This window comes from Martes martes (genome assembly GCF_963455335.1).
Source record: "Martes martes genome assembly, chromosome: 14".
NCBI lineage: Eukaryota > Metazoa > Chordata > Mammalia > Carnivora > Mustelidae > Martes > Martes martes.
This window is the reverse complement of record NC_137902.1, coordinates 74,709,432-74,780,138: the sequence shown is the minus strand read 5'-3', so window position 1 is coordinate 74,780,138 and position 70,707 is coordinate 74,709,432. Positions and strand designations below refer to the sequence as shown.

Here is a 70,707-nt window from a genome sequence, read left to right as displayed (position 1 = left end):
TTTTATTGATTAAAATTCACTAAATTTTAACAAGTCTTGGAAGGAAGGAAGGAAGAAAAAAGGAAGGGAAGCTTCCTTCTTTCCTTCCCTCTTCCCTCTTGCTCCCTCCTTCCTTCCTTCCTTCCTTCCTTCCTTCCCTAAACATTTATTGAATTCCTACTGCATGTGAGGAACCACTCCAGGTGTCGAAGGTACAAAAACCCAAATCTCTGTATGAAGCTGATATTCTAATGGGAGAGATAGACATTAAGCAAATACGTAAAATGTTTTGAATACTAATATTACTATGAAAAAGTTACAAAGCAGTGTGTGTATCTTATTTGGACCTTTTAAAAAGATTTTATTTATTTGACAGACAGAGATCACAAGCAGGCAGGGAGGCAGGCAGAGAGACAGAGAGGAGGAAGTAGGCTCCTTGTCAAGCAGAGAGCCCCATGAGGGACTCAATCCCAAGACCCTGAGATCATGACCTGAGCTGAAGGCAGAGGCTTAATCCACTGAGCCACCCAGGTGTCCCTCTTATTTGGACTTTTAGTCAAACGTGTTGACTGTAACAAGACATCTTTGAGACAACAGGGGAATTTGGATGTAGACTGGTGTATGACATATTTAGCAGAGTAGTGCAGTGGAAGTGTGCTGGGCCCATGGTACTGTTAATTTATTACAGCCGATCATGGCGTGGTTGTCTCTGTTTCTAAAATGTAATTACTTCAAGATGCAGACTTAAAATATTTATAGAGATTGCAAAAATGTTGATTTTTGATGTTGGATAAAATTCCTGTGGAAGGGCCTTTCTACTTTTACTTCTGTATTTGAAAATTTCCGTAATACAAAGTTTTGGATAGGAGTGGCAGATAAGACATGCAAAGGCTGTTGTAAGATCCAGTAGGTAGATGGAGGGCCTAACAATGTGGTGTTTTAGCAAAGGCTTGAATGGGATGTGGAAGGAGGCTCTACGAATGTTCTCTGAATGTTCCAGAGATAGAACTCTGGAGATAGAACTCTGAATGTTCCAGAGTGGAGAGCTATGAGGTGGGAGCGTTTTACCCCAAAGAAACCGGTCAAAACTATAAGAAATGAAAATAGGACAGCCAGCTTCCCATCATCTTTACAGATATTAGTGATGTACTTTATTGTGTGCTATGCAACAGAACATTATCACATAATTGCACAAGCCAAATAGGTTGTGGCATCATTTTGAGACCAATCCTTCTTTAAAGAAAAAGGAGTTGAAATTTTAAGTGTAGACATTATGACTCTTCAAAAGTCAAAAATTATGGCCGATTTTCAAACTAAAAAGGCCACCGAAGTATCCTGTAGGTTTTAACTTCTAATAAGGCAAACATTATTTGCTATAACCCACATAAACAAAAAGCTCTTTGGGGTCCTTTATGTTTGTGAAAGACTAAGGGATTTTTGAGACCAAAAAAAAAAAAAAAATTTAGAAAAATACTGTGGGTTATCCCCCAGCCTTGATAGATCCCTTTCTTCCTAGGATCTCACACTGAGCTATTGTTTTGGAATTCCAAGAACCAAAGAAATTTCCAGGCTGGCCCTAGGCCATTGACCCTTATAGCTCAGGAAGCAGCTTTTCAATGACGTGAGGGACTGTGCCAAAATTCACTGTTTCCCCCTTGGTTTTTGTTGGTTATTAATTTCCTTTTCCTTTTTCTCATTTTTTATTTTTTTCATTCTAAAATTCTCTTTTTTCCTTCCTCTTATTCATGTCTCTCTAGTGTGTTAGTATTTATTTATTCTTGTCTGGCGCTGTGTTTTGATTCTGTCATAAATTTCATGAGGTGAACTTTGAACTGATTGGGACCAAACTTCTCACCAGCTTTTCCCAAATGTAAGCTGACCTCAGGACACCTTGAGCTCCAAGCACGGTAGCATATCCAACATGCTGTGGGGCCTCTGGCTGTCTCTGCTAAGGAGACACTCAGATCCACAAAGTTCTCCTCAAGACCACGGGCAAGGGTGGCTCAGCCATGGTGAAATTGGGTCCAGCACATCCTGACCCGCAAGGTGTCAGCCACGAAGATCACCGATGAGACTCAACGCCTCCAGCCTCCGGAGGAATCATGGAGGCGTGGATCAACCCAACAGAGTGAAATATTTGAAGTGGCAGAGAAAATTCTCGGTCTTGCTGGAAAGGGCGCTGGTGGAAAGGAGGTGTTTGAGCTCCCTAGTGGCTGCCGACGGGGAAGAGAAGAGGCCGAAGGCTGATGCCATTAGGTAGTGTCTGTTATGCCAGCTGTCACCAGCGCGGTATTGTCCATAGAGACTTAAAGGCAGAAAACGCGCTCTTGGATGTTGGCATGAGAACCAAGACGGCATTCTGGGGTTTCAGTGGCAAAGTGACCTTTTACAACACGCCGCATACCGTCTGCGGCAGCCCCTCTCCTGCTGCCCCCAGAACTCGTCCACAGTCAAAAGTACAACCTGGTGGGCGTGCGGAGTCTGGACGTCCTCCCGTAGGTGGCTGGCGGATTCCCGCCTTCTGAGGGACGGAAGCTCGGGGAGCTCGGAGAGCGGGGACTGAGTAGAACCCATCACGTTGCCTGGTCAGTGGTATGTGAACATCTGCTTGAGAAATTCCTCATCCTCAAGCCCAGCAAGAGAGGACCTCTGGGGCAAAACTGTGAGGGCTCTGGGGATTCTTGTAGGTCCCGAATACGAGGAACTAACGCTCTGCGTGGAGCTGCTGACTACAAGGACTGAATTTCGGCAGACTGAATTTCGGGGTGCCCGTGGCTTACACACGGAAGGAGGGACCCAGGACTCCCTGATGGACCAGAAACTCAAGGAGGCGATGGCTACATAGATATGCTCCTGGCTTGTGAGAGATCCCAGCCGGAGGGTGACCCCACGACCTTGAAGCCTGAGCCTTCAGCCACAACCCCCCCACCCCATACAGCAAGGGTCTCTGCCACCCTCAGACCTATCCTTACGGTGACAGCCACTCGGAGAGTACTCAGAGGAGCCACACAGCCGGAGGCGGCTCGGGACAGCACAAGCCGGCTGCCGGGCCCTACCCAGCCTGCTGCCTGCAGGGAAAGAAGACACCCCCACCCGCCCCTGTGTCCCCTGCCGCCAACAGGGACCTCTCCAGCACCTCAAACCAATTCCTCACTACGGGAGAGAGCCGGCCTTGGCCAGGCCTCTGTGCAGAACGGCAAAGACAGCCTAACCACGCCTGGTCCGTGGCCCCATGGCTTCTGCCTCGGCCACAGTCTGCCGGCGCTCCTGCTCCACAGACCCCAGTGCCTCTGGGCTGCACCCCATGGAGAGTACCTGTGAGGAGCCACCACCCAGGAAGACCCCAGTGTGTCCCTGTGGCCTCCCATCAACCCACAGTGTCAACAGGGGTGCTGGAGGCCGGGGGTGTCCACAGGGAATCCTGGCAGCCCAGGTAGGGGCTAGACCCAGAGATTTTGCCCTAAGGCGAGACCCTCGCCCCTTTCCACGGCAAGGTCCACTGCTGGCAGGGGACTACTGGGAGCTTCTTCGGGAAGTTCAAGTTCAAATCTACAGGAAAAAATCTTTGTCCAAGGTTTCCCAGAAAAAAACTCCGATGAACCTGAAAAAGCAAAGAAAGAGGAAGAACACTTTGAGAAACACACTGGAGTGTGACACGAAGAGTTTCCCGTGGCCAAGACACTTTAGGTAGAGGGCAAAGGTTCCAAGCACTCTGGGGCCCAGGATGCTGATGTGGGAGACAGGCTGGTGACCCAGGCAGACAGCTGCTGGCAAGACTACCGCAGCACCCGGGCTGCCCTCCAGGACAGTCTGCCAAGCCCGGGGCAATGTAAACACAGATCCCATACCTCCTTGGCCCTCAGAGCACTGTCTGCCAAACCGCCACTGCTGGGGGCCAGAGGAGAGGCTGTGTCCAGGTGCAGGCCACACTCTGCCCCCTGGGCCAAACCATAGCCAGGTCCGGGGTGTTTTCCTGGAGCGCTGGCCCCCGCCGGCCCTTCTCCGTCCTTTCGCCTGCCTTGTGGGGAGGGCAGAAGGCTCTGTGAGAGAAACAAATGCAATTCCAGTGAGGACCGAGGGAGGCTGATGGCTTGGAGCTCGAGGAAGGGAGTGGGCCGCCATCCCTTACTTTGGGGGGAGATTCCAGGAAGGTAGGGCAGCTGGAAAACTTCCTGGTGAAAAGGAGAGACTGTGATGTGCCCCAGGCCCTTTGGACATCATCCAATCTGATGAGTCCAAGGGCCCAAGTGCAGAGTGGCTGGTCTGCAGCCCGGACCTGTTCCAGATCCTTCTCTTGTTCTGGCCCACTCAAAACTGGCCTCCTTTAGGGTCATTCAGAAAATGGGTCCAAGCAGCAGGCACACACATGGGTCCATGGAGATCCATTAGGCTTGTTGCGTTGTTCTCAGTGGTCGGAGGGAACAGGTGCAATAGCTTGTCCTTCGCATTGGAAACCACATGTCCACATGCCTTGGACACTGGACTCCTAGAAATGTCATTGAGGAGGCAGACCTTTGACATTTCAAGGGGTACACAATTCACATGGGTCTTAGCCATGTATCCAGATTGGTTGCAACTCCCGTCTGCCACATCCAAATCGGCCTGGTGCCGCCACCATCCCACTGGGCCAGCATGATGTCTTGTCAAATGGAGAAATGACCAGTTCTCTGCAGGTGCAGTAGTGACAGAGGACTGGAGAATTACAGATCCCTGAGCTTGGGAAGGGGAAGGGGATTTCTGGTCCTGCCAGCTGGAAGCAGACAGCTTTTGTCCGTTGTGACGAACACAGAGAATACAGCACTGATGGGCTACACGTGCCAGAGAATGTGCTGATTTGCTCTAAAAGAAAGATGTCCGCGACAGCAGCTAAATTGGAGTGGCCGTCTGATTAAGCTGAAAATAAGCCAGTGTCCCCCAAATCCACCTGCCCTTTGTATAGACACAATTGAGCAAGTCTTTAAAAAAGAAGAAATCAGGGTTAAGATTGAGCAATAAATGATCAGAATTCAAACCCGTCCATCTGGTTCCATAGTTAGGCCAGCTTCCGGCAGCATGAGACCTCAGGGGCTCGGTGGTCACCTCACCTTGCCACCTGTAAGTCTAGACCTGCAGCAGATTCATGACTGGGAAGAGTTAGTCTCGCTTTTTGTCAAAAAATAAACCAAAACAATTCACCCCCTCCCAAATCTTAAATGGATCGCGACGTAGTTACCCAAAATAAGATCCGGTCCTTCCGCAGTCATCTCACGGTTTCTGATGGAAGTCCACATGGTAACTGGCTGTCTTGGTGGCCGTTTGGCAACAATGCAGTAGCCTCAACGGCTGTGCTGGGCGCGAGCCCCAGGGCCCTGACACCGGCTCGCGCTCAGCTCGGGAGCTCGGGCAGCAGTGTCTGGCGGGGCTGCGCGCGGCGCGCAAACGCCCGCAAATATTCTGTACAACGAAAACTGCGTTCTCCAGCTGCCCACCAAGGGTAATAAGACCTCAGACTCTGTGGCCAAACTGCAAACGGCCATTGCAGAACGTGAAGGGCTGGGAGGGCAAAGTGCACGGTTCCATCCTGCAAGGGTGGGCCGGGGATCCCCGTGAAAGCCACAGCACACATGCGGGTGTGGACACAGACGGGGGGCCCAAATTCTGACACTGACACTGACACTTACCATTCCAGGTCCCGTTCCCGGGTGTTCCTCTGTGGATACCAGCAGACCCCCTAAAGCAAGCTCCCTTCAGCAGGGGCTATGCACTCCTTCAGGAAGGGACAGAGGCTTCCCAGGTGCAGAGGGCCGCGCCGGGGCGCACGGACATCCGCCGCGGCTGAGGCTGTGGGCGCCTTCCTCTGCACCCACTGTGGAGTCCAGCAGAAATTGCTCCAACTTTGACAACCTGTGTGTTGATCAGTTTAAAAGGATCTCCGCTGCACACCATTGCCACTGAGGTGGGCACCGCTCGGAAGAAAACACAAGGCTGGGATAGGCTGATAACGCCAGCATAGGAGATATGAAAAAATCAAGATATGCTTGGGAAAGCTGGGACTCAGGACAAAAGATGGTGAAATTTCCACCACCCTCCTCCCCTCGAGGCACCAGATGGGGATCTTAGGCTCTGGAGAGATAGAGACCAGGAGAGACACTGCAGGAAATGCTGAATACAGAATGAAGGGAGCATGAGAACAGCTTGGGAACAGAGTCCAGACCTGGACTGAGGCCACTGAGGAAAGAGTCACCAGAGATCCAGTCCCCCCTGCCTTTTTTTTTTTTTTTAAAGAGAGAGAGAGGGAGAGAGAGCAAGAGTGGTGGAGATGGGGGCAGAGGGAGAGGGAGAGAGAATACCAAGCAGGCTCCATGCCCAGCCAGGAGCCTGACACGGGGCTCAGTCTCATGACCCTGAGATCATGACCTGAGCAGAAATCAAGAGTCAGATGCTCAACTGACTGAGTCACCCAGTGCCCCTGAGAGACCCAGTCCCATTTAATTAACACCTCACTGCCTGCATGGTGGATTTTTGTTTTGGAAAGCTCAGTCCAATGGTGTGTGCTAATAAGAGCTCACAACTGCATGCCTGCCCATAGAAGATACCGAAGGTTTGCAAGTCCTTAGCCCAGTTGCATGGAAAAAAAAAAATCTCCCCTTTCCACCATCTCATTTGATTCTAGCTTGGAGAAGCCAACAGCAGGGATTGAAGGTAGGTGGTAGGAAAAGCCAGGGAAGGGGAAAGAACCGAGCACACCCCCTGCCTGAGGCTGAGCTCCATCGCAAGGTCTGAGGTGAAGGAGGGGGAAACTGAGGTTGGAAATGGACTGGTCGTGGCAGGGATCACCAGCCCAAGGGACTTTGGAGGGACAGGGAGGTGATTTCAAAAACAGCTCCAAGCAATAGTACAGTAATAAAACAATAGTATTCTTCCTCCGCCTACCCTAACAAGCTCAGCCCGTCAAACGTCAACCATCAATCCGCAGGTTTGAACGAGGAAGGATAAGAACAGATTGGAGAAGGTGAAGGGCAGGAAGAGTGTAGGTCTTTTCTCCTCTACACTGCAGGGTGGCTGAACTTGAACTCAGCCCCAGGTTCTGCTGCAGCGCCAACCGATCTGTGCTCTTGTATCGGAGAGCCTCCTTTCTCCCTGCCCTCACAGAAGCTGACGGGTCTGGAGGGCTTTGATTTTCTGAAAGTGTTAAGCTCTGACTCTCTCAGGAAGGGGAAGTGTTGAGGGAATGGATGGAGGGTTAAGGAGAGATTCTAGAACATCACCTACACAAATAAGGAGGAAGCCAGCAAATAGAAAGGCACAGGACACCTTATAAAGCTAATGTTGCATCTGCTAGTTGAAGCTATAGCTGCTGCCTGACCGCCTGTGGATCTGTGCTCTCTAGAAATCTGTAAGTAAATTCTGCAAGATTTGCAAAGACCAATCTTACTGTGTAGTTGGGAGATTGGCCCCGGAGGCTAGAACTGGCTGGAACTTAGAGTTGGCACTGCCTTCCAGCTCCCAGGATTTGCCAGGTCACAAGGATCCTGTGGGAGAACCCAGCACAGCTGGCCTCTGGCCCACTGTGGGCTTTCCTGGTCCCAGCCTGCCCCTTTCACTTGCCTCCTCAAGGTCCCTAGGATTTGGCTTAGTCCTTCCTTCCATTCTCTAGAAGATGCCTTCTCTGTATTGAAATGAATGGTACAGGCTAAATGTGTAGTGCTCACTCTTTCTCTAATTTCTCCTCCGAGTTTTTGTGTGTGTGTGCGTGTTTGTTTTTTTAACCACGAATCACTTTCAAGTGATAATATATTATAGAGTTCCAACAGAAATTTGTGGATTATAATGTGAGGGGGGTATAGAAGACCCCTTAGATAAATGGGTTAAAGACATAAGCACAATTTCGTTGCTTTAAACTACTGGGTAAGTGTGTAATAGAATGACCACCAGCTCCTCAATAATAACGAATATTCGACTAAAACGATGAAAACATTTGCAAATCAGTAAAAGCCTAAGTCCTCACAAGGGTTTACGAGGCCACACACGACAGCCCCGCGTCCTCACCCTCCTCCTGCACCGCATCAGCCCCCTCGGAGGCACACGCGGGGGGCAGGCAGGCCTCTCTGCTCCTGCTGGGTCTCCACCTGGGCCACCCCCACCCTGGCCCCAAGATCTACATGGCTACTCCCCCATTTCCTTTAGGGATCTACTCTGTTGTCCCCTTTAGGGCTCGACTCTATTGTCCCCTTCTCTGGGATAAAGGGTGGGGGGAGACCTGCAGGCAGCTGAACCAATAAAAAGGAGTGGGAAATGGAGACAGAAGCGTCAAGCTTTAGATTACCCAGACTCATGAAAGTGCTAACTGCCAGACTATACCCTGACGTGTGTCATAGCTCAAGTTTTTTTGTTTTGTTTTGTTTTTGTTTTTTAGCTATTTATTTATTTCAGAGAGAGAGAGAGAGTGGGGCGAGGGCCAGAGGGGGAGAGAGAGAGAGAATCTGCAGTAGACTCCCCATTCAGTGGGGAGCCTGACGCAGGGCTAGATCCCACGACCCCGAGATCACGACCCCAGCCAACATCAAGAGTCGGAGGCTCAACCGATTGTGTCACCCAGGGGCCCCGCAGCTCACATCGTTTCCACACCAGCTTGCTTTGACTCACACACCTTTCTTAACAGCCTTATTGGGATGTAATTCACATACCTAAAATTTGCCCTGTTCAAGGCTAGGTGGTTTTTGATATAGTCACCAAATGGGTTGGGGTTCAACAATCCCATGATCTGATTTGTTGAATTCCAGAGCATTGTCATCATCCCCCAAAGACTCCCTATACCCATTAGCAGTCACTGCCCATTTCCCCTCTTGCCTTGCCTGCCAGCTACGAACCTACTTTCTCTTTCCACAGATGGAATTGGACGACGTGTACCATTATTCTGTGGCTCTTTCCACTCGGCATGTTTTCAAGGCTTGTCCGCACCGGAGCAGGTGTCAGAGCTGCCTTGCCTTCCTTTTTCACCAAATACCCGTCTCTGGGACGGAGACATCAAATTTTTGTCCATCAATTCTTTATTATCTTTTTCTTGCAAACACTGCACATTACATTCCCCTGAGGCCAAAGAACATCCCACAGACTTTTCGGGAAGCAACTTTGTTATTTCCTGACGCAATTTTATGTGTTTCTTTCACAGTTACTAAGGGCTGTGTGACTCTGGCCAGAGGCTATATGGTAAACTTGTATGTTCACTAAGTTTACTTTCAGATAATACACTAAAGAAATAAATCCTTTTTTTAAAAAAAAAGAATTCACTTATTTATTTGACAGAAAGAGAGGGAGCATAAGCAGGGGGAACGGCAGGCAGAGGGAGGGGGAGAGGCAGTCTCCCTGCTGAGCAGGGTGCCCAATGCAGGACTCGATCATGACCTCAGCCAAAGTCAGATGCTTAACCAACCGAGCCATGCCAGTGCCCCAGAAATAAATCCTTTTAAAATCTCAGATATATGTCCAAAAAAATCAGATGACCTAATTAGTCACAATAAATCAGAACTAACGCACAAATACACACACACTCATACATACTTACACAGTCCTAAAAGAAAAAAATCAGGGTATAAAACATTATACATAGAATATTTCATCATGGAAAAAAGAAATAATTAAGTATGCAGGAAATTGGTCTATAGAGATATATAGTAAATGTTACCCAAGTTTTTCTTTTAGTGAGATTGTTGTAGACTTTTGTTTGTTTGCTGAGCAGAGAGCCTGACGCGGGGCTTGATTCCAGGACCCTGGGATCATGACCTGAGCCGAAGGCAGAGGCTTTAACCCACTGAGCCACCCAGGTGCCCCCCAAGTATTGATTTTGACCAGTGTTTTAACAATTTGTGGTTGACCAACTTATTTGGAATCCGTGTACCTGGGGTGAGATGAGGGGCATGGGAAATGGAGAAGGAGGTATCATTGAGAAGGTGTTGCTTGAACCAAATCTTAGAAGATGACTAGATGCTCCCCAAGCTGGCAGGTTGGGGGGAGAGGATATGGGATGGGCAAAGACATGTCACAGACCAGCACAGTGCCCTAACTCCCGAAGACTGTCTCCAACGGGCAGGGCTGAGGGGCTGATGGGGAGACGGATCCTGGGCTGAACTGTTTCCCTCTCAATCTTGGCCTCCTCCAAAACAGAGTCTGGTTGGAGTCCTCGGAGTGGCAAGTTTTGCAATCATCCCTTGACCCTAACACACTGTAAAATTGGAAACCAGACAACAAATGATGACCTCAGGCCAGCTCTGGTCCACACGGATGGACCCTGTTTAGGCTTATTTGGCCGAGTTCCTTCTCCACCGAAGGCAGGAGAAGGTGGGCAAGCTCCTTTGATTTTTAATTGGCAACCACTAATTCAAATAAAACATTCTGAGGGCTCAGCTATGTTGGCAGATGAAACATACCTGCGGGCGTTTGGATCTGACCTCTGGATTAGGCATCGTGCCTGGTTGCTCAGGCACGTGGGAGGGCACTGAAGCCTCGGACTTATTCACTTCAGTGTCCCCACCCAGGGCTTGGTCTTTTGCAGGAGTCTATACATGTTGTTAATGGGAGTCAAAGGCAATTGTGTGCTGGAAAGTAATGGGCCCTTACACAATGATCTCTAGAAGTTCTTCTGGGGCAGGCCACCATCTGCTTTTTGTGATGGAACTAACTGGAAAGCCCAAATTAGAAAAGGAAGAGGCAGCGCTTCCTCCCTTTCTCAGGTCAAAGCCTGGAGTGTCCTGGATTCCTAAACTCCACTGATCCTCTGGGACAATTCCTTCCCCTCGTCCCCAAACCTATTTCACCTGGTAGTATCAACTTCAGGCCAATAAGCATTTTATCAGAGCTTCAAATGGAAACAGAACAAAACAAGACACATTTAAATTGCCTCCTTTGGGGAGGTGGGATGGTCAGTAGAATTTACTGCGCACATAAAGATGGGATTTCTGGAACCTTGAGCCCGGAAGTGTATGTAGGGACGCTGAGGCCCTAAGCCCCAGATGGGACAGGACCTCCTTGCAGGAGACCCAAAAATGTAGAACCAGTTTTCTTGGGGAACTTCTGCTTGGCCATAAAGGGTGAGACAACATTCTGTTTTCATGGCTGAAGATGCAGCCTCTCTTTTTCTACACCTACTGAGCCTCCTGCCCACAGGCCAGGAGAGCTGGGCCTTCCTACTTTAAGGCTCCTGTTCCCCAACTCCTTCTCCTGCCTGACAGTCTTTGAGGGCAGCAGCCCGAGTTGATTTGTTCTGGATCCAAGACTCCCAGGAGAGTGCCTTGCACCCAGGAGAGAAATGAAATACAGCTGTCACATTGTGAATAACAACTGGGCTTTTGGTATCGGGCTATTTGAGTCTGATTGCTATTTTCACGACTTTTGCCTTTATATCCTCATCTGCAGGAGAGGAAAAATAACCTTGCTGAGTGGTTCGTGATTCAGTAAGGTAGTGTGTGGAAACTAGGTAGGATCTGGCAGTGAATGGCAGGTATTAGCACTTTTAAAGGATCTGTCAAGAGGCAAGCCTGGGTGGCTCAGTCACTTAAGCGTCTGCCTTCAGGTCAGGTCATGATCCCAGGGTCCTGGGATTGAGTCCTGCATGGGGCTCCCTGCTCAGCAGGGAGGCTGCTTCTCCCTCTCTCCACTCTCTGCCACTCTCCCTGGTTGTGTTTGCTCTCTCTGACACATAAGTAAATGAAATCTGAAATAAATAAATAAATAAATAAATAAATAAATGGTTTATAAATAAATAAATAAATAAGAGGCTTATAAATAAATAAATAATGAATGAATAAATAAATAAGAGGTTTATTGAGGTATAACTGATAAACATTTTCACATATTTAAGCGTATATTCGGATGAGTTTTCATATACGTCTATGGCTGTAAAACCATTGCCATGATCAAAATAAAGATATCCACTCCCTCAAAAGTTTGCTTATGCCCCCTTGGGAATCCAGCCTCCTCTCTTCTCCAAAACAATTCTCCAAAAACAATTCCCTTCCCAAGCAAACAGTAATATTCTTGTTGTCAATGTGGATTAATTTACATTTTCTAGAATTTTCTGCAAAGGAAATCATATAGTGTGTATACTGTTTTCGTCTTGTCTCAACATAGTTATTTTAAGAACCATGCGTGTTGCTGTGTGCAAAAGTAGTTCACTTTTTTCACTGCTGAGTAATATTCCACCATATAGATACAAATTTGTTTCTCCTTTTACCTGTTGGTGGACATATGTGCCATCACCAGTTTCTTCTTATTACAAATAAGCTGCTATAGTCACTTGTGTACAAATACTTTTCATTTCTCTTGGGTAAGCACTCAGGAGTACAATAGCTGGGTCATACGGTAAGCCTGTGTAGAGCCTTCTAAGAAGGTGTCAAACTGCTTTCTAACGTCGTTGTACCATTTTACATTCCCACCAGCAACGCAAGAGATTTTACTACTTCTCACCATCGTCAACACTTTTTAATTTTAGCCACTGGTGGGTAGAATAGTGGTATCTCATTGTGGGTTTAGTTAGCATTTCCCCAGTGACTAATGACGGTGAACTTATTTTCATTTGCCATCTACTACCTTTTGCCCTTTTTTGACTGGGTTTTCGGTCTTGTTATTAAATTGTAAGGTGAATACTTACCGCTTTCATGAGGTCTAAACAAACAGCCCATTGAGGTATATTATTCACACACCAAACAATTCAGTCATTCGCAGTGTGCAATTAAATGCCTTTCATTTTATCCACAGAGTTGTGCAATGAATACCACAATTTGTAACCCTTCCATCAGGGCAAAAAGTAACCCACAACCTTTAGTGCTCAACTCACATTGTCCCAACCTCACCTCGCTCCCATCCACAGGCAGCCACTAATCTACTTTCAGTCTGTATAGATTTGCGTATTCTGGACGTTTCATGTCCATGGAATTATTTCCCTTTATTTTTTTGTGACTGGCTTTTATCACTTAGCATGTGTTCAAGGCTTGTTCGTGTTGTAGCACGCATCAGTCCTTCATTTGTCTTTAATTATGCAGTAATATTCACGACACAGACATACTGCATTTTATTTATTCATTTGTCAACTCACATCGAGCTGTCTCTGCTTTTCAGGTCTTACGAATAATAACGCTGTGGACATTTGTGTACGAGTTGTTTTATGTGAATGTGAATTTTCATTTCTCTTGGGTGTATACACTGGAGGGGAGGTGCCGGGCCATATGGCAACTGTATGTTTCACCTTTTGAAGAACCGCAGACTGTCATCTAAAGCAGCTGTACCATCTCACGTCCCCCTACCCCCCACTCCCACTCCCTGGCCCCTGGGTTCCCTTCGTGTCCCAACATTCTCATCCACATGTGCTAATATCCGCCCGTTTTTTTACCATCACCTTTGGGCATATGAAATGGAATCTCATTACGGTTATAAAGTGCTATTTGAAGGATAGATTTTTTTTTTTTATTTTGAAGAAGTCATTTGTTAATTGTTTTTTCTTTCATGGGTTGCACTTTTTATGTTCTATTTAAGAAATCCTTTTGGCAAATCTAGTATTTTCTCTTATTTCCACTCCCCCCCACCCCCAGGAAAGTCCTATAGTTTTAGCTTTCAGATGCATGTCTATCGATGGTCCATTTTGAGTTAATTTTTGCATAATGTCGAAGTTTACCATTTTGCATATAGCTAGCCAATCGCCCCAGCTCCGTTTGTTAAAAAGATTATTCTTTCCCCAAGGCATTGTCTTGTGAAAATCAACTGGCGGTCTATTTTCAAAGACTACTTTGAAGTAGTCTTACTTACGGATAATTTTGCTTCATGCTAAGGCAATAACATCCTTGTGAGTCTTCTACCTCGTGCCTTTTATCTAACAAGGTTTTTCCATTCTGGCCTCTGCCACTTGAACTATTCCCAATCCTGTGTAAACTTGGGAGATTTTCCCATTTGTTCCTTTCAGGTGTTTTTTCTCCTGGTCTAGTATAGTTTTGTCATATGCAAACTCCAGTTACTTCTCAGTGCCAGACTTGAGGGGAACCCTTGGCAGACCCCGAGAGCTCTTTCTCTCTCTGCAACTCTTTCTACCTCACTCCTCTGCCCTGCAAACTCGATTGCCTTAGCCTTCATGAATTCTCATCTGAGTCCACTCAGAGAAACTGCTAGATTAAAAAAAAAAAAAGATTTTATTTATTCATTTGAGAAAGAGAGAAAGAGAATGCCTGAGCAGAGGGAAGGGACAGAGGAAGAAGCAAATTCCCAGCCAAGCTGGGAGCCTGATGTGGGGTTGGAGCACAGGACCCTGGTCTCATGACCTGAGCCGAAGGCAGATGCCCAACCGACTGAGCCACCTAGGTGTCAGGAAACTGCTGGATTTTTTTTACCTATGTTCCCCTCTCCCTGAACTGCAGCCTTGAAATTCTCCCCAGGCTGTTATCTGGGGCAACTGCACGGCTCCCTTTATTTAGTTTCCTCTGTGTGCGTTCTTTGTTTCTTATGCTTTCTTTCTAGGAGACTTTACCCAGTCTTGGGGCTTTAAACTCTATCTCTGTCTCCAGGCTGGGATTTGACTTTGAACACTAGCTGTGTACGTGCCAGCACTGATCTTTGCCATTTTGTCTCTAGATCCATTCCCTGCCCATCCGCTGCTTCGTGTCGTCGAGGGTGTAGGGGTCTGGGCCCTGTAGCCTGCATTTCTTAGGCTCCTCTGTCAGCCAGCGTCAGGTTGCATTTGACCCAGAGGAGGTACTGGTGGGACCCTGGAGGGCAGGAGGCAGGAAAGGCCACAACATGTCTAATCCTCCTCTCTTGGCCTTGGAAGCGTCTCTGGAAGAGGCTGCTCAACACAACACAACCACCTCTGGTGTCTGGTGAGCCTCTCTTCCCCTACCACCACCTCCGCTCTTCCTGCCGTTGCTGGTCTCTTTGGGGCTTGCCTAAATCCTATTTGGCTTCCCAACTATTCTGCCACCTGTGTAAGCATTTGCTCTGTTTGGAATACAGTGGGTTCTGTCTGCTGACAGGGCCTTAGCTGAGACAGGTCTCTAATGAGTATCTCAAAATAAACACATCTAAAACCAACTCTTGATTCTCCTCCCAAGCTGCTCTTCTTGGTGCTTTCTTCATTTGAATTCGAGTATTTGTCTTCACCTCCACTGCTCTCACTGCCCCATTCTAAGCCATCATTAACTCTCACTTGGACTATTGCAGTAGACTTCCAACTTGTCTCCCTGCTTCCCTAGTTGATCCTAGCAGTTGGAGTGATCTTTCTAAACTGTAAACCAGAGAATGTTGCCTTTCTGTTGAAAACCTTTCACCAGCTTCTTGGTCAGAAGAAGAAGCAAAGTCTGTACAATTGCCCCTCCAAAGCACCCAAGTACCTCTAGGATTTCATGTCCTAGTACTCTCCACCATCACATTCTGTTCTAGTGACACCAACTTCACTGGTCTTCCTAAAACCTACCAGGACATTCCTGCTTTGGGGCCTTTGCACATGCTATTTTCTCACCCCAGAATGGTCTTTCTCCAGTATCCACGTGGTTCTCAATCAGCTTCCTGTTTGTGTTCGGTTCTCACTTCATCAGAGTCCTTTTCTGATTCCCTCGCTCATAACACAACACCCTCCCTCACTGTCCCTTTACTGTTTCATTGTTCTTCACAGCACTTTCTACAACTTTATGTTATATATTTGTTCATGGTGTGTCTGTTCCCACTGGAATGTAAGCAGGAGAACAGGGACATTGGTTGGCTGCTATACCCCTAGTCTCTTATTACTGGACATTTTAGAAATAAAAATAAAATGTATATCAAGATCGCTTTGCATCAGGCACAACGCTAAGCGCTTTATACGGAACACACAATTTCTTTTCACTTACAGAGCCCAGAGCTCTATGCCAGGTGCAGAGGGTGCGGACCATGCGGGGGAAAGCCTCAGCAACCCCGAGCAAGTGCCGCTGGGGATCAGCTCTGCGGGGAGAGGGAGTCTCTGCCCCGCTGGGGCCCGCCCACGGCGCATGCTCCGTGGCGGCGCTGGGTCGGGCGGGGTCTCGGCGACACTTCCCGGCGGCCAGCAGTGCCGATTGGCTGCGCGCGCAACCTGAGCCGGGAGGGGGCACCTGCCCCGCCTCCGACGGTCCCCGCCCCTTCAGGTGTCTAGCTTAACTAGCGGGCACTGCGGCTCCGGACAGTGGCCCGGGAGGACCGGTGCGGGTGAGTGTCGCCGGGCTGCGCCGCTGGGTGCGGGTGCAACAGCTCAGGCCTCCGCGCCCCCCCAACCCCCCACGCCCGAGCCTCTGCGGCCGGGCGGGACCCCCTGCTCTTGGCTCCTGACGGAACCCGCCTGGAGCACCTGCGGGCGCCTCTTCAGCGGGCCCCGTGGTCCAGGTTTCGCGGGGCGCCCCGAAGTTGCCCTTCGTTCCGTGGGAGCCCTCCGATTTCCTGCACGGGAGCGGTCGCCGATCCGCGAAGCCCCCCAGAGCCCTCGGATCGCGGTGACCACCGGGACTCCTGATTCCCAGCTACCTTCTTCCCCTGGTTAAGCTCCCCCTTACCCGTTGGCCCTTTGCTTCCCATGCTCGACCTGGGTGAGGCTCAGCTTCGCGAAACAAGGCTTTAACGGTATTGCGCCGGCACGCCGCAGGAGTTACGATAGGTCGGAAGCACTGCCGGGTGTCTGGAGCGTAGGAGAGTTTAATGGGAGCCGAAATTATTGTTGGTGGTGTCGACACTGTCATTACTAGGAAGCAAAATGGGAGGCTGCTTTGGGGCTTTGCTTTTCTTCAACCGCCCAACTTTTGGACTGACCCCTGTCTCATTTTTCAAAATCTGTCCCGTGCATCTCCTAGGTGCGGGGCCCCTCTAGAGGTCCTAAGGATGCAAAGTTGAGTCAGACTCCCACCCTGCCCTCGGGCTGGGGCAAAAGGAGGGCTGCCGAGCACTTTCTTGCATTGTTACACTGTAGAGAGAACTGAGCTAGAAGTTGCTAAGAGAGCCCAGAAAAACATAGATTCCAGCCTGGAACGGGGCTTTTTCTCTGTGTATACTTCTCAGTCATCGTCCTTCCGAGAATCACTTGACTAGTTGGTTGGAAGGAAACATGAACAGGGTAATATGCGGGTAAGGATCTTCTGCTACTACCGTCTTGGAGCTTCTCTGCAGACAGCTGGTCCAGGTTCTGTGGGATGGGTACCCAGTGGGAAGCATCTGCTGCCAGAAGATTCTTTGTTTTAAATTGTGGGCACCACCTTTCTTTTCCCCCTTTCGATCCACTCCCTGTTTCCTAGTGAGAAAGGACTCTGGGGAGATTGAATTATGATAAAAGGCAGCCTGGGAGTATACCGCCCTCCCCAACCACCACGGAGAAATAAAAGCTTGTGAGTAAAGGCCAGGGGAGCTCGCTTTGACAGTGAAGGTCAAAGTTACATTCCTTTCTGCCTAGATGTTCAGGCTTCCTCATGGCTTTGGAGAAGCCCAAAGGACTTGCACTGGCAGAATTCACTATGGTAATTTCCTGAGAACCTATCTCTTAAGATTTGTGGAGTACTCAATTAGGCCCAAGTCTGAAGAGCAGCCGTATTGTATTGACATACAAGAACAAGACTTATTTTAAATGAACATTTGTATAAATTTTGATGTCTGTATACTCCCACGAAACCATCGATACATTCAGTATAGTGAACCTATCACTCTCAAAAGATTCTTTGTGCATACTCCCTTGTAATCCTTTCCTCTTGCTCTTTTTCTTAGGCAGCCTGAGATCTGCTTTCCATCCATAGAGATTAGGTTGCATTTTCCAGAGTATTATATAAATGGAATCATACGTTTTATTCTTTTTTCGGGGGGGGGGGTCTGGCTTTCATTCACCGTAATTATTTTGATATTCATCCATGTTATTGTGTGTTGATTCCTCTTTATTACTGAGATATATATATATGTGTGTGTGTGTGTGTGTGTGTGTGTGTGTATCTCCATTTACCCATTTGGGGTATTCAGGTTTTCCCGGTTTTTGTTTATTACACACAAATCTGTTATAAACATTTTTACACAAGTCTTTGTATAGGTATACATGCATGCATCTTTTTTTAAGTGATTATATTTTTTAAGAATGCAGGATGCCTGGGCTGTAGCTCCAGTCTTGCCTCTAACCATCCAGATTCCTTGGGAGACTCACTTCGCTTTGCCTTTAACATTCAGCCCCAGGGTCTGTGCTGTGCTGTGATAATGCACATCACTGGTGGAAACTAGATCATCTTTGTTGGTGGTTGGAGGGTCTCAGAAAGGGAAGTGGGTGGTCTTCTATCCTGTTTCTCTTTCAGGCTCTCTTTCACTCTTTTCCTTGGATGACATATTTATTTTATTTGTTTTATTTATTTAAAAACATTTATTATTACTCTTTTTTAACTGAAGTACAGCTGATACATGTTATGTTAGTTTCAAGTGTGCAACATAGTGGTTCAATGTCTTTGTGTATTATCTTGTCTTCCCCACAAGTGTAGCTACCCTCTGTTCCAACACCATTGACTCTATTCCCTGTGCTGTGCCTTTCATCCCTGTGACTTACTCATTCCGTAACTGGAAGCCTGTACCTCCCACTCCTCTTCACCCATTTTGCCCTTTCCCCTACGCGCTTCCCTCTGGCAGCCATCAGTTGTCTGTATTTATGGGTTTGTTTCTGCTTTTTGTTTGTTTATTCATTTTTAAATTTTTTATTATTTTTTATTTTTAAAAAATATTTTATTTATTTATTTGACAGAGAGAGAGAGAGAGAGAGATCACAAGTAGGCAGAGAGGCAGGCAGAGAGAGAAAGGGAAGCAGGATCCCTGCAGAGCAGAGAGTCCGATGAGGGGCTCGATCCCAGGACCCTGAGATCATGACCTGAGCAGAAGGCAGAGGCTTAACCCACTGAGCCACCCAGGCGCCCCTGTTTATTCATTTTTTAGATCGCACATACATATGGAATCATATGGTATTTATCTTCTCAGTCTGGCTTACTTAGTCTAATGTTTAGGTGACAAATATGATTTGATGTGTATCTGGACAAGAACAGAAATAGACAGTGGGAGACAAGAACTAATACTCCGCTGAAAAATGAGAACTTAAAATGTTTAAATCGCAGTGAGAGGGGAAAAGGTGGGAGGCTCACAGGCTCTGGAATTTTGTGGATCTTCCTCTCTTTTTCAGGCTATTGTCTTCTAAGTCCTCTTCTCCATTTTTTCTCCAGAACAGTTTGGTGAACCGCATGGTGAGAGGGTGAATGCGTATGCTGGGCTCCAAAGGTCACATGATTACTGGTGGTGGCAAGTGGGGGCGTTTCCTAGTAAAAAAATAACTTTTTTTCTTTGTTTCCGATGTGGCTGGAGTCCTCTGTTTCCTATTTGCCTTTGACCTGAGGTTTACTTGCCCTAAACCTGGTTCCTTTTTATGGGAGCTTTCATCTGCCAACATCATCTGTGTAGTGAAATTCAGATAGATAACACTAGGCTATTTTCTACAGAAGGAAAATGCAGCTCCTGGGATTGGTGGTCTGTTTGGTCCTTGGGACCCTGCATTCCGAGGTGTCTGGAGACAGTCTGGCAGCTCTGGATCCAGAGATAAATATGAATGTGGTAAGTTTCTCAAAGTCTCAAGGATGCTTTTGAAATGCTTCTGTGATGGGGCGCCTGGGTGACTCAGTGGGTTGAGCCTCTGCCTTTGGCTCTGGTCATGATCTCAGGGTCCTGGGATCGAGCCCCGCATTGGGCTCTCTACTCAGCAGGGTGCCTGCTTCCCGACCGTTCTCTCTGCCTACTTGTGATCTGTCTCTGTGAGATAAATAAATAAAATCTTTAAAATGCTTATGTGACAGATGTCGAGGATCTTTTGCCATTCTGTTATGTGGGCTACATGAAACCACAAACTAATCTCTTTATATAGTATTGCACTTTTCACGTTCTCTGAATCTTAGATTCAGTTTGCTTACTTTCCCCCAGGTAATGTGTATTTTACGAACTGCATTTAACTGTTAAAACTACATATTTCTTAATGCAGGAAAAGAAAATTTTATAAGTTCATTTCATTTTTAAGTTAACTGAATTTGTTGAAAGAACGATAAAAATGTAGCAAGACTTGCCAAGAGTGTTACTACCAACTGCTGCTTTTATAATACCTTGAACAAGGAGTGTGATAGCAATGTCCAGGGAACACGGTTCAATACAAAAACCAAAATAATCTGAAAAAAATTTTTGTTGGAACCAATAAGCAATATAATTTGCTGAGTAATTGACACATTTCAAAGTTACTGATCGTAAGTAAACAATAAAGCCAGGAAATACCTCGTTTAGGCACAGAATATCAGGAAAATGCAAATGACTAAAGAAAGTAACTATTTTTTAAAATGATTACTTCTTTTAGAGAGAGAGTGAGAGAGTGAGCATGGTGGGAAGGAGCACAGGGAGAGGGAGAGAAAGAATCTTAAGCAGATTCCACGCCCCGTGAAGAGCTGGATGCCGGCCTCGATCTCCCCACCCTGAGATCATGACCTGAGCTGAAATCAAGAGGTGGACGCTTAACCGACTGAGCACCCAGATGCCCCCAAAATAGCTACTTTGAAGCAGATGATGGCAGTGACCCCACTGAAGAATCAAGGCCCTCTTAGAGGCAGATAAATCCATAGTGAGTCAAGAGAATATAATCAGGGTCTTAAGGTCAAGGTTTACTTCTCGTCCCCAATTTTTTTCTTTTATTCCTCCCCCTCCTTTGAAGTTTTTTTTTTTTTTTTTTTTTGCTATAAGAATGATACAATTAAATTCTTTCAAATACTTGTGCTAGAGAGGATAGTGAGCACTCACTTACATTAAATCTAGATAATCGAATTCTCCATATCCCACCGAGCTCCTGATTAACCCTTGCTCCTTGGACTGGAGAAGTGATTTTGATCAAACTTTCCTGTTTCTCATGTCTTCTCGTTCTTCAGCTCTACCTTGCTATTGTGCATTCTATTAGCGTCCTCTGTTAGCATTCGCTTATTTGTTCATTGATGAAAACGGATTAGTGCTACGCTCTGTTTCCCAGGACAGGACCTCTTAAAATGAAGATAGTGGTAGATCGTGATATTAGCTGGCATATTTAGAAAAGAAAGAAAGAAAGAAGTGTGTTTATTTGTGAAGCCAGAATGGAAACAGAGAGGCCCAAAGCAGTGGTGAAATGAGACACATTTGGTGTAGAACATGCTCGAATGTCGAAACCGAGGGTAAACACATGCCTGTCAGTGGAACAGACCGATAAAAGAGGTGGGGGGATTTATTCTTGGGTGGAACGTGCTGCTTGACAGAGCACCCTAACATTTCAGTAACAACTTTTCTTAAAGCCTGGAGAATGTCTGCTGACATCTTGTCTTCTCCTTTGCCTGCTAATGTGGGAAGAACTTGTCCCATCCTGTCCAGAGATTTTCCAATGTTCTTTCTCTCCGTAGACTGAAGTTATTGCTTACTGGGGTTTCCCTAGTGAGGAGCACTTCGTCGAGACAGAAGACGGATATATTCTTTGCCTTCACCGCATCCCTCATGGGAGGACGAACAATTCTGCCAAAGGTATGGGTGTTTCTGCGGTGCGGCAGGAGCACTTGGAGAAGTACTGGCGTGGCTGGAATTTGGCTGGTTTTCATGTCCTGTGACCAGGTTGAGATTTAACCTGGAAACACTGAAATGGTGTTATTTTTTAGGCCAAAGTACTTGAAGCATCACACGTACACAAGGCCTATAAAAATACTACTTGGAAAGAACTAAGGACGAGTCGTCTTAGTTCAGATTTTGCTTAAGGATTCAAAGGTCAGTTTTATTTGAGGATATGCTGAAATCTCTGCTTTCTTTGTTATAAGGAAGCATCTTATTCCTGAAATGTTTTGAGCATTAAGGAGATAGCTTTTGCTTGTTGAAAATTAATTGATTGAATAGGCAAGGTATTCACATGGTTCAAAACTTTAAAGGAAATAAAAAGCCGTACGGTGAAATCCTTCCCTCCCGTCTCGCTGTTCACCTCCCCGGCTCTGTGTGCATCCTTCCAAAATCTCTTGAATTTCTTAGCTCTAAAAAAACCTCTTTAGAAACAAATATAAACATAGCAATTCTTTTCGCCTGCTTCCGTTTTAATGCAAAAGCTGGAGTATAATGCATATCCTTTTGTTCACTGAATTTTTTACTTAATATTTTGGAGATCTTTCCATACAGTACATAGAAGACTTCACCGTTCAGTTCTGCAGACACGGGGCGTTCTGTCGCACAGTTGTACTGTGACTTATTTAACAGAGGTCCTAGGGATGGGCATTTGGGCTGTTTATAGTTTTCTGGTAGAAGACAGATCTTGCTGCTGAAAATAACCTTGTATGGGTACAAGTTTGTTTATAAGATCCACTTCCAGAAATGGAATTTTTGAGTCAGAGGATGTTGTACACATTTGTGATTTTGATAGATATTGGTAAATTGCTTTCCATGTGGTCTTGCTCTAGTAGTTGCTCTCGCCTCACTAGCAATATATGAAAGTTTGTAAAGCTTTGGAGATATGCATTTATCTTCCCATAGCAAAACTGCAGTTTCCAGTTCAGATTAATGAATTTCTAGACAGACTACTTGAAATTGTTAAACATATGTCTGAATAAGGATCTCATCCCCATTCAATCATCTCTTCAGACTTACCTTATTCTTTACCATTTGCTCTTTCTGGAGCTTTTCCTTGGAAAATTGAGATGGAGATGAAGGAAATTTGATGACGAGCTGTTCTTCGACTAACATTTTATGTGAGCAGAAGGGCCTTTTGGCCTCAATTTCTTCTCTAATTATTATTCAAAGCAAACTAAAAGCCCACGTTAACATGAGCTTTGTAACATTATTCTTTTTTTTCTTTCTTTCTTTTTTTTTTAAGATTTTATTTATTTATTTGACAGACAGAGATCACAAGTAGACAGAGAGGCAGGCAGAGAGAGGGGGAGGCAGGCTCCCTGCTGAGCAGAGAGCCCGACACGGGACTTGATCCCAGGAACCTGAGATCATGACCTGAGCTGAAGGCAGAGGCTTAACCCACTGAGCCACCCAGGGGCCCCTATTCTTTTTTTTCTTAATATAATCTGCTTTGTCTATTTTTTTTCCCATAAATCCTGACTAAAAGAAGGCATTTCATAATGCTGAAGTAGCTGAGATAGCCAGTGCTCTTCTTGAAATTTCCTTCCTCATTCTTGAGATGTTTATGGTTTACACATTTGTTATTAAGCTCCTTCTTGAGTGTTGTAAAAATGAGTAGTGAGCTGTAGTGAGGGCTTCTATCTTTTTTTCCTACTCAAACACACAAAATGTATACTTTATTCCAGTGTGAACATCTGATCTTCCCCTTTTTTTTTAGTAAACTCTTTGATTTCAGATTCCATATATAGAAGAATATGTACAGATGTCATTTCTCTTAAAAGTGGTTCGTTGGCTCATAGAATTAGTAATGTGAGTCACTGTTAAAAGAAGCCCTGGTTGTGTTCCCTCTCTTGCTGTGTCTCTCTCTGTCAAATAAATACATAAAATCTTTAAAAAAAAATGAAGTTTGGTAAAAACATGCTTAGAGAACACCACTCCCACCCCAGTCCCCAGGCTTCTCTCTCTCAACGGTTAGAGCAGAGGATGCCACCTGCCAAACGTACGTGGGGACAAACGTCCGTTCTCCTGCAGGGGAAGCACTGTGCTCCCCAAGGTGGGGGAAGTGAGCACAAGTCTGGACGTGCTCCTGGTGGCAGGAAGGAACCAAGAGAGCTCAACGTGAGATCTGCCTCCGCGGCTAGGGACTCGCGAGTGATTTTGCCTCTATGTGCCTTGGGTTCTTCACCTGTAGAAAGATTGATTGGCTGGGATGATCCCCAAGGTCCCTTTTAGTCTTGTTCCCTCTGGTTCCATGGTTTCTAGTCCCTACTCTGTTGTTGTCATTGGCAGGCGTGCACGCAGCAGGGTGGGGGATAGCCTTGGTCTCCAGAATGCGGAGCACAGGCGGAAAGCTCTCTGAACCTGGTGGCAACGAGAGGTCCCCACCTGCTCCCTGTGCCCTGCAGAGGTCTCCTTGTCAGTGCTGTTACTTTGGCTCACAGAAGCCAAACAGACAAAAAGAATTCCTAAGAGTCCTTGACACCCAACGTGGAACTCATCCTCTCATTCATGCTGCTCCTCCCCTGACTTCCTCCTTTCTTAAGAACACTGTAGTCCTCCCAGTGATCCCGCCCTGGACGCTGCAGAATCGGTCTTTGCCTCGGGGCCTCGAGCAGCGGTCAGCTCCTCTCTCGGCCGCCCCGTCCGCCTCATGTGTCACGCGGCTCCAGTGCCTCTCTGCGTGCTCGCTCGGCTGGGCCACCGCCCGCCTTACACTCTCGTAACCATTTCACCGGATGCCAGGAGTCAGCTCACGATCCCAGAGAGGAGGTTTCAGCCGCTTTCATTTTGGAGGCTCGCCGTGTATCAGAAAAAGGAAAACTTTCAACACAGGTCGATGAAAATTGTTTGTCCTTTAAGACACTAATGCTTTTGCTACACCCACATATAATGCTCTGCATCTCTGCTGGTTACAGGGCATTGCGGGGTACCTTGAACCATTTCCTCATTTACTGGGGAGACAGTGAAACCATCCCTCTAACCCATTTTCAGTAGTTTTCTCCATTTCTGTGCTCTCTGGCCATGCGGCGCAACCTGAGTTGAAGCTGTGGGGTAGTGTCTTAGCGGCTGTCGCCCTGGTCCTCGGAGCGTACTGAGCACCTCACTTACAGATCACCGTTGGCCTTTATGGTCCCAGGGTTTGGCCACGTGGTTCCTCCTCCTGCCCCCGGTCTCATCCGTCTTCTGTAGTTTTGCAGGACGAAGCTTCCTCGAGCCCAGAGGTCATTATAGGGTAGGACCACTCAGCCATCCTCAGGGCCCTCACACACGAAGTGACTTTCCTTTCCTGAACCTTCTGTTTCTCCGTTGTCTGGACTGTTCACACCACAGAACCCCGAGGCTGCCGTGGGGATGGGCAGAGACCTCTGAGCTCCCGCACCCCGGTGATGACAGTTACGTCTGCAGTGTCTGTGTCTACTCGTGGAGGAGGAGACCTTAGGCCTGTCGGTGGCCAGCCGGGTTGACTCGTTAGCGAAGGAACCTTCATCACTGATTGGCTGTCCGGATTTAAGCTGGCACGTCAGCCCAGCTACAAGTACCTGAAGTCGTGTCTGCTGTAGGAGTGAGTCTCAAAGAGCGAGCCTCGGGCACTCCGAAATCCGAGCGAGGCGTTCCCGCTCTGCAGAGCCGCCTGGGCTTCGGCGGATGACAGCTGCCTCTCGGATGCCGCTTACCCTGCCCCCCGTCTTCGTTTCTATCCCTTCATAAAAACCATTCTTTCCCTCCCTCCAGGCCCAGCTTAACTGGCAGCTCTCCTGGATTGCTTGAGCAGGAAGGAGACGTTGCTCCTCTGAACTCCCCGGCTCCTCACTAACACCGCTCTGGACGTGCTTTCCTTCTTCTGCCTTGGGAGGGTCTCACTTCTGTCCTTCTTCCTCTCAGTCTTAGTCATCCACGTGTCCCTCAACACAGTTGGCAGCACCGTGCCCTCTGCCTGGCTAGGCTGACTGAGAGAGTTCAGAATCGGGGTTCTTAATGGCATGAAAGCAAGCACCGTCTCTCGAGCGAAATGGCACGAAACCCTGTGCACACACATGTATTCCCTACGTGTGTAGAGCGTGTACGGATCCGGTAAAGGATACGCTGATTTAGACAATCATTTGCCTGTCTGGTCAGACCCCTGCCAACTGGTGAGCTTGGAACACCTCTTCAGAAAGCTCTTAGCGGCCCGTGGAAGCTGTGTGTGTGCTTCTCGGGGTTACGCCAACGTCTGTCAAGTGATGAGTTACCCCTGCGCTGCACTGACTCCAAAAGGGAATTGAAATTCGGAAATTCATCCTCAATAGGGAAGTGGTTCTCTTTTCACGTGCTCAGCCTTATTCCAGAAAGTCATGGGATGTTAGCAGCACTAAAAGGATCGCAAGGCCCTGTGTGAGCCGGGGGTTCAGAGAGTTTGCATTTTTAACGAACCTTCTTGTGGATTCCAAGGTAGAATCCTTGGGTTCTGGGGCCTGTGTGCTAAATGAACACCCTCATTGTACTGGGTGAGAGAGAAAGACGTTGGCTTTAAGGCAAAGAATAGTAGCCCAGCCAGTCTAACTCCAGAGACAGTGTTCTTTGGACTAGAGGATGCGACCTTATGTAACAAATATTGAGCAAGTTGATCCCCTGATAATTAGATTTTTATTTTATTTAAGTAAAACAAGGAAATGCATACTGTCTTGCCTAAAATAGAACAGTGACTACAACAAGGCAGACTTCTTGCCTAACTGGGAAATGCATTGTTCATAAAGAAATCATCAAAGCATCTACAGTGGGTTATTTGTATCGTATTGTGTATATACATACATACACACATGCACATACGACACATACGATGTCTGATAGGATCTATGGTAGGTATCTGATGGCCTAATGAGTGAAATGGTGTTCTGGGACACGAATGATCATCTTCAGGCAGTTTGAACTTCACCTTGCAAAGACGCCCCAGAGACGGTTTGCCCCTGGAGCTTTTTAGGTCATAACTGAAAATTCACAGTCTGGCTTGTAAATTAGATCTTTGGACAGAAAGGCCATTGACTTGTATTCTCCTTTGATTGTTTCAGGATTTTCTGATTATTTCTGGATTCTCTGTTCTTCTCTTCTATGCAGTGCCTGAAGGAACCGTCTCTCTGAGTCAATACTGTGTCCCAGCAGACTTCCCAGAGCCCTGGGTGGGCCCGCATGTAATTCCTTGCCTCCCAGCAGCACTGGCCAGATGTAGGGTCATTACTGGGTGTCCTGGCTTGTGGACTCTGACCGACTGAACTCCCATATAGCTGTGCTTGGCTCTGATGGCTCGCCAGGTAGTGGACTCTTTGCCTCCTGGGGCGGCATGAGCCAGTGAGACCTCCACCTGTGTGTGCGGGTTGGGGCAGGAGCAGAGAGTCAGGCTGGAAGGGAAGAGAGTGTCCTCTTAGCACTCTGCTCTCCTGCACCCTCCCCTCTTCCTCCAGTTCTCGATCCCCACCCTCCTCAGCCTCCTGGTCACTTCTTCAGGGAGCCCTCCCCAGCCACTCATTCTCTTGGCTCCCTGGGTGTCTCCTTCCCAGCAGCAAGGGTGGGAAGACCATAGGTTATGACAGATTATGTAGGTGACGGTGTGCGTGATTTCCACCTTTACTAGACTGGAAGCTCTTTGAGGCCGAAGTGGCTTCTGATGTTTGATTATCACTGCGGCCGAGGCTTTGGTGTCTCTGAGAGCTCCTCTGGGGCTGGGCCCTCCTGGGATGCGGCGGAGCAGGGCACCCATGGCCGAGCCATGCTGGTGGAAGGCTCGGTCCTGCTAGCTCACAGCCAGCCGCAGGTGCAGGTGGGGGCATCCCGCACTGGGCGTGGAATCTGAGACCGGACCCCTTGTGTGTGTGCAGATGGTGAGGGAGCGTGTCGGCATCCCCAGCCTGGGGGTTAAGTTCCCGCTCTACTACCGTAACTAGGTGTGTGACCTTGGCAGTTTACTTAGTTCACGTCTTCATCTCCTAACCAGGAAGAATAACACTTATTTCATGGGGTCCTATGAAAATTAGGGGCAATGAGGCCCATAAAACATCTTGTGTGGTACACCTGAAGCTCTAGTTTCTGTTTTTAATGGAAAAAAAAAAGACATCTGCCAGTCGTCTCCTTTGTCTGCTTCCTCAGTAGCGAGCACCCCCGACAGGGAAGGTGTGATCGTGGAGTGTTTATATCCCCCTGAATTCCTGTGTTGAACCCTAGTGCCGATGTGGTGTTCAGAGGTGGGGCGTCTGGGAAGTGACTGGGTGAACGGGATTCGTGCCCTTCTAGGAAAGAGACCCCAGGGAGCTCCCCTGCCCCTTCTGTGAGGACACAGTGAAGAGACAACTGTCTGAGCCAGGAGGGGGTCCCCAGAAGACACCAGACCAGCCAGCGCCTCTGTCTCGGACTTCGCAGCCTCCAGAAGCATGGATGGGATTTCTCTTGTTCAGAAGCCGTGCGGCTTGTGGTTTTCCGTCGTAGCAGCCCAGATGCGTGGACACGGAATGTAGTCTGCACCGTAAGAAAAGGAGAAAGATGTCTGTGTCAGGATTTGTGGGCTGTGCACAGACGGCGCCGAAGGGGGAGGGAGCGAGAGAGAAGTGACTGTGTCTGGGGCTCAGAGTCCCCGTGTCTGGCCACTGCCTCGTGGCGCACGTGCGTCTCTGGGCCCCTCCGTTCCTTCAGCCCACGGAGCGTTCGGATGTAGAGCTGGGTAATTCCCCGGCATCTGGCCGACGGTGAGGCTGCGTGAACGCGAGGTACCACAGCGCGAAGCCCCTCAGAGGCAGGCGGTGGCCGTGGCGAGGGACAGGCAGAGCCCAAAGGCAGCTTCGTGTGCACCTGCGTTTGGTTCCCGGCACCACGGCGTGCCGACCGTGTGCGCGCTGGGGTGAGAGCTTCTCTCTGGGCCTCCGAGTCTCCATCTGTCAGGTGGGGGGAGAGGGTCAGAGGCCCGGTGCCCTCTGAGTACACAGTAGGCTAATAAGGCGGCACCCCGGAGAGCGCTAACGGTGTATGTGGGGTGCGCTTTCTTTCTTTGCTTCACCGATTCCTTCGCGATGGCATTAATTCCACAGTTTCCCTGAGCCAGCGGCACATGCCGGACTCTGCATGGGGTGCTGGGGATGCTGCCGGGGCTCGCTTGGCCCGGATCTCTGGCCTCACGTTGTTCCGTGACCACGGAGGCTGTGGCTGGTAGTGGGGAGATCGGCGTGGTTCTGCAGCCTGCCCTGAGATCCAAGCACGGTCGTGTCCCCTCCTGCAGAGGGTCGCCCCTCTTCAGCAGGGCGACCTCGGAATGTGAGCGATCAGGCTTTCTGAGCGCTTCCTGGGGTGGGGCCTTGGTGGTGAAGTGAGTTCGCACACACCTCTATCCCTGTTACAGGTGAGGAGACTAGGGCTGTAGGGCGTGGTGAGCTTGCCGGTGCTAAGGCAGTGGGCTCAGGACGGGGCTCCTACCCACGCGGCCCTGGGGACGCTGGCGGTGCCCCAATAAAGCCACCGTGTGGGAGGTGCCCTGTGTAGGTAACCTGTGCATTGGCTTCTGTCTCGGAAATTCCTGGCAATACCTGCTTTGGAGATGAGCTCCTCCTCCTCATTCTCTCCAGCGACTCTAAGCGTTTTGACCAAGATGTCCCACTACTGTTTGCTGATCGTGCTTGTGGCTGTGTTTGGAGGCCGACGCCTCAAACCAGCATTAAGGGCAGGAATTCACTCCGTCGTCCCTTGCTTTGGATAAGCGGAGGTCTGCTCTTCATAATCCTGGAGAAGGAGCTCTGCAACAACCTCCAGGAGCCTGTCCCATGTCAGCCAGGGATCTCCGGGTCTGGCCTCTCTCTGGCTGCGCGTGGGCTGCCTCAGAAGAACTGACGGAGCCTGCCGAGAATACATCCTTGCCGGCTCTGCCCCTGGAGTTCCTGGTCCCCCGGGTCGGGAGCTGGGCCAGAAATGTGTGTGGTGTTGAAGTGCTCCGGGTGATTCTGACAGGCAACCAGTTCTAGGGAAGGGTGCTTGGCTTGCTTTGAAGTGCCTGGGTTCACACAGAATACTTGTAAGCAAACCTCTTTCCCCTGCCACGTTATTCTATAATGACATGGGTGTTTTTTGGAGTAGGGGTTAAAGCGGGGACTTTGGAATGAGAAGAGCTTGGGTGAGTGTGTAGGTCACTTAAGCGCCTGCTCCCTGCAGGCATCGGGGGTGGGTGTTTGCATCTCTGCTGCGACAGCATAATCCATGTGGAACACAGCACCAGATCCGTGATCGGGAGCCGTTGCGGCAAATACCGGTCATCCCTGAAATTAACCCGGTTCCAGAAGGCCGGCTGCGGTCTAGTGTGAGTAGTTGGTGAAGGGTCAGAAGTTTCTGGTGACCTGAATCCTGTCTCAGGGATGGTTGGCACCGGCCTTGGACTTTGGGCTTGTGCACGGTTGGGGGCCGACTTTGCTGGGTCAGAAGCTCGCTCCAGTTGTCCAGTCCCGTGGATGGTTGCAGGGGATCTGAAACCAGGGGCGATTCTGACCCTGCATTCCTCCGTGCGACACGGCGGCGGTGTGTGTACACTGTAAGCATGTCCTCGTGGCCCCTCTGTCTCTAATCTGCCGTGGTACAGGAGCAGGAGTAGGGGGCCCATAGGTGACTCGTAGCCTACCTTCTAGGCTATTATGGAAGGTTTTAGGTCATGCAGGCTCCTTCCAAAGCAGCAAGGAGCCCGGCCTCTCTCTTCCTTAGGCCCGAAGACATACTCCACCTGTCTGTTCTGGTTCGGGGTTGCGGGCTATATGGAGATTCCTTAGCCATACTGTGGCTCAAAACACCACAGCTCTATCTTCTTACAGTTCTGGAGGTCAGAGGTCCTGAGACAAAGACACTGGTAGGGCTGCATTCCCTCTGGAGGTTCTAGGGGAAATTCTGTTTTCTTGCTTTTCCCAGCATCCTGAAGCTGCCCACATGCCTTGGCTTCTGACCCCGTGCCCCACCTTCAAAGCCAGCAGCAAAGCATCTTCCACTAATTTCTCTCTCTTGCCCTCTCTTGTTCTCTCTGGCTCTCCTGGCTCCCACTTAGAAGGACCCCTGCTAATCCAGGCCCGCCAGCTAATCCAGGGTGCTCGCTCCGTCTCACAATCTTTAATCACATCTGCAAAGCCCCTTTTACGATGTAAGCTGATACAGGCACAGGTTCTGGGAATTAGGATGTGGACACTTCTGGAGGTCCAGTGTTTAGCCCACCACCCAGCTGTTTGGTGATAATGCATGCAAGGTGCTTGGCATGGCGCCTAACACAGTGTGCACTTAGTATGCTCCTGCTGTAACCGTGATTACGTTAATCTTGGCTAAGGGATGCCCTTGATTGTATCTTTCTTCACAGTGCTTGTGTTCTGATAATATTTTATGACCTTTGTGTATTTATTATGATTATGAGCGGCTGTTATTCGTTGACCTTTACTGTGTATCAGCTGTGGCACGATTCCTGCTTTGGAAAGTAGCACTTAGACTTTAAGAGGTTGAGTAAATTCTACAAGAGTTCACAACTAGTGAGAACCAAGGTTTGTTTTACGCCAACACCCTGACCTTGGTGACCTCCTTTGTTGTCCCTGTACTTCTTGGACTCAGCTGATTTCACCCCGTTGGAGCACAGTGGACGCCTGTCCACACAGCGCCCTGGTGGAGAAGGCCAGGAGAGGCAGGAGGCAGGAGGGCCTTTCCCACGCACAGTCTACTTCCTCCTGCGAGACTGTGGGCTCAGCACATCTGTTTTCAGAGCCTGAAATCCCCTCCTCGCTTCCACCCATATTTGGACCAAGTCACACAGCACACTCCTCGCACCGGCTCTGTGCTGTTGAGGTGACCTTTGGCCCTCTCTGGGCTGATGGGCTTCTAGGCCCATTCCTCAGCCCCCGGCTCTCCCAGAGCTAGGCTGGGACCAACAGGCCAGCTCGGGGCACAGCCAAGGAGCTGACCCTTGTCCCATTGTGTGTGTTTGTCACTCAGACGAAGCAGGCTGCAGGTGCTGGAGTGTGTGGCCTGGACCAGGGCTTGGGCACCCTCCCTGAACCGGGGAGGCTGGCTACCGCATCCCCGTCTCCTTCTCTGTGCCTCCATCCACCCGAGATTACTTTCTTCTGAGCACCCAGTCCAGCTGCCTCCCAGATAAGTTTCCCTCTTCAACCTGTCGTCCTCCAGGGGCCTCTGTATGCTACAGAATTACTTCTCTCTTGGTAACCTTCTTTTTATGACAAAGCGGACCCTGGCATCAGACATCCCCGGTTCGAATCCCGTCTCCCCCTTTTAGCAGCTCTCGCTCAACCTTGGGTAGAGTACTTGACTTCTTTAGGCCGCCGTGCCCTGTTCTGTTTTCGGCGTGGTACCTGAGAGCGTACGAGTGCACAGTAATGGCAAGTTACTCCTTCAGTCTGCTTCTCTCAGCAAGGTGAGGAGAAATCCAATATAACTAATTCACTGAAAGATGGGGATGGCGGTAGGACTGAGACTCCCAGAGAGAAACTTCTTTTCCAGCAAGTGCTTAAGTCCTTGCCTGGTAGCGGGAAGGGAAGGAATGTGATACCTTCCTTTCTTCGCCCTGGTGGGAGCAGGGGAGGGAAGCCACAGGCGTGTGGGCAGGCCTGTCCGCAGGGCCCTGTCTTCTCTGGGTGTCCTTCTGCAGTCGCCGATCGTCAGAGGGAAGGCACTAGCGTTCTCGCGCCACTTTGCCAGCCCAGGCCGGGCTTTGTTAATGTTTTGTCCGTCTGATGGAATCGTGGCTGCTCGAAGCCCAGTGGGGCACTTTGGTTCTAGAAGGAAAGGAAGCTGGCCCAGGCTAGAAGGGTGTGGTCTGCACAGGGTTCCTCATGTCTCCAGGTCAGACAATGTACCTGACCTTTACCAGTGGTCCCCGAGCCCGCATGGTGTCTGGCTGCTGCAGGGGGCTGTCGGTGTGTGCTCTGGGGTCCTGTCCAGCTGCGCCCTGGGCAGTCTGTTGTGCCCGAATGTGGCCAGAGGGTTGCCTTGATCGGCCTGTCTTGCTGGTCTTTCGAGACCAAGTCTTATTCCTCCTGGCACGGCCCCAAAGCACCTTTGAGGAGAGACAGTGTCTTACTGCGCCGAGGGGGTTCTGAACAACACCGTGGGGCTCCCCGGTGCCCTTCCCATGGCAGTGCCCAGTTACCCTGAGCCATCATGCTTCTAGTCACTGTCCCCACAGGACAGCCCGGCTGAGGAGCCCCCATTCCTTAAAACACATCTCGTGAACTACGATTTCACAACGAATTAATTTCAGTCTTTGTTACTGCATCACTGAAGTGTACTTGAACTTTCTATGATGACTCTTATCCCCCCACTGGATTACGGTCTTCGCTGAGCCAGCCTCAGATGCCGTGGGTCCCACAGGGCCTCGTCTGAGGAACTCTCTCACCAGGTGATCCTTGTCACGTAGCACCAGAATGAGTACTGAGGACAACGATGTGCTCGCCAAGCTGCCCCAGTCTTGATTGATTTTGCTCTCTATTCTCTCTCCCCTGGGGAAGTGGCAGACGTGGCCCTGGCTGTGCAGAGGCTGCTGGATGTCATTACAAAATCACGAGTCGTTTGGACCTTTGCCTGGCAGCCTGTCCTGCTGCTCTACAGATGCGGGGAGCAGCGTCCACATGGCATGACCGCGGGGTGGTATTCACGCCATGAAGTGTTTGGACGAGGCCTCCTGGGGTTGTCGGGAGCGCCCACGGGCTTCGGAGGGACAGTCCCTTGAAAAGCAATCCATTGGTTACCAAATCCATTGTAGGACATAAACAGGAGGCAACATGGGTCGGTTCACTTCCCATCTGTCCGGATGGATCTTTCTTCCCATTTCTCAGTGGTACTTCTACACCCCTTCTTGATTGTCCACCTCATCACCATCCAGCTGTTGTCTAGAGTAGTCTGTTGCTTTGTGCTTTGCTTTTTTTCCCCTTCCAGGCTGGGTTTTGAACTTTTCTGGGCTGCCACAGGCCTTGTTGTTGTAGATGGCTGAATTATTGCAGTGAATTATTTGACCACTCAGCAGTCAGCTTCCCCAGCCCCCAGCGTCTCCCTGTCCTAACTGACGGGCAGAGAGGAAAGGGAGCTCTTACTTTGTGATCCGTGTATCTGTCCCTTCATTACGTCATTTATTTCTGTTGACAGTTACTGATGGAACAGAGACTCAGCTGGCTGGGTGACGATAACGAGCTAATGTTTATTGAGCTCTCACTGTGTATCAGGCACTTGGCTAAGAACTTTTTGTGTCATATCTCCTAGCTCGTTACTCCTTATAAAGTGCGCGTGACATTTCCCTAATACAGGGGATGACGTCAGTCTCGGGGGGTGTTGAAGTGTTTTGCACATGTCCAAAGTTGGAGAGGACAGGTTCAAACCAGCTGTGTCTGTCTCTAACACTCGTGGTCAGTCTAACAGCTCTGTGACAGGGAATTGGTTTCCTCCTGTGTGTGTTCTGGGCCGTGTCCCCAGTGCTGGGAACGCCTGGCACACAGTTGGTGTTTAGTAAATTCTTGTTGAACGAATGACTAAATGGTCTTAACATGATATAAACAGCCAGAGGTCATGTCTCTGACCTCTGGTCAAGAGTCTCTGGCTCCCAACTCTTTGTTTTTCTACTACATCACTGTATAGATGAGTAGAAAAATAAAAAATAAATAAAAGAATATATATGTAAATAAAAGAATATGTGTATATATATTTATGAATTTGTATATAATCTTTTCTTAAAAGATTTTTTTTTTATTGAGAGAGCGAATGAGAGAGTGAGCTTGAGTTGGGGGGGAGGGGCAGAGGGACAGGGAGAAGCAGACTCTCGGCCGAGCAGGGAGCCGGTGGCAAGACTGACTCCAGGACCCTGAGATCATGACCTGAGCCGAAGGCAGACGCTTACCCAACTGAGCCACCCAAGCGCCCCTGTATATAATCTTTTCCTGTCTTTTGATTTATTTCGTTAGGATACATGGTAAGAAATGTAATTACTGGAACAAATAAATTATAGAAACATTTCATCAGGACTTAAGAATATAGTAACAGTTTTCTATGGTTAAGTCGATGCGTCTGGTTATTAGTTATGCAGAATGGTCTGTTTTTGCTACTACTTTGCCAGCACTGTTTAGAAAGATACTGTTGACTGATGTTATATGGGAGTACATTGCTACCTCGACATTTTTATTTCTTTTTATCTCACTATGTACTTTGCGATCTTTTATGAATTACCTGCTCAGCAAGATCTCACTTACAGCGAGGTGCTGCAAACATGACTGTTTTCCAGGTCTGAAGCCAGTGGTGTTCCTGCAGCACGGCTTCCTGGGAGACTCTAGCAACTGGATCACAAACCTGCCCAACAGCAGCCTGGGCTTCATTCTGGCAGACGCTGGTTTTGACGTGTGGATGGGGAACAGCAGAGGGAACACCTGGTCCAGGAAACACAAGACTCTTTCGGCTTCCCAGAATGAATTCTGGGCTTTCAGGTGCGTTTGAATTGATGGTGACCAGGTCTGTTTCCTTAGCACCCTTAACACAGACACATCCGGGGTGGGGGCAGATCGATGGGCAACTCAAGATTGTAGGAGAGGAGAAGCTGATGGCTCTCGGAAGGTTTTAAACCTGGTGAGAAATTTAGTAAATCACAGTCGGGTAAATTATTAGCAAATAATTGCATTTTAAGAATCCGATTCATTTATGGATTTTTAGTTATTTTGGCATTCCAGGTCGTGTGGGACCGGCTGGGTAAATCGTGTCCTAGAGCCTTCTTCCTTCCTCCATCAACACGCAGTTTTGTGTTTCCAGAAACTGTCCTCTCCTCTCTGTTGCTTCTGGCTCTGCCTGTTACTCCCCGAATGACCTTGTACTTGTTGCACAAGCCTTCTGTGTGTCAGTATTCTTTTTTGTAAAATGGGACGAATAAACACCTATCTCATGAGGTCAGTGGGAGAATCAGAAGCAAGGGCGCAGGGAGAGAGCCTGGCGCGTTGCACGCGGTGGTAACAGTCTGCTTGCCGTGTCTCCTGATGACAAGCAGCTCCTGTGCGTGGGTCCAGGGCGGGGTCTTGGTCCCTGGTATTAGAGAAGGTCAGAGATGTGGACTCCTTCAGGCTTGTTTACGAACCGTAAAACCACAGCTTCCCTAAGGACAGGGTATGCAAGAACAGGAGCTTTTCCCAAAGGCATGTGCGACGACATGTGTGTTGTCCCACCATTTGTAATAGTGAAGGTTCGAAACTACCAAGTCCCGTCAGCACTGAATGGACAGACGGAGTGCTGTGTATTTACATGATGAATGGCCAGTGGCCACACAACAGTGTGGGTATAGCCTACGGTTGGACCTCACTTATGGAAACGTTCGAGAATGGGTAAAACTAACTGATGCTTTTAAAGAGGATGGTGGTGAGGGGTCTGCACAGTCCTGTTAATGTCTCCTGTGCTTAGTGCTGCTTTCCCCGCTGGGCTCCTCTTTTGGGCACTCGTCCCACCGCACCCTTCCCGTTTACGTACGGTTGTGTTTGTGTGCGACGTCTTAATGAAAGCCCTCCTTTTGTGGATTCCAGTTATGATGAAATGGCAAATTATGACCTACCAGCTTCGATTAACTTCATTCTGAATAAAACTGGCCAAGAACAAGTGTATTATGTGGGTCACTCTCAAGGCACCACGATAGGTACGTATGTGATAAAGACTAGAGCTTGACAGAATGTGTTAGTACAGAGTCTGCCTCTGTTCTTAGAAGTGGAATGTAAAAAAATAATGTTAGTTTGCATAGAGGTGTTTGTTGTTTGTTTTGATGCTGAGCAGAAATACTGAATAGGGAAGGGCAGGGAATTTGGGGTAATATTTCACATTCTCTGGAAATTCAGACTTTTGTATCAATGGCTGGATGAGGTGTATGGTTCTCTTGACACAGAAGGAATTGATGGGAGCCACAACCTAGTACGAATTTTCCTGGTTTATCTGTGGGGATGTGAGAGGCTAGAAAACAAGGGGGTTCTAAGTGCAGAGACTTTTAAACAGAAAATAAGAAAATACACTGACTTTTAAGGGGAATCAGACTAACTGCAAACATGCCATGTTATGCTTCATTTCTAAATAGTTGCTAAAAGTCGTATGCATTTTTTATTTGTACTGATTATAAAAGGAAAGTGTGTTCATTGTATACAAAAATAAAAAAATTTGGGGGGCGCCTGGGTGGCTCAGTCGGCTAGGCGTCTAGCTCAGCTCAGGTCTTGATCTCAGGGTTGTGAGTTCAAGCCCTGTGTTGGGCTCCATGCTCGGTGTGGCGCCTACTTAAAAAAATTTTTCAGCAAAGTTTAAAGAAAATAAAAATTGCCTGTAATTCTAGCAAATAAGAGTTCCACTGATTAGGCCTAGGGACCTGTCCCATAATTTATTTAATTCCTTCTTTTAGTATGTGCTAAGATTAGTATCTGTGTTTCTTTCACACAACTTCCATACATTCCTAAAAGCACAATCAGTCAGTGAAAGGTAGGTGTGCTCTTAAGCGTCCTAACGAGTTTGGTTCAATGTCCATACCCCCACTGCCTCGGAACACTTAGCCAGTTTGAGAGGCTACAGACAGAAGGCAACACCCATGGGTGTACCTTCCTTATGAGTGGAGTTAAGCATTTTTCTTCATTTATAATCCTTGTCCCATGACTTGTCTACTTGTGGCCTTTGCCCCATTGCGTTCTACAGGGCCACTCTGGGGCCAAGTTCAAGGCAAGGAGTGACCCAAGAGGAAGCTAAAAAATATTTTAGCGCTAGAGCATTCTCAGTGTGTAAGTCCCTTTTGAGTCATTGGCGACTGATCTGAATGCCTCTGAAGTTGTTCCTGGGGATGGGGGGAAGGGTGATGGGGCTGGGTGGGCAGCCCCCTCAGGGAGAGCCTTTCCTTCGCTCAGCTAACATGACTAAGGGAACAGGGACAGCTTCTGGCTCTTTTCCAGTGCACATGTAGGTTGAAGATTGAATCGAGCACTTAACAAGTACTTGATTAAACAAGTAGTTTAATCACACTCAGTGCACACAAAGTTCAGAGGCCCCGGCGTGAGTGTTCTGTCTCCTGGTGGTGGGGACGTTGCTTGCATGGTCCTCAGGCTGCCACTAGAGAGCATAACGCACGCCCGCCTTCCCTGAGAAAGTCCTACAGGATGGAATTCCTATTATCTTCCTTTTGTTCCCACAGGTTTTATAGCATTTTCACAGATTCCCGAGCTGGCCGAGAAGGTTAAAATGTTTTTTGCCTTGGCTCCTGTGGCTTCAGTCAAGTTCTCTACGAGCCCACTAGTTAAATTAGGAGAATTGCCAGAATTTCTCTTGAAGGTACTTGGACTCCCCCCACCCCTCTCTTGCCCCACAAACTTCCTTTTCAGATCTGAAGAATTGGCCTCTAGAGGGTTCTTCCTCCTTTGTGGCTCACTATTGATGGAATGGTGGGGCTGCTTTCCCCCAGGGTGTCTTTTCCCCCTTCACCCCTACTTCCAGGTCCTGGGGAGTCAGGGAAGGTGTATCACTAATTCTACAAGAGAGACCACCTTCTCCTTGTTAACTTGTCAGCACTCTCCACCCATCACGCAAAGGGAGCACTAGGAAGTCCGGGAGAAGGTAGCTTCGACTCCTGGAGTTGCCCTTTCTGGCACACAGTGGGCCCGAGGGTGGGAGCAGGCAGGAGACGGGGGAGGGAGGGCGTGCTGTTCTCACATGCCCGACCCTGGCCGCAATGAGGGCCATCGGAAGACACCGTTCCTATTACATTTCATAATGTGGCCCCTAACACAAGCCGGTGACCTCATTGAGACTCAACCCTAGAACGGTGTAACCCCCAAGCTCTGTTCAAGGAGGAAGAAGTTTTTAGGAGGACGAGTTGAGAACCAGCTGAGGCCAGATGGTCCGTCATGCACGCACTATCTGTGTTTGATGTACGGTACATTGATATGCACTCATGAAATCCCATACAGGAACATAAGCATTTCGGCCGTTTAAGAGATGTTTACAGGGAATACAGACCATCCTGTGACCTCAGTATCTGACCCTCCCATAAGGTGGGTTCTCCACACCAGGGACCAGACACACAGATGAGATGTGGCCCTCTCTGACCGAGCTTACCTTTAATGCCTCGGGTCATAGAAGCTTCAGCTTTCATTATAAACCATTCAGAGATTGCAAGTCACGTCCCCTTCCATTAGCAGGGTCGCTCTCACTCCTTCCTCAAAGCTGAGCACAGTGCTCAGGGGGGGTCTTTTCCTACAGACCTTGCGTGTGAATTTAAACATGTTGTTCTGCAGATGACCTTTTCCAGGCTGGGAGAGCTATCACGTTACTGCATAAAACACCGTCACATTCTAGATGGCCGTGTAGCAAGCACTCCATTAATTGGCGACCACCACTTCCCGAGGGCGTTGCTCCTTCACCCTTGCCGTGTCCCTGTGCCCTTCCTCCCGAAGACCTGCATGGCTGTGTCATAGGAGGGTTTCTGATGTAATTTAATCCTTGGAGATCGTGATCTAGTAGCCATGTAGATACAGACCCCCCCCGAACTCCCCACCTTGGAGATGGTGGCTCACTGAATCTGGAGAGGGGACCAGCATCTGCGTTTTCACAAAGCACCCCACCGGATCCTAGTGTCAACAAAACAGACTGGTCTTTGGGAGTCACTGTCCCCGATGATGGTGTTTTCTAATATCCTAGGACAGTGACAGAGGGAAAAAGTAAATGCTTCTAAAACCTTTGAATTAGCTGCTCTGGGAAATCCACGTGGCCTCCACAAAAGCTTAGCGCCCTCACTCTCGGAATACAAAGATTATAAATTAGAAAGGCATCAAGATTGATCTCAGCGGGCCTGTAAGTGCGTAAGGTGAATTTTACTTTTCCTTCACGTACGTGTCCTGCTCGCATGGAATTCCCAGGAGAGTGCGCCATAGTGGCATTCGGGTCGCTGTTCGGAAGCTCAAGGTCAACTTCACGTCCGTGGTCAGTCAGGAGGAAAGGGTGGCTTATTGCCCTATAATTCGGTGATGCAGTGTCCTCTTGTTTTTAGGAGAGAACCTCACAAATGTCTGCCTTTTATCATGTGTGACCGTTACCTAGACTCAAAGCCAGGAGTTTTAAATACTGATGCCTTTTCCCACAGTATGACCCTCTCTGCACTCGATGTTCCTCAGTTCTGCCCAGCTACCCATCCTGTGATTAGTTAGGAGAAGACATTTAGGGGACCCAGTGCCTGTCTTCAGGTACTGGTTGGCTGTCTTGTAGTCGATAGACTCGACAGAGGACAGGCTGTGTGTATATGGACGGAATTTTCCCGAAGAAGTGCTAAATACGGCCCACACAGTGTTATAACTTCGAATTAGTCACACCCTTTATAAAGCATATCTGGTGCTGAAATCTTGATATTTATTTTGGGCGGGGTGGTGGGAGAAAGGACGCTGTGTACCACAAAGCAGTTGTGCCCTTAGGCTGGGCATATGAGTTACAGTTCCCGTGGTTCTCAGCAGCTCCTGAAACCTCACACGGGGCTGCCCGCCCGCATCAGTCCATTGGGGCTGCGAGGAGGCGTCTGCCCCATGCCTTGGCCCTGGCTTCTGGTGCCTGCCTTGGCATTCCTTGGCTTGTGAGAGCATCACTCCCATTTCTGCCTTCATCTCCACGTGTGTGCATGCCCCTGTGTGTGTCTGTCTCTGCCCAGATTTCTCCTTTCTCTAAGGATCCCCGTCCTACTGCGTGGGGCCCACCCTGATCACCACATCTTCCCGTGATGACCCCTGTAGAGACCCTGTCTCCAAATAAGGTCCCATGATGAGATACTGGGAATTAGGATCTCAATGGATCTTTTCTTTTCCTGGGGTGGGGGGACACTGCCTTGGGAGGCATTTTAATTTTCCACTCCTGCTTGTCCCTCCACAGGGTAGGCATCAGCAGAAGTGTGACTTATAGGGGGACACGTTTGGGTTCAATATACGGAAAATCTTTTTTCTGTTTCCCATTGCACCAGTGTGTGAAGATCCTTGCAGGCATAGTGATTGCCCTAAAATACTGGAACACATTGGTCACGGCTTCACGTACCCCAGGAGTCAGCAGACTTCTTCCCTTAAAGGCCCGTAGAGTAAATACTCTTGGCTTTGTGGATCGTACGGTCTCTGTTGAAACTACCGAACTCTGCCACTGTCGTGTGAAAAGAGCCAGAGACAAAGCAGAGGAAAAGGAGTATGTCTGTGTCAATAACACTTTATTTATAAGACTAGGCAGTGCTGGTGGGGGAGGAACGAGGAGTTCTTATTTAATGGGAACGGAGTCTCAGCTTGAGGTGTTGGAAGAGCTCTGGAGATGGGTAGTGGTGCCGGTTGCACAGGGATGTGAGTGTCCTAACGCCCCTGAACAGAACACTTAAAAAGGGTCAAAAGGGTAAATTTTGTGTTACTCACGCACTAGCTCAAGAAGAAAAGTGTCAGAAGAAAAAGACAACAGCAAGGGGCAGGAATTGGCTCACCGGCCAGTAGAGTCGGGCCGGATGCATATGCCCTATGGAGACACGTGGTGCGCAGGCTTGGCTTCGACTCGTTCTCGGAAGTCACGACCCACCCTGCCGTCTGTGACACTCTTTGGGGATGGCCCTGGGCTAAGTGGTCATTAATGCCCCTTCCCACGGTGAGAAGTCTGCTGTGAACTGATGTGACTTTCTGCCTCTTCTCTTCACGGGAGGCTTTAAACCACCGCTCTAACATCAGCTTTGGCCGGAGTGTCCTAGTGCGACCATCTGCCTCCCGTTGCCATTTCTTTTCTGGGATCACATGGGGAGACGCTTGGCGTGTGTCTCTGCTTCAGGGGTGGGTCAGGGAAGCCTTCTGCCAGAATGAAGTGCTGAGATACTCTTGGGTTCCTTTTTATGTTTTAGGACTTGTTTGGGGCCAAAGATTTTCTTCCCCATAGTACGCTTTTGAAGTGGCTGGGCACACACGTTTGCAACCAAGTCATTCTGAAGGAGCTCTGTGGAAATGCCTTTTTTATTCTCTGTGGATTTAACGAGAAGAACTTAAATCTGGTATGTTCAGACCTGCTCTCCTTTTCAGTGCGTTTGTTTTGTCTGTGGAGCTGCTTGTTTGTGCTGGGCGGTGTGAGAGAAGCACGGGTCTCTCGTTGACGAGGCACAGACGGATGTCCAGCAGGTGCCCCGGGCGCTGTCTGCTGCTCTCCTCAGGCCTGCCGTTAGCAACTTCCTGCTGAATGAGGAAACTTGTCATAATTTAAGTCCTGGTATTTGTATTCGTTCTAGTGATGTTTCTTTTAAGAGATGACTGTAAGTGTATTTAAATGTGTGTGTGTGTGTGTGTGTGTGTGTGTGTGTGTGTGTGTATACGTTTATTTACCTTTTTTATAAAATGGAGACCCTCGGCCAGCAGTATGCCAGTGTTTCTAATGCTTCCCCCCACCCCAAAATCTTATTTGAGAGAGAGAGTGAGCATGAGCAAGGGTGGGGGGAACCGAAGGAGAGGGAGAAGCAGGCTCCCCCCTAAGCAGAGAACCCATCTCGGGCTGGATCCCAGGACCCTGAGATCATAACCTGAGCGGAAGGCAGAGGCTTAACCTACTGAGCCACCCAGGCTTCCCTTTGCTGGAATTTCTAAATATATTTGTTGTTTGTCTGTTGCATTTTGAAAGCAGGCTTTAAAATTCTAGAATGAAGGCTCTAGGGAGTTTTTTACAGTAGTATTAATTTTTCTGATTGTTACATGAAATGTTGGAAATTCAGAAACGTTTGAAGAACAAAGTCAGCATGACCCGTCAGCTCAGCCCTGCAGTCAGTTACTGCGTCGCTCTGCGTCCTTCGTCCGCGTTCTGTGCGTGTGCGGCTGTACGGGTTTCTATAGGGCGTGTGTGTCATCAGAGAACTAGAACTCTTGCCCTTGCTTGTAGTCTCCTGTATTTGAGATTGTGGCTCTGAAGTGCAAAAGAGGTTTAGTGTCAATGCCTCCTTAATGCTGTGTCCGTTCTTTATTTCACCGTGTTTCTTTTGCAGTCCAGAGTGCCCGTGTATATAGCACACTCTCCTGCTGGAACCTCTGTGCAAGACCTGCTACACTGGGCCCAGGTAGGCGTACTTCTCTGCCCGCCCCTCCCAAGCCCTTCCTGTCCTGCACAAAGCCAGGCTGCTTACACATGGGAGCTGGTTTCCTTCCCCAGAGTCCTGGGTTCCTCCCATTGTGCCCTTGCACTCTGGGCGAGTTCACCCAGCTTTGGGAGGGAGGCTGCGATGTCATCACGAAGCCACGAACACAATAGGACTGAACCCATCGGGACACGCCGGAGCCGAAACAGCCATGGGAGTAAATGGGAGCCACTTGCTTGTAAAATGAAATTTTGATTGTTTTCATCACATCGCCACAAAAGCAATGCCTGCTCGTTCATTCTAGAAAATTTAGAAATTATGTATGGGAAAAAGATAATAATTCTCTCATTATGAAAAACAAGACTGGGCAATCAGACACAGAGATAGAAGATGTGTACCCAGAGCTGTGAAGTGAGTCTGCCTCCCACTGTCTGCCTCTTGCTGCAGATCATTTCAGAAAGAGCTCCTTGAAGATGCAGGTAGAAATAACTGTTGTAGAAATAGATTAATTAAATTATTTTCTTCTGCTTATTCTAACTTGCTTTCCCCCACCTAACAGTGTATCAGGGACTTATTTCTACCTCAGGACATATTTTTATAGGAATTTCCTTCCTAACTTTTTTTTTAAGGTTTTATTTGAGAGAGAGAGTGACAGACAGCGAGAGAGAGAGAGAGAGAGAGAGAGAGCGAGAGCACAAGCAGGGGGAGTGGCAGAGGGAGAAGCGGAGCCCGATGTGGGCCTCGATCCCAGGACCCTAGGATCATGACCTGAGCTGAAGGCAGAGGCTAAAGCAATTGAGCCACCCTGGCACCCCCCTGACTTGTTTTTAAACATGAAATAACTCACCATTTAAACTCCAAACCAAGATGCTGTGGGTGTCTTGGAGAGCAGTTGCCAAATGAGGGACAGTCACTGTCTGCATCTGAATCACGAGTTCCCTGTAAAATGACAACTTTTAAAAAATACTGTTTCAAAAAAGTAAGGGGAGTTGGGCTCACGTTAGAGCTGTTGGGTTGGCTACAATCCAGGCTTCTAAAAATGGATATGTGGAAACTATGATGGGGATGATAAGCAAATATATTAATTCACAGATTAACATAAGTATATTATGGTGTTTGTGTTAGTCCATATACACATATTAATATATAATCAATATTTTTCATATTGATATGAATATATTAATTCATATAAATACGTATTAACCCATATGCCTTTTTTCAGCCACAGAGTTTATGAGTTTTAATACTCTTTGTATGACAGTATAAAAATATGTATATTTTTAAATCTAAATCCAGTCAGTTAGCATATAGAATGCTACTAGTTTCAGAGGTAGAGCTTAGTGATTCCTCAGTTGTGTTCGACTCCCAGTGCTCCTGCCATCACATGCCCTCCTGCACCTAAGTCTTAGTCCGTACATCGTATGTAATATGTATTTCGCTCCCAAATAAGATAGTTTAACTCTTTGAAAAAGCTTAAGATTCAGATTTCAGTAAAAGCCAGCATGAAGTTTAACAAGTACAGTCATGTGTATAGCTGCTTTATTGTGTCATATGGTAGCTACATTCCAGTCGAAATAAAATTAGTATTTATTTGATTGCAGTCTGGTTGACACACTGTGTTACACTGGTTTCGGGTGTACAACACAGTGATTTCATGTGTCTTCACATCACGCGGTGGTTCCCGCAAGGGTGCCTACCCTCTGTCACCAGACATCACTATCATGATTGCAGTGCCATATAAAAAAATTTATTGATTGATTTGAAGATTTTATTTTTCACTTATTTAGAGAGAGAGAGAGTGGGAATCTCAAGCAGGCTCCCCACTGAGCGTGGAGCCCAACGCGGGGCTCGATCTCACAACCCTGAGATCATGACCCAAGCCGACGACAAGCTTCGGATGCTTGACAGACTGAGCCGCCCAGGTGCTCCCCACCCCCTAATGCCATTTTATTTTAAGTTACACTTTGGAAATAGTCAGTCTGTGTACAGTGTAAAATGGGCTTCTGAGGATACAGCTAACTAAGTAGCCCCCTGTGAGGCTCTCTCAAACTTCTGTATCAGATAACATGTTCTCCCAAATTATCTTCTTTGTAGTTTATTAAATCCTGGAAGTTCCAAGCCTTTGACTGGGGAAGCGGCGCCAGGAATTATTTCCATTACAACCAGGTAAAGGCTTTGAAAGTCTCTAGAATGAAACTGGGCTCCGAAAAGCCACCAAGGAAGCCAGCTCGAGCCATAGGGCTGCTGGAGGGCTTGGGTGCTGCGGGAAATGCTGGGGAGGGTCAGACAGACAGTGTTGGTTTCCCTCTGTCTTCCGGAACAACCCAAGCTTTGTGGTTGGTGTTGAGGCCTGGGCCTTGCCTCTCGGTCCTTTTCCTTGACTCTGTAACAACTGCCACAGTCACATGTCCTTCATCGTGACCGGGAACACAGACCTCAGAGTCAGACTAGCCTCGGTCTGCTCTCCAGCAGCTGGGGGGCCTGGGCCAGACTCCATCACCTTAAGCCTTGCCTTCCGCATACAAAGAAATGGACCGTATTCCGGGTGCTGAGGTGCCCTCAAGTGTGAGGCAGTTTTTGTTTTGTTTCATCTCGTGACACCCATGTGACAGGTGCAATGCTTATTGTCGTTCTTACTGTTTCGGTTCTGGTTAATGGTAACTTGGAAAGTAAACAGAACGGTTTTCAAAACTTGGGTCTTCCGCTGTCACATTTAGGAATCAGTATCTAATGAGGGATTATTTGGCTGTGTTTCTGTAAATCAAAACACCAACGAAGCCTTCTGTTGGTTTTATTACAGACTTATCCCCCACCTTACAACGTGAAGGACGTGCTCGTGCCCACGGCTGTCTGGAGCGGGGGCCATGACTCGCTGGCGGACGTCAAGGACGTCAACATCTTACTGTTGCAGATCACCAACTTGGTGTACAACAAGTTCATCCCAGAGTGGGAGCACCTGGACTTTATCTGGGGCTTGGATGCCCCTTGGCGGCTCTATAATGACATAGTGGATCTGTTGAGGAAATACCCGTGAGAGGCCACGGGAGGGGCCCGTCACATCAGGTGACCGGCTGCATTATAGTGTGCACGCTTCCCTTCTCTGAAAGGGCTGTCTGTCTTTCCCAGGCTGTTTGCATTTTTGTCTCTGATCAAATTATGATTGATGTTTTTCAAGTGCCTCCAGGATGCACGTTTTTGGTTTAAGCACGGCCTCATCGAGGGTGGCCTCTTGAAGGCCATTTAAAAATACCACTGACTTGTAAAAGGTCCTAACCGTTCTGGGCATCCTTAGAATTTAACATACACAACATTGCCTTCTTACCGTCACACAGGCCATGCTGGGCAGGTGTTGGAGTTTTCAGGCTCTGTGGTCCATTGGTAAATGACCTACACTGATTTGAAAAAGCTCCCTGTGCACTCAGTTTTTACCTCTTTGCCTTAAAGGGCTCTGTAGTCCACTGGCCTTGCGGTCACTAGGGAGCTAAGTGCCAAGTTCTCATGCTCTCATGCACTAGGCACGGAGTCTAATCCTGTGACACCCCAGCCGGGCCAGTTGGAAAGATATTAGAATGAATTTTATGAAACCTAACCATGATAAGTCATTATTTAGCAAGTGTTTAAATTGTTCAGACGAAGCCAAATAATTTGCTGGAATCTTCAGAAAATAAATGACATTCATTTAGAAAAACCCCAAACCCTATATTTTAAATAGCTCAAAGACCGATGCAGGCAACCATCTATATTCATGAACTTGTAATTGGGCGGTGGGCCGTCAGTCCATGTGGGTGAGAACACAAGTTGTGTGGGGAGACAGTACCCTTCTTTTCTGCAAAATCACTGCATTCTCTTAGCTGCCGTAGCTCGCTGCTGCCTTAGCTCAGTGCTCCCGTGGGGGAAGCCCAGTGGCTGCCCGGGAGGAGTGTCCTAACCATTTTCAGAAAAAAGAAATGTGAACGTGAATGTTTTCAGATGAATGCTCAGGGATTCTTTCCATTTTTTAGTTTTGTACGTGTCCATATTTTCAATACTGTTGATTTGCGTCCCGGGTTCAGGAAGCCCTTATTCATGAACCTGCTTTTCTTGATGCACGATTTCTTTGCAGTGCTGATGGATGGACAGAATGACAATTGATGTGTTTCTGACAGAGCTCTTTTAGCTGCAGTAATAAACGATACTTGGGACTGGCTAATGTATGCAGACAGCGTGATACTACTTTGTAACATTTAAAAAGTCTTATTTGAATAACTTTTCAATAAAACGCAGTAGCCTCCTAGACCTGAAGGACCGTGTGTATGTTGTGTTCTCCTTTATTGCCCGTGACCCTTTGCTCCCCTCCCACAGTGAGGAGAGAGCGGTCGCAAACTAAGGGGTTTGGGGGTTGGTTGGAAACACTGGTCCTTGGAGCTCATGGTGCTGCGTGGAGAGCAAGCAGAGACTGACCCATCCGCAGGAGGGACCGTGGATTCAGGGACTGTCCCTCTAACTCCCTCCTCAAAGAAGGCAGAGACAAGTCATTCATGCTGTAGGGTCCCCAAAGCATAGATCTGGTGGGCAGTGGGGGGTGTCCAATGAGATCTCTCCCACTACTCTCTGAGCTGGAGGGCAGAAGATATACCTTCCTCCTTTCTGTATGCCCAGAATCGAACACAAAGCCTGGAATGTAGTGAGTCAGCCAATACATGCGGACCCACAAACTGTGTGAACAGTGAGAGACCTTCCCAGTTAGCTGAATGCAGTGAGATGCACAGGGAACATCCGGGAGGGTCGAAGGACTGAAGCGGAGTCTGTTTTCTCATGGCTCCCTCAGACAAGAGTCCAAGTGTACTGAACGCAAAGGATAGGTATCCATGCCAGGAGGGTGCCATTCTCCTCACGGGCTTAGGTCCCCCCACTGCACCCCAGAGCCTTCTTTCTTCTTTGACCAAAGCAAACTGGGTTGGCCAACCAGGTACAAGATTCTTGGGTAGGGGAGGACAGAAAGGAACAGTGAGTAGGTGTTTTCTGGCACTAGGGGAGAGAGCAGCCCCACCAAGAACGCCTTCAGACGCCTGCTGTCTCTAGCTCGGGCTGATGCCACGGCGGCACCCCCAGACTCCCCTGAGAGTGAGTCAGTCCATCCTTCACACACGAGGTGACATGGATGAGCAGGGGGAGGGGGTCCACTCTACAGAGTCCACCTCTTGCTGGCATGTGTCTCTCTTCCCTCCTTTCCGGACTTTTCTCTGGGGAGTTTTCTTCAGAGTGGGGCCGGTCTAAAGGTGGAGATGCTGTGTGGCTGTTCCAGGTACGGTCCTGTTCCCTTGCACATTTGCCTTTGTTGGTGGCCTCTTGTTCCTGACATTGCCGCTTGGGTCCTTTAAATCCTTGTAACCCTAGGCTGTGTTAATGTTTCATCATTGTTTTATTTCGTGTTTTTTTTTTTTTTAAGATTTTATTTATCAGAGAGAGAGCACACGTGCGAGAGAGAACATGAGTGGGGGTAGGGAGAAGGGCAGAGGGAGAGCAAAGCCGACTCCCGCTGAGCAGAGAGCCCGATGCAGGGCTCAGACCTAGGACCCAGGGATCATGACCTGAGCCGAAGGCAGACGCTTAACCCACTGAGCCACCCAGGCGCCCCCGGTTTATTGTTTAACAAAACAATCTTGTTTTGTCTTTGCCTCAAGGAGCTTGTGCCTTTCATTAGAAGTCCAGTAGCGAGTTGGTAGGACTTCTGATTCTTCAGCTTGGTTTAATATATATTTCTTTGAGCCGCGCACAAAGATGTCCACAGATCCCTAGGACAAGAAGACTAATTAATACACTGCCAACTTGGCGCTCTAAGACCTCCAGTCCCTGGGTTGGGGGCGGGGCGCAAAGCTGCCTAGTGAGGTTACAGTTGAGAACAAAGTCATTTCTTCCATTCGCCACCAGAGGGCACTCTTGGCTTTGCCGCCACAGCTTTTCTTTCTCTAAGGAGGCTTTTCTCTGGTCTCTTCTGGGAAAGGCAGAGAATTTTGTTGATTCTCGAGTGCCAAATGGTAATTTGAGGACCGGTGAGACCAACCATGTTTCTGGTCATTTCTATCCAGGATTTGGACCAATTCTGGCCTAATTCATAATATCTAAAAAATGTCCTCAAAGAATAGCTGTGCCCCAGCTGTGACATGAAGATAAAAATTTGCCTAATGTTTAAAAGGATGGTGGGAACCTCAGCATGGAAGGGGCTGTGGGGGAGGCTTTAACCCAGGCCTCACGCTTATCAAGGACCAAAACCGAGACTATTGATACGATCTCCAAATGATCTCCAAATGATAATGAAGATTATTTTATGTTTGTGTTAGGGGTGTTACTGTGTTAAATGTGAACTTTCAAAATGTCCTGTAGTTTGGTTTTTTTTTTAAGATTTTATTTATTTATTTGACAGAGAAATCACAAGTAGGCAGAGAGGCAGGTAGAGTGGGTGGGGGAAGCCAGCTCCCTGCTGAGCAGAGAGCCCCATGCGGGGCTCCATCCCAGGACCCTGAGACCATGACCCGAGCTGAAGGCAGAGGCTTTAACCCACTGAGCCACTCAGGCACCCCGATATACTGTAGTTTTAACTTTTGTCATTTAGTTTTTAATATAGGGAGATATTTTCAAAATGTGCTCCTGCCCGAAAGGCAGCATTAGACAATAATTCTGATTTTTACTTATTTTTATTAATTTATTTTTTAAAGATTTTATTTGTTTATTTGAGAGAGAACAAGGGCAAGCACAGCTGGGGACGGGACAGAAGGAAAGGTAGATACAGACCCCCTGCTGATCAGGGAGCCCAACACAGGGCTTTTGTGTCTTTTTCCAGATTTTAATTATCCATTTGACAGAGAGACAGGGAGAGATGGATTAGAAGCAGGGGGAGTGGGAGAGGGAGAAGTGGGCTTTCCACTGAGCAGGGACCTCTACCCCCCATGCGGGGCTCAGTCCTGGGATCAGAACCAGAGCGCAAGGCAGACACTTAACGACTAAGCCACCCAGGTGCCCCTCTGATTTGTAAAAAGCTTGTCAGTAATTCATTCAAGAGTATTTATGATATCACATAGTGCTAGGTGCAGATTTTAAGTTCAATTCCAAACTAAGCAAGTAAAACTCATTCTGCCCACTTGTTTTAGTGGTACTAAAATACACTGTGCATTTTACACTGTGCCTTCCAATTTTTAAAACCTTCTCACAAGGCCTGTTTTTTGCAGCAACTCCGGTGAGGTGCGGTATTTTCTCTCTACAGGCACTTGGGTGCCTTTTAGTGGAGATGATTTTTACGTGCTTTAATGAAAGAGAGCGTCGAGGAGTCTCTGGGGGAGCTAACATCGCCCCCATTCTTCACGAGCATCTTCTGTTTTGGTGTGGGTAAGTCGTGTCTTCTGACTTTTTTGGAAACTTCCCTCTAACCGAAACTTCAGTCCCTCGCACCAGCACCGAAGCCCTCCTCCACAGGCATCTGCCTTGAAACTGACAAAAGCTTCTGCTTTCACTTTGGCTGTAACTTCCTATGCAACCTTAGTTAGTCCTGACTTTTCTGACAAGAAGCCTGCATTTTTACAACAAGGGATTACATTTTTTTAGACATTTGATTTATTTATCTGACAGAGAGAGAGAGAGAGCACAAGCAGGGGGAGCAGCAGGCAGAGAGAGAAAGAGAGAGAGAGAGAGAGGAGCAGAACCTCCACTGAGCTGGAAGCCCCACGCAGGAGTCGATCCCAGGACCCTGGAGTCATGACCTGAGCAGAAGGCAGACGCCCAACCTACTGAACCACCCAGGCGCTCAAGAGATTACGTTTCAATCTTTGGAATTACTCTATCCTCTACCAGTCTCACATGTTACGTGTAAGGCATCCTAACACTTCTCATGTCTGTATCTGGCAGTGTCTGTTTCAGTTAGATAGATCCAAGAACATCTTGCCTAATTTGGGAAAGAAAAAAACCATCAAAGCACTTCGGGAAAGAGAGGATGTCCCTGGTAATGCAAGTACATGCTCTGTTGGTGGGCGCGGGGGTAGTATCCGGAGTCTTTCACGCGGAGTCCCGAGTCGCTGCAAGATGGTGTTAAAAACGCGGACTCGATGGCTGCACTCGTGAAAACAGTCTCAACTCTGGGGTAGCTGGAGAAGACCAGAATCCTGTCCTCCAGCCCTGTCAGAAAGCACGCCAGGTAAAAAGGATACACTCAAAGTCAACTGAAGAAGCACAAGAAATAGTCCTAGCACCACCAGAGCTCAGGAAATACCCCCGTCTGTGGAAAACCACCCCAGTGGGTAAGTAGCTAAACCAGCCAGGGCTCTAGGGGGAAAAAATTCTACTTTGTTAGCTTCGGTTTAGAGCTAGTATCTTCAGAAACAAGCATCGAGTCCACAGATACCTTTTGACCCCCCCCTTTTTTAAAGATTTTATTTACTTATTTGACAGAGAGAGATACACAGAGAGGGAGCACAAGCAGGGGGAGTGGGAGAGGGAGAAGCAGGCTTCCTGCCGAGCAGGAAGTCTGATGGGGGCTCCACCCCAGGACCCCTGGGATCATGACCTGAGCTGAAGGCAGATGCTTCACAACCGAGCCACCCAGGCACCCCCACAGATATCTTTTGAATACTCACTACGGGCAAGGTTATGATGGTTGGGACTGTGGGGGAAAAATCCTAAAAGATAGTACCTGTGCCCTAAAAAGAACTCTTCATCTTGCAAGCTGTTAAATAAATGTTGTGTATGTGAAGTGCTTAAAGGTGCACATTTGCCAGTTCAGGAAATGATACCACTTTACTCCAGACTAAACAGGGTTCAGTCTCATTTGGGTCCATTAAGTGATGCTGCCTTTGTTCCACGTGACATTGTGCTTCCTTTTTCGGCTTCTTCCCCGTGACATGGAGCAGACAACAAGATTTTAACTACTTTCCCCGAGATGGTTGCATTCGTATATGGGACACAGACTTCTGTCCCCCGGGGCAGCTGATGGCCGGCAAGGCAGGGAAGCCAGTAGCTGTTTTGCAGAGTGCTGTGAGCAGGTGGAGAGAGCCTGGGCCGAGCAGGGGACAGCAGAGGCTTCCGGATCTGGCTGCACTGGGCTTTGTGCCACCGGCCCACAGAGAGGACTTTAACAGGCTTTGTGATCGAGCGTGCAAGAACCAAAGAAGGCAAAGAATGGGTTGGTTGGGGCTGGGGGCTCGAAGGGGTCAGTCCTGACAGCAACCTCAGAGCTAAGTCCAAGTGCAGCAGGTCTGCCCGTGCCACCCACTTCAGAAATCCACACGAGCATCCCAAGCACCCAAGCATGTAGCCGAGACCACAAGGAGAGGACAGCGTGTGCTGAATGGAAATTTGAAGGTTGACTTCATTTCTTTCGAGGGCAAATCTGAGTGATAACTTTACCTCTGAGCAGAGTTCATTCGTAAGTCCGAGAACGTGAGCTCTGACGGTCCCTTTGGATCACTGAGGGGTCCAAGAGCGAAGGAGACGAAGCCCTTCCTCTTCTCTCGAAGCCGAGCAAAGTTCAAGGGCAAGCCTTGTGTACAAGGAATGGGAAAGGAGGCAGTTCCTGGGTTGCCCTAAAGGCGAATTGGGAAGAGTCTTGGGGGAGGGGAAGGCTGAAGAAGAGTCTAGAACCCATAGGGTGTCTGTGTGCTAGAAACTCACCGCAAGGGAGGCTAGGGGCCTGCATCTACCCAGCTCCATTACCATCTAGATGGCCAAGCAACTAGAAAATCCACTCTTTCCCTGTCTGCATTTCCTGTTAAGACACTCAGCTGTTTCTGCACCTTCGTCTCATCAGTACACAAGCAGAATATCATAACATCCCTAGCACACTGACATGTTAAAGAAAACAAACTCCAGGAGAGCTAGAGGCTGGAGGCCCCAGAGGATGGGCATGTAGGGAGCATGTGTATCCTGTCATCGGCAGGTCAGGGACAAACGGCCCCGGGGGGCTCTGAATTATGAACTGCCTTGCTATAGGGCGTGGGTAACATCCCATTTGTTATTAGATATTACTGTATCATTACGTGTTATGAATTGGCTTCTGATATATCATATGTGCATATACGTACATATCCTATATATTGTCATATTTCTAGGTCCGTATGCTGGTCTCTGTTTCTGTCCTAGTTCTTCTTTCCTCCTAATATGTGGCGTTCCATCCCTTATTTCTCTTTACACGATTTCACTGGATTTTCATTGTAAACTTCCTCGGTTCTTTAGGTAAAACGTGGAGCACAAAGTTAAAATAATATGCGTCTTCCTTTGCAAGTTTGCGGTGAGCACCGGGCTTCTGTTTCTGTGAGGCCACAGGGCTAACAGCTTGGGGTTCCCAGCCCTGGAGGAAATCACTTCAAATGAAACGCTTAGCGAATGCCCAGCAGACGTCGTTGTTGTTGTTATTTCCCCCATTTTAATGCTTGAAATAACCTCCCGCGGTGGCTACTCTTCTTTTCCTTTGGCGGGGTAGGGGGTGGGGAGGGGTGGCAGTTGGGCGACAACACGCAAAGCCTCGGGGAGGGAGTGAACCCCAACCTCACGGACACAGGACGCAAAGCTAGAATTAGTTCCGCGTGGTCCCTCCTTCCAAGTGCTCGTCCCCAACTTTTATCCTCTAGGGGACTCTTGTGTCGCGTGTCAGCCACCCGGGTCAAAGGCGGAGGTGGTTTTCTACGCGGTGCCGGGTGGCCCCAGAGCTCGCGCAGTACCGACCTTCTCCGGCCCGGTGCCCCCGGAGAGCCGCCGAGGTGGGGCCGGCCGCGCAGAGCCACTCCGGGCGCCAGGGGCGGTCGGGGGTTCCCAGGTTGACCAGCGGCAGCCGGGCCCCCCGAAGCGGGCGGAGAGGAGCGCGGCGCAGGCGCGCCCTCCTCGGCTCTTGGCCGGGCGTCCAGCCGGGCTGCAGGCGCGCACCGGGGCGCCGCCGAGGAACAAAGCGGGTGGTTTACTGCTTTCAACGCTTCCATTCCAAATGAGGACGCCGCGGCTTTGTAGCCAGATCTGGGCAGGCTCTAGATGGTAAAACCCAGAACTTTTTTTTTTTTTTTTTTTAATTGAAGCCTCCCAGCCGCGGTCCCAGCTCTGTCGCCGTGCCTCCTCGTCGGGGTCGCTGCTCTGGGCCCCGCGGGCGCAGCGGACAAAGAAACGAGCGGCCGCCCCCGGGGGAAGTCCGCTCTGGGTGGGATCTGGAGCCCGCGGCGAGCCCGCGAGGAGAGCTGCGCGCGGAGACGCTGGAACCATGCGGGTCCGTCGGTCGCCACCGCGCGCGCCCGGGCGCCCAGAGGTTCCCCCTGCGGGAGGGTCCCTGTGCAGCCCGCAACGCATTAGATCGAGAGGAGGTGTGCCGACAGAAAGGATCCGAAATACAGGAAGGTACGTCGCTTTAAAAAGTTTTTAAAAATGCAGTGATGGTTGCTTCTTTAGGAAAGCACATGGACGCAATTCTCCGTACGCACTTAAAAATACAAGCGATTGCGCCCTGATCGCAGAGGAGCTCTTCAGCGCGGTGGCGGGAATATTCTCTACCTTGTTTGGGGGTGATGGTGACAGAAGAACTAAGTTTTCAAAATTGGTAGAAACTACACTGAAGATCTGCGTGTTGTATGAGTGTAACCGGCACTCCAGTTGAAAAAAAATCGCACATACATTTGCTCGCATAGAAAAAGCTAGTAAGTAAACATGTTGCGCCCAGAAAAAGCCGCTACAGCGCAGCTGTAGATACGCATTTTGGCAACTGAGAGCGACTCCGTGGGGTTGTTTATTTTTGCAAGATGGGCCCGGCCGGGAAAGGGGAGCGAGAGGGCGGCTGACATCACTCGGGGCGGGGCCGCAGCGCGGAGAAAAGTCGGAGGGACCCGAGCCGCCCGGGCACAGCCTCACCATGAGCAGCCACAACGGGTCCGAGCTCCCCATCCTCTGCAGCTCCGGCCAGCTGCTCCTGCAGCCGCTCTGGGACCGACTGCGGGCCCGGGAGGCGCTCACGCAGTCGCCCTTGTTCGCGGTCCTCTTTTCCATCACCACGTACGTGGGCTTCTGCCTGCCCTTCGTGGTGCTGGACGTCCTGTGCCCCTGGGTGCCCGCGCTGCGGCGCTACAAGATCCACCCGGACTTCTCGCCCACGGCGCGGCAGCTGCTGCCCTGCCTGGGGCAGACCCTCTACCAGCACGTGGTGTTTGTGCTCCCCTTGACGCTGCTGCACTGGGCCCGCGGCCCGGCGCCCTGGCCCCGCGAAGCCCCGGAGCTGCTGCAGCTGGCGCGCCACGTCGTGGGCTGCCTGCTGCTCTTCGATGCCGAGTTCTTCGCGTGGCACGTGCTGCACCACAAGGTGCCGTGGCTCTACCGCACCTTCCACAAGATGCACCACCAGAACGCAGCCTCGTTTGCGCTGGCCACGCAGTACATGAGCGCCTGGGAGCTCTTCTCCTTGGGCTTCTTCGACATGGTGAACGTCACGCTGCTCCGGTGCCACCCGCTCACCGTCCTGGTGTTCCACGTGCTCAACATCTGGCTGTCGGTGGAGGACCACTCCGGCTACGACTTCCCCTGGTCCACGCACAGACTCGTGCCTTTCGGATGGTACGGGGGCGTGACGCACCATGACCTGCACCACTCTCAGTTTAACTGCAACTTTGCCCCTTACTTCACGCACTGGGACAAAATCCTGGGGACTCTGCGGTCAGCTCGTGCGAAGTGACTTGCAGCCTCCCTCCGGGGCTGCGGTGGGGTGGCGCAGGGGGTGCCTCCCCCGACTGGGACCCAGGACTGCCGCAGTGCACTTCACACTTGAATCAGGAGAAACACACTTGAGCTGTTGTGTCTTGTTTTGGTTTTGTAAGTAATTTATTACCTGCTGGAGATTTAAAATTTGATGTATTTTTAGTCTGATTAAGTAATTTCCGTGGTTTCTGTATATTGGCAATTGTATTCTTGGAGTCAAATTCTAGCTCACTTCAATAGCCTTGGTTCCCGGATATGTTAGATGCTCATCACTGGCATATTTAAATCATCTCAAAAAGGATTTGATTGTAAGACAAGGAAGGTCCTGTGTTTCATAGTGTCATAGAAATGGGCTAAAATAATGTTTTCTTCCAGAGCATAGGATCTCTGACTCTATTAGCAACAAACATGTTCCTGCTGGACAGTGATCACAATTGTTGTGCTTTTTTCTATTTTTTCATGTAACAATATATTTATATTGAAAGAAATGTTATTTGTACTTAAAAAAGAAAGAAAGAAAGAACAGAATGTAAACCAAACGAGTTCTGCCTGCTGTTTCCTGGGCATTTAGACTGATCAGTACTAAAACTGGAAGAGGGAGCTGGGGTGACGGGTGACCTCCATCGGCCACAGAAGGAGAGGAGTCTGGTGGTGGGGTGTTTTGTGGGGCTTTTGTAGGAGAGACAAGGCAGAGGTGGCAGAAGGGGTCAGTTAGTTTGTCTGTTTGGGTCTAGTGATTGCACAGAGGGAGAATCACTATTGTTCTGAATGGTTTTCAGCTGATTTCCGCATAACAAGCAACTCAAAGAATTACCCTCTTAAGTTTTAGAGAGATTAACCCTGCTCCACCATTTGATTAATTGGAGGGCAGTGGTGTTGGGGAATGACTAGAATTAGTGGAGTGCCTTGCTTTGCAAAACCAGCGAGTCCAGGGTGTGCATGAGAAGGGTTGATAGATACAGAAAGAGATTCTGAGTCAGCCCTCCTTTCTTATGTATCCATCTAGCTAGCATAAGTGACCATCATGCACACAGCTCTGCAATTGGGCATTTGGGGGTTTTCACTTTTCTTAAGCAAAGACATACATGCAAATTGCATACCCCTTTGTCAAAGAGAGAAAAAGTGAAATTTGGCCCCAGGTCCCTGGTTCCTCATTTGTAAAAGGAGACTGTGTTCCAGATGTTCTCCCAGATTACTGACTTGCCACCCTCAATGTCCCTATGACCAACCACACACCTGTCACCCGTCACGAACCCCATCCCAAGTGGTGGCTGCCTAATTGTTTTCATTTTATCTTTAGAATAGAGTTATATAGGGTAAAGTAAAACACCAAGACAATTTAGACAGACAAGTATCAAGAAGGGCAACTTTGCAGGTAGTACCTAGGCTCATTATATGCGAACTGAACTCTGCTGTTGAAAGGTGAAGCATTTGCCTAAGGACCTGGGTTCCTGCCGGGTGAGACTCCCGGGAAGGGTGTCCAGCTCTCCCAATCTCTGGTGAGTCGCAGTCACAATGTCCAGCTCCTCTGCTGATGGTCTCACCTTCCCTCCCAATACATGTGCTCCTTGGACTTATTCACAAAGGCCGCTGCCTCTTTGGTCCGCAGAGGCTCCACGCCGGGTCTTGCGGATTATACTGACGTGTGAGTGTGCAAACAGGCCATCAGAGGCAAGAGGAACTTGCTGCCTCGGAGTAGGACGGGCGACATACTGCGCAGAGGAAGAACAGGAGAAGCGATGGGCGGGGACGGGCAGGCGTGAAGTACGGGGTGTAAGTGTTACTCGTCTTGAGCAGCTCTGGGCTGCCGACAGATCTGCGACAATGACCGTTTGTCACAGCTCGCTCTCAGAGATGTTGTAAAATGTCTCCCGTGGCCTCGCTGTGTAAGGGAATTTTGCATTTTGGGCCAATTGTACCCATGGAAATTATTTGGGCCCAGAAACCCTTTCTCTCGGTTGATGTTTTATTAGTTTTTAATACATTGGCAGCCGAGGTAGGGGAGTGGAGAGGATGAGAGGTTTTTCAGAAGAGCCTTGAAATAATGAGAGTGAAATACTTCACTTTTGCATGCACTTTGATGCTTTTACACATTGTTCCTCTTGCTCCTTAGGCTCAAAGGGAGGTCGGACGGTTGCTATTATTACCGTTACGAGGACCATCCTGTGTTACGGATGGAGAATTGGTACCCGTACAGGTGAGGTGACTTGCTCTCCATTATTAGAATATTAGACGGAGGAGCCAGTTCTCGAACTCAGGTCTTCGGATGCTTTTGAAACTCTCCACCATTGCTGGAGAGATATAAACCCCCCAAGCCACCAGCCAATGACTTCTGTCTGCACTTCCTCCTCGGCCACTGCCACTGCCCTCAGGCACCGTGGCTACCCCCCACCCCCACCCGTCATTACTTGGATCTGAATTTCCCTGGATTCAAAGGCAGTGTAAGCAGGCAGGCCACGGGAAAGCACGACCCAGGTCAAGATCTCTGTTTTGCGTCTCCCTCGCTGCACACTGGCGGAGACATACAGCCAGACTGCCCCGGGGGAAGCTTGACTCTGGGCCTTACCTAGCTGAGTGACTCTGGAAAAGTGACTTAGCCTCTCTGCCTGGGCGTCCTCATCTGTGAACGTGGATCATCCCAGAACCCAGATCCCGGAGTCCCTTCGGGAGAGTCTGCGTGACCACGCGTGCAGGGTGAGGTGAGCCGGGGTCTCGGCTGTTTGTTGGCTGCGGCGGGTGCTTTGGGCTTCAGGATGTCCCGGGGGGCCTGGGCCTCCCCCGTCTACACTCTTGAGCTCTCCCATCTCCCCGGGGACCAAATACAGCCCCAGTTTTGATTTTTTGATCCTGCCTGACCGGGAACACTGTTTCCCTTGTCCTCCTTTCAAGGCTAAGGTGTTGGAAAGAGAGAAGTCTGTGTTTGTCGGGTTCTCCCTCCTCACCCCGAGACATCCTACCCCTGCCTCTTCCTGAAGCATCCGCTCCTGGTTCACTGCTCCCTTCCCAATGATCAATTCCAGTGATTTCCATCTGCCCTCCTTTTTTTCTTTTCAAAGGGTAAATCGTTTTTGCTAACCAATCTCTTCACTCTTGCTTGGTTTTAGTGCGTTTTCTCCAAAGTGCTTTCCTTCCTAAGTCTCCAGCTTCTCTCCTGGGAGGCGCCTGCCCCCCCCCCCCACTTTGCCCAGCAGGGAGCCCAGCCGCAGGGTGTTTCTCTTGTTACAAAGTGTCTATGCTGTGTGCTAGGAGTGAGCTTTGTAGCAGCAAATGCTGAGCTTGCTGCTTGCGTGGCATTCCGGCACACACGGCATGATGTATACGTGAATACATTCACATTCACATAATGTGAGTACACATTATGTGGTCACACACAAATCTGCACACTATCATATGTCCACAGGTGTGCATTTACACACACACTATATACATACACACAAAGACACATACGCATACACATATATATACACGTTACACACACATATACACATATACACACATTATATATACACACAGAGTATAGATCTGTTTCTCTTCTCTCTGTCTCTATACACACACACACACACACACACTGCCATTTCCTTTTTGAAAAAGATTTATTTATTTATTTATTTATTTGAGAGAGTGAGAGTGAGTGGGGTGAGGGGCAGAGGGAGAGAATCTTCCAGTAAACTCTCTGCCTGGCACGGAGCTGGACACGGGGCTCCATCCCATGACCCATGAGATCACGCCCGGAGCCTGAACCAAGAGTCCGACACTTACCCTACTGAGCCACCCAGGTCCCCCCTCCTCCACCCCCCCCCCCCACGCTACTGTTTCTGCCCTGCTCACCATTTCTCTTTGCCCTTACTTGTACTATAGTCGTTCTTGGTGAAGGCTGGTTCAGTGTTGCATGAATCCTGGAAGCACAGAAACACAGCTTTGCCCTGAATCCCGTCTTTCTTCAGCGGTCCCGCCATCCATCACTAGTCCATCCTGGCTTCCTAACTAAGTCACGCTCACAACACATAATCTCTGCTCTAGAGGGGGTCCTAGTCCGCCGAGAAAGACCATCCGGCCAGCAAATCCATTTAATAATGTAGTCAGTTCTCCAGCAGTGGGTATTTTCAGGTTGTTAAGAGAGGCCCGGGAAAGGTGGGTCATTTGAGTAAAGAAACCACAAAGGATTTGGATGCCTGGGTGGCTCAGTCGGTTAAGCGTCTGCCTTTGGCTCAGGTCATGATCCCGGGGTCCTAGGATCGAGTCCCCCATTGGGCTCCCTGCTCAGTGAGGAGTTTGCTTCTCCCTCTGCCCCTGCTCGTGCTCTCTCTCTCTTTCAAATAAAGGAATAAAATCTTTTTTTTAAAAAAAGATTTTATTTATTTACTTGACAGACAGAGATCACAAGTAGGCAGAGAAGCAGGCAGAGAGAGAGGAGGAAGCAGGCTCCCTGCCGAGTAGAGAGCCCAATGTGGGGCTCGATCCCAGGACCCTGGGATCATGATCTGAGCCGAAGGCAGAGGCTTTAACCCACTGAGCCACCCAGGTGCCCCAAGGAATAAAATCTTAAAAAAAGAAAGAAAGAGAGAAAGAAAGAAAGAAAGAAAGAAAGAAAGAAAGAAAGAAAGAGAAAAAAAGGAAGGAAGGAACTCAGAAGGATTTGGATGTGTTCCCCAGGCAGGGTGAGGGGTGTCCCTGGGAGAAGCAACAGCACTGCGAGGCAGAGAGGAATGAAGGAACCTGGCAGCTCCAAAAGAGGAAGGAAGCACGGAGCTCTCAAGAACGAGGGAGGAGGGGCTCTTGGGTGGCTCAGTGGGTTAAAACCTCTGCCTTCGGCTCAGGTCATGATCCCAGGGTCCTGGGATCAAGCCCGGCATCCGGCTCTCTGCTCAGTGGGGAGCCTGCTTCCTCCTCTCTCTCTGCCTGCTTCTCTGCCTACCTGTGATCTCTGTCAAATAAATAAATAAAATCTTTAAAAAAAAAAAAAAAAGAACGAGGGAGGAATGTCTGGCCACTTGACAAACCGCAGTCCCTGCTTAACCGTGTTTGCTCACCTGCCGCTGCTCAGGGGTTTTGGGAGATGGTATGTAAAAGTGCTTCCAAGCCAATGTCAGGACTTGCTATTATTTGTTGATTTATAATGACTACACAGACGAATGAATAGAAAACTCGATGAGAAATGATATTCCGAGAAGCTCGGCTTGTATTCTCCAGGCAGCCTGTTCCTTAGGGTGAGGGGAGAGCGCCACAGATTTTAGGCAAAGGAGTGATGCAATTGGAAATGGTGGAAGAAGGTAATTGGCAGCAGAGAGCTGTGGTCCTAGTTCCAGGGAGGGGACCAATGCAGGCTCTGCTCGGCTTCCATTCGGCTCCCTGGCTTAGCAACTCTGTGAGTGTAAACCAGTTTCTTAACCTACGACTCGGTTTTCTCATCTGGAAAACCAGATGGTGGTTTTCCATCAGGTGGTACCTGATGGAAACAGGTGGTAGAACTGTGAGCCATAAGAAAGATATTTGGAGAACTTAGCACTCTGCTTCCCACAGAGCAGGAACACATAAGTAGTAGCGCTTTTGTTACAAGTGGTTCCAAAAGCATTGTGATTGCAGACAGGATTTAATAAGCTCACTCCAAAACAAGTGCTGGTGAAGGTGGACAGGAAGCAACGGCCTCTCTTTTGTCAGAAAAGCAACACAGGCTCTTCTCCACTGCAGAGATCATCAGAGTTAACCCTTTCCTGGGCTGCCAGACCAGAAAGCCAGTCGTTCAGTCTCAGTCTCTCTTTCAGCTGGGATGCATTAAATGGTTTTTGAAAGTTAGAAAAAAAAACAAAAAACAAAACCCAAGTTAGTGTGAACAGAAATTTTTAGACAAAAGCCCAAGGGCATTTCCTCTCTCTAAATATCTTTTGCTTATTTCCTTTTTCTGTACTTTTTGATCATGACTCAAAACAAGAAGGGAAACTTAAGTTGTCTGTCTTCCCCGGCTTTCAAGGGCAGCTTGCTCGGCGGGGTGGCAGGAAGGGCAGGACGGAGGAAAAGCGAGGTTCTCCCCGCTCCCCTCAGCTGGGAGCCTCCTTGCCCCTCTTCTCGTGCCTACAGCCTTTCCTGGGCCCCTCTCTTGTAAACTCCACTCTCCGCCTTTGCTGCGGGACAGAGGTCCCTGAAGGAAGAGGCCACGTCTTGCAGATCTTTGACTCCTTAGAAAGTGCTCAGTCAGTGTCTCTGGCATGCAGGCTTTGGGGTTTGGAGCCCAAACAGGCTCTGGCTGAGCTCCCTGATTTTCCATTTTGCGGGAAACCATCTACTCCCTTGGGACGTCAGTTTCCCTCTCTGTGAAATGGGTGGAGGTTGGGGGTAAACGGAAGTGGGTTGCCGTGGTCCTCAGCTGCTGTGGAGACCTAAGGAAGCAGAGCAGTAGGATGCTGAGGGAGGAGTGGATGTTCTGTGTGCAGAGTGTGATGACATGGACCTTGGGCGTGTCAGGAAGGTACTGAGGTCACGTGGCTCCTGCCTCCCTCCATCTCCACACAGCGATTCTGCCTCACCGTTTCCTCCAACAGCCCTGCCGCAGGGCTCGTGCTGACCTCCTTTTCTGGGAATCCGCTCCTCTCCAACCCCTGGTTCTTGCCTCCCTGCTAAGTTTCGGGAGAGTACGGGAGGGAGGGCCTTCAGAGTGCCCAGAGACAGAGGACCTGGCCCCCGGGGAAGCAAGTTTGCAGAAGGAGCCCGGGCAAGCGTGTTTGTGCCAGCCAGAAGCGATGTGGATCTGAGACGCTCCAGAAGAGGGCTCTTCCTTTTCTCCGTGCCAAGGACGAATGCCAAGCCCAGAGCTGCAGCTGGCTACACAAGCCGAATTTGGCAGCACAGGGCTTTGGAAAGAAGAAGTCTGGTGTAATTGGACGCTAAGTGGAAAAAAACTCACCCCCTACCAGGCATGTTGAGTTCCCGGTGAAATGGACGAGAGTGGCTCAACCTTGGCAGTGGGTTGATCTGCCTGGGATGCCGCAGAGCCCAGGGAAGGGAGCTCACGTGCTGACACGGTCAAGCCAAGGAGATTCCACAACTGCTAAGGCTGAGACAGCATTGTCCGGTTTCCCTATTTGGTGAATAAGGAAACTGAGGCTCAGGCATGGGAAGTGACTTCTCCTGGGTCACACAGCTGGGCAAAAACTAAGACCAGTGCCCCACCCCCCGTCCACCCCCGCCTCCCTGCTGATTCCCTCCCACCCTCGGGTTTTCAGAGCCTCCTGCTGAGTTGCCCAGAAATTATTGCAATCCACAGTCTTTGTTAATCACTCACATAAACACAACGTAATCAGCTCTGCTGATTTTTAGCAACATGAGTGAAGCCTTTATTCCACACTTGGCTCTGATCTATCCCGCCACATACCCTTGCTGGTAATTGGTGTAAACTTTTATTGTATCCCTGTGAACCCTGACAGTCTCTGTGTAGAGAATGTTGAAGAAAGCCTCAACATCATGGGGTACAATGAACCCAGCAACGAGGAATGGGGCTCTTTGTACATCACCAACGAGGACGAATATAGCATTTGTGACAAATAGGGAAGCCAGACAAAAAGAGTGTGACCTCTGTGGTTCTATTTACATAAAACTTCAGAAAATCCAAGTGAATCCATTGTGACAGAAAGCGGATCAGTAGTTGTTTAAGGGTGGGAGGGGGCCTCAAAGATGCATCTCTAGGGGGCACAAGGAAACTTCTAGGGAAGATGGTTATGTTTGTCATCTTGATTGTAGTGCTGGTTTCATATATATACTGAAATCTATCAAACTGTATACTTTAAATGCATGTAGTTTATTGTACATCAGTTATGCTGAGTAATGATGATGATCGTGTCAATGATGATTAATCATTTATGAATTTTAGCTTTAGAGCTAACTTACTGTGAGAAAAATATGGCAGAAGGGAGTGTCATGATAACATCACAAGGACACACGCCTCCACAGAATCCAAGATCTATCCTTTGTACATTTGTACTCCTGACCTATTGGAAACAGACACTCTCACAAGGAAGAGGATCCATTTGAGAGCGTACAAGATGGAGACCCCCCCTCTCTGAGGATCTCCCCTCCCCCACCATCATGGACATGGCTAGGTCAGGCTCTTGCAGCCATCTTATACTATTTGATCCCCTTATTGTGGCCATAGCTTTCTGGACCTGGGTCGGACATCACTTTCACGGAGGACTACATAGACCCTCACTCAGGAAGTTACACTATGTAGACAAGGGGGTCGAGATGACCATGTTGGGCTACATCTTGTGCCACATGAACGGAGATGCATGGAAGCAGGTTTACAGAACAAAGGAAGGATGAGCAGAGTTTCATCGAGGAGAGATGAGACGCACACCTCCCTGGAAAGAGAGTGAGGAGGAGAGAGAAGAGAGCTGTCAGCTGATTTGGATCCTGAGGGATCTACACACCAGGTTCGGTGTTAAGCCTGCTATCGTTCCTGCCTTCGCATTTCATGACTTTCCATTAAATGTCTCTTATTGGCCGTTGAGATGCCACTGTGGTTCTTGTACGCAAAGAACACATGGTTAAAACACAAGGGTTCTGGGGCGCCTGGGTGGCTCAGTCGGTTAAGCGTCCGGCTTCGGATCAGGTCATGATCCCAGGGTCCTGGAATTGAGCCCCACATCAGGCTCGCTGCTTAGCGGGGAGCCTGCTTCTCCCTCTCCTCCCTGCTCGTGCTCTCTCTTGCTATCTCTGTCTCTCTCTCTTTCAAACAAATCTTAAAAAACAACAACAACAACAACTAATAAAACAAAACTGCAAGTGTTCTGTGATACCTTTCTATCTTTAGGTGGAAGGAGGAAATCCTCTTGATGCCAACCAGTCTAGGAGTTATGAGGGGTTGTCACCACTGGACATCAAATAAACATATCTTAAGTGGTGGCCACAGGCTATGTGGGTATGACCACACAATGTGTAGCTTTTTTCAACCGGCTTCTTTCAAGTAAAATAACACGTCCAAGGTTCATCTATGTTGTAACACAGGTCAGTACTTGTTCCTTTTTATTGTCAAATAATATTTCATTGCATGGGATATACTACATTTTGTTTATCCACTTACCAGTTGGTGGACACTTGCACCGAATCCCCCTTTTGGCTGCTGTTGTGAATAATGCTGCTATAAACATTCATGCAGATTTTTTCATGGGGACATATTTTCTCATTTCTCTTGGGTATAACCAGGAATGGGATTACTGGGCCATACAGTAACACTTGAACTATTGAGAAATCGTCATACTGTTCCAAAAATATTATTTCTCATTCCCACCAGAAATGCATGGGTGTTCCAATTTCTTCACATTCTGCCATTATCTGTTGTTTTCGTTTCTAAAAAATTATAGCCATTATTGTGGGTGTAAAGTGGTCTTTTACTGTGGTTTGATTTGTATTTCCTTAATGACTAAAGATGTCAAGCATTTGCTCATGTGCTTACTGGTCATTTATATATCTTCTTTGAAGAAATTCCTATTTAAGTCCTTTGCCTATGGAATGGAAAGAAATCAGAGAGGGAGACAGATCGTGAGAGACTCTGGACTCTGGGAAATGAACTGAGGGTTACAGAAGGGAATGGGGGGAGTAAGGTAACTGGGTCATGGGTACCAAGGGGGCCATGTGTGGCGATAAGCCCTGAATATTATACACAACTAATGAATTGTTGAACACTGTATCAAAAACTAATGACATACTATATGTTGGCTAATTGAACATAATAATAAAAAATTTTAAAAAAATGAATTAAGATTTTCCACTGGAAAAAAATAATAAAATGTTTTTGCCCCAAAAAACAAAACCAAAAACAAAATAAAGTCCTTTGCCATTTTATTTGTGGTCTTTGTTATTGAGTTGTAAGAGTTCTTTTTATATTCTCGACACTAGACCCTTAACCAGATATGTGATATACAAATATTTAAGCATATTTAAGACAGTTGACTTAAAGTTTTTATTGGGGCATCTGGGTGGCTCAGTCAGTTAAGCATCTGACTCTTGGTTTCAGCTCGAGTCACGATCTCAGGGTCGTGAGATCGAGCCCCATGCAGGGATCCGTGCTCAGCTTGGAGTCTGCTTGGGATTCTCTCTCCCCCTCTCCGACTGTGCTCCACACCCGGCTCGCTCTCTTTCTCTCTCAAATAAATAAGTAAATCTTTAAAAAATAAGTAAAGTCTCTGTCTCCTCAGTCCATAGAGTGTGTTGCCTTAGGAAGAGCATCTTTTCGTTGCTTTTGCTGCCTGTGAATGAGCCATGCTTGATTGTGTCTTTGCCTGGCTCGTAATTTTTGTGAAAAGCAGCCATTTCGAGTATTATGGGGTGACAGCTCCGTCAAGGAGCCTCCCTGTCCTCTCCAGGTCGTGTTGTTCCTGTTGACTGTCGTTGTTGAGTTTGTTTCATGGTTCTTCCAAAGCCCGAAATGCCTGGAAGTAGACAACCACCCCGGGCACTGCGAGCAGACCCCGTGAGGACGCCCCGTGAGCCTTGAGCCTACAACCCTGCCTTTGCCTTCATTTCCTGCTTGCCCGAAGCCTGAAGGTCAGTCAGAGGTGAACGCTTAGGGCCTCCTCCCAAGTTTCTTGCAGCCCTGGGCTGCTTCTGCATGACCTTTAGATTCCTGGGAATATTTCAGAACTTTTCAGAGCCTTCATTCCCCAGAGTATCTCTCTTTTCTGAACTTTCCTAATTCTTGTGAGTTGACGTCCACACTTTTGGTTAGTCGATGGCTTGTTGGACTTGCTGAGCAGCAGTGACAGATACATGTACCTTAAAGTGAGCAACAAATCCCACCCCTCACCCCAGGGCCATTGGCTCAGCACTGCCATGAGCTCCGAGTTAGGCTAGAAAAAAGCCAGTTTGTGGGGCCCGTCCTCAAGGCTGGCCGAGACAAAACAACCATGATCCTTGTGAGTGAAGTCCATTCTTTGTCTGGACCTGGATTCCCTGCACCGGGATCTGGGCTGTTCCTTCCAAGGCCACTGCCGTGCTAGGGAGTGGGTGTTGGCACTAAGGTCAGTTAAAATGGCGTGAATTCTCTGTTCTCCCGCTATCGTTCTTCTTCCTTCCGCTCGTTCTATTAATTACTGAAAATGGGTTTTGAAATCTCTGCTTATAGTTGCAGGCGTGTCTCTTCTCTTGCTTCTATCAGGTTTTGCCTAGTGTATTTTGAGCTCTGCTGCACGAGGTATAGAAACGTCTAGGATTATTACGTGCTCCTAATTTACGGAGAACCTACACTGCGGCCAACGTTCTCCTACCTGCTTTCTCTACGTAACCTCCTTCCCTTGCTAAAAGCATATCAGGGGACACCTGGGTAGCTCAGGTGGTTTTTTTAAAAAAAGGGTGTGCAGTCACCGCAATCTCAATTTTAGGTAGGAAAAGGAAATCCACATATGAAGTTTTACACAGCAGGAGAAAAACCCAAGCACTTAGATGTCCGAGTCCTTGGTTTTCACAAGTGTGTTATTTTCGGTGTGGAGTGGCGATTCCAACTCTGTGCCAGGCCAGGGGAAGGGATCATAACCTCCCTTGGAAATCTGGCTTTTTGTTTGCAGTTGAACTAGTTCCAGTTTGGGCACATCACCCACACCTCTTATTGAGAGGAGAAAACAACACATGTTTCCTGGCAAAATAGAATGAAGGTTGGAGCCAACTTTTGGATTCTACGTTTCTGTTCTTCTTTTCTCGTAATGTCCATGTGGCCTGGGAGAGCTGAGCTCTGTCTTCTTGTCCCTGGGTTGCACAAAAGCAATGCCAAGGTGGCTGATGGAGAAAGGAGGCATCTTAAATAGCTCTCTGTCAGGGAGCTCATAAAACCCGCTGCCGAAGAAGCTCAGGGGTTAACCCTACTTTGCTCACGGAGCCTCCTTCAAAATGCTCCCCCGCAACCCCTCAATCCCACCCCAGCCCATTTGTTTCTTGCTGAATCACTCGGAGACAGGGGCGTTGACCTTTTAGTCAAAAAAAGCAGGGATTTGAAGTTTTGTCTTTTCACTTCCTGACTTGGTGACTTTGGGAAAGTGACTTACGTGATCTATAAAATGGATCTACTCATAGTGCCTACAAAAAAAAAAAAAAGGTTATTTTGATAGTAATATGCAAAATGCTACTTAAATACTGGGTGCTATTATTATAATTATTTCTCCTTATAAACAGAGGACGACTGTTTCCTTCAGTGTCTGCTTGGCAGTCGGAGAAAATACTGATAATTGTCATTTCTGAGTCCCTTCCATGCAACAGGCACTTTTATCTACATGGTCCTCATTTAACCCATCAACCTTGTAGGATCCTTTTCATTGTCACTTTTATACAGAGGAAATCAAGACTCAGAGTGGTTACATGACTCACCCATAATCATGCCCAGAGTGAGGGGCACCTGGGTGGCCCCATCAGTTGGGCGTCTGCCTTTAGCTCAGGTCATGATCCCAGGGTCCTGGAATCAAGCCCCGAGTTGGGAATCCCTGCTCAGCAGGGGGCCTGCTTCTCCTCCCTCTGCTGTTGCTCCTGCTTGTGCCCACTCTCTCTCTCTGTGTCAAATGAATAAATAAAATCTCAAAAAAAAAAAAATAGTACCCAGAGTATATACAGGAACCAGGATACAAAGTCAATTTTAAGCAAAGCCTCTTTCTTCCTCACACCTCCCCTCTACTCCATCCCTGAAATGATGGAGAGGCTCTTCTGAGCCTGCTCCGCACAACCATGCAGGCTATACACTGAACAACTCCAAGGAGTGTCATTTTCATCAGCATCAATTTGAATGGCGCCCCCTGGACGTGTGCAGTGCACAAACTGTGGACACGTACGAGGAGACTCAGGAGCAGTTAACGGGTTTTGTTCGAGCAGAGAAGATTTGCTGCCACCATTTCTTCAACCCTGCATTCTGTCTTTTAATTGTTCTTGGGGGTACTTTCCACACTTTCAAAATTCTGAGTAAATGACCGGAAGGGGCCTGACCACAATACATCTTAGGGTGCGGTGTGGTTTTCTCAATGTGATGGTGAAGGACATACCTGCGTTTGTACTATTCTTTGGGTGTTTACCTTCCACCCAGTGCCTACGTGCCTGCCACCGTCCAGGGACTGTGAAAGAACGACCTCGCTGCACGGGACGGTCTGATGCCAGAACACAGGCAAACACGGCTTACCTTCTTGGAGTTCGTCTTCGAAGATTTCTTTCACGTCCTTGTGCATTCGTAAGCCGCTCCGAGTCTTAGAGGCAGTCTTCTGTGAAATATACTCCTTCCTGTCTCATTTCCAGAAAACGCAGCTCAGCGCTGCTCTGTGCCTTTGGCTGTGGGAAGTGCCTTTATTCGGACAGGAGAGGAAATGTGAGTTTAGGCGTCAGATGGAGGACGTGAGTACTTTTCACTCGGGTGTGTTTCCTTTTTCTCCAGCCGCACTTCCTAGATGCCCTGGTGTACCGAGGTCTTTCCCTAGCAGCCAAGCTCTAATAATGCTGTTACTGACTTTCAGGGGATCTGAGCAAGGTCTGTGGTCTTGGCTAGGCACATTTAGTGGTTTTATTTAATGATCTCAGGAATGGTAACAAGATGATTATTGTACTCTCCTCACATGTATCTGAGTTGTAGAGAATGTCTTTGCAGTCGGGAGCTTGGATCTGTATTACAACCTTGTGAATTTGGATGGACAGATAGTTCTATGTCTTGCAAAAGACAGATCTGGAATACGAGGCTGGCGATGTCCAACACAATGTCCGAGCGCACAAAGCAGACGCGAGTCTGGGCCTTGTTTGAGCTTCCCTTCCGGGATTCCCATAGCGACCGCTGCATCCATTTGGAGGTCATGGAGACTGAAATCCTTTGCTTTTTTCAACTCCTAAGTGAAAAGATTCCCTATGGCAATGTGGAGAACACTTAAAGCCTCTCCAAATTATTGCAGAGATTTTGGCTAAGTCCAGAGAGAATTCTGGCAGGATAAATCCGTGTCTCTGTAAACTGCCTCACCCAGAAATAGCCCTTTCTGCAAGTCTCTACCCCGTTTGCCTCATCTACAAGAGGCGACGTAAATAGTAGGGGCCGATCTCCAACTGTTGTCTGTTAAGAATTACATCAACAAGAACTACCCCAAGACCAAGCCGGTATTCATAACCCGCTGTGACCTAAGGAGCATCGCAGGGGTGGAGCACAAATAGGGCCGGCTAGATTATTATTATTTTTTAAGATTTTATTAATTTATTCGGCAGAGAGAGCACAAGCAGGGGGAGCCGTAGGAGGAGGGAGAGGGAGAAGCAGACTCCTCGCTGAGCAGAGAGCCCGATGCGGGGCTCGATCCCAGGACCCCGGGATCATGACCTGAGCTGAAGGCAGACGCCCAACCGACGGAGCCACCCAGGCGCCCCACTCAGCCAGATGCTATACTGTTTCTCAGGGACTTGGAAATCACTTTATCCTCTCAGAAAACTGCTTCCACCCCCACATGGTTCCCTCTCCTACTTTTGTCTTAAAATGTGGTCTTCAGGGGGGCTCGAGTCTTTTGCCTCTAAATGTGTATGTTGATAGAACCATATGCGTTAATGCCCATCATGAAGTGATGACAAAGAGGGATGTCTTGTTCTCTTTTAACCTCTAAGTTGTTGTGAACGATTGAATGAACTTGAAGTAGGCTGCGCTTGATGGGGAAGGTAAATATTATTGTTGAAAACGGATACGTCTTTTAATTCAGGGGAAGCTGGTGCGGACCCGCAGGTCGAGGAGGAGTTGAGCACAGACATCGGCCTGGGATAGGTTGGAATGAAAGAGAGAATCCAGGAGATGGAGAGTTAAGTTTTGAGGTTTTCAAGTTCCTTGTTTGACTTGACATGGTTCCAAAATGGTCTTCCAAGTGAAACACAAAGGCCGTAGTTCCGCTGAATATGAGTGTTTCTGACTGCCTCCGGGTCCCTTGAGGGCATTTGCCTTTAATCAAGCCTTAGCTAGTGAGGAGAGAGTTTACAATGCGTAAGCACCATGGGAGGTGTTCCCTCTGATTAACCAGAAATGTCAAACAAGACAAGAGGGAAGAGTGGCACATATGGCATCGGAAAGTCTTTGCTGGAGATGAATACTTGAAATACTTGGGAATGTTCTAGGGTGACTGTTTACCACTTTTCTTTCTTGTCTTAACAGAAATTCCGTGGGGCCATGATATAAAGTATAGGTAGAGACAGTCGGAGCTGCTATGGTTGAACGGGAGGTGGTCACACAGAGCCTACTTGATCTGTCACCCATATATCCTCTGGGGGATCATCTGAGGCACTTCAAGAGCTTGAGTGAACACAGTGAAAACCCAACCCAGCGCACTAGGGAGTCTCTAGAATCTCACCGTGGGGAATGAGGTGTTTGTTCTTGAGCAATT

General features: G+C 48.6%; 2 protein-coding genes across 2 annotated transcripts; both read left to right on the top strand.

Moving 5' to 3' along the window:
• Window positions 1-16,019: 16,019 nt before the first annotated feature.
• Window positions 16,020-46,954, top strand: LIPA (lipase A, lysosomal acid type). The gene is made up of 10 exons (XM_080822471.1): window positions 16,020-16,155; window positions 19,440-19,551; window positions 21,396-21,513; window positions 34,850-35,048; window positions 36,126-36,235; window positions 37,757-37,893; window positions 41,462-41,608; window positions 42,584-42,655; window positions 44,768-44,839; window positions 45,474-46,954. The coding sequence occupies exons 2-10, from the start codon at window positions 19,447-19,449 to the stop codon at window positions 45,705-45,707; spliced, it is 1,194 nt and encodes a 397-aa protein (XP_080678597.1). The 5' UTR covers window positions 16,020-16,155; window positions 19,440-19,446; the 3' UTR covers window positions 45,708-46,954.
• A 7,561-nt stretch (window positions 46,955-54,515) lies between these two features.
• Window positions 54,516-55,856, top strand: CH25H (cholesterol 25-hydroxylase). Its single transcript, XM_080823663.1, has one exon. It carries the CDS (start codon window positions 54,525-54,527, stop codon window positions 55,335-55,337), a length of 813 nt encoding a protein of 270 aa, XP_080679789.1. The 5' UTR covers window positions 54,516-54,524; the 3' UTR covers window positions 55,338-55,856.
• Window positions 55,857-70,707: the final 14,851 nt, after the last annotated feature.

Excerpts from the sequence above, each read along its gene's own strand:
- CH25H (XM_080823663.1), top strand. The coding sequence starts at position 54,525 with ATGAGCAGCCACAACGGGTCCGAGCTCCCCATCCTCTGCAGCTCCGGC.
- LIPA (XM_080822471.1), top strand. The coding sequence starts at position 19,447 with ATGCAGCTCCTGGGATTGGTGGTCTGTTTGGTCCTTGGGACCCTGCAT. Across the intron at positions 35,049-36,125 it reads AATGAATTCTGGGCTTTCAG|TTATGATGAAATGGCAAATT; the intron begins GTGCGTTTGAAT and ends TGTGGATTCCAG. Across the intron at positions 42,656-44,767 it reads ACCTGCTACACTGGGCCCAG|TTTATTAAATCCTGGAAGTT; the intron begins GTAGGCGTACTT and ends TCTTCTTTGTAG.